This window comes from Oncorhynchus nerka, linkage group LG1, assembly GCF_034236695.1.
Source record: "Oncorhynchus nerka isolate Pitt River linkage group LG1, Oner_Uvic_2.0, whole genome shotgun sequence".
NCBI classification, from domain to species: Eukaryota; Metazoa; Chordata; class Actinopteri; order Salmoniformes; family Salmonidae; genus Oncorhynchus; species Oncorhynchus nerka.
This window is the reverse complement of record NC_088396.1, coordinates 49,955,294-50,027,382: the sequence shown is the minus strand read 5'-3', so window position 1 is coordinate 50,027,382 and position 72,089 is coordinate 49,955,294. Positions and strand designations below refer to the sequence as shown.

General features: G+C 45.7%; 2 protein-coding genes across 2 annotated transcripts in view; one reads left to right on the top strand and one right to left on the bottom strand.

Moving 5' to 3' along the window:
- gatd3 (glutamine amidotransferase class 1 domain containing 3) overlaps positions 1-7,062 on the bottom strand; it is a 12,547-nt gene extending 5,485 nt beyond the window's left edge. The window contains exons 1-4 of the mRNA XM_065019571.1: positions 6,852-7,062; positions 3,665-3,717; positions 2,777-3,010; positions 2,510-2,602 (exon numbers count right to left, since the gene is read on the bottom strand). Of these exons, the coding sequence (XP_064875643.1) occupies positions 2,510-2,602; positions 2,777-3,010; positions 3,665-3,717; positions 6,852-6,965 (494 nt within the window). The 5' untranslated portion in view covers positions 6,966-7,062. The remainder of the gene's footprint in view (positions 1-2,509; positions 2,603-2,776; positions 3,011-3,664; positions 3,718-6,851) is intronic.
- A 32,771-nt stretch (positions 7,063-39,833) lies between these two features.
- On the top strand, positions 39,834-70,860 carry LOC115122018 (ankyrin repeat domain-containing protein 50-like). The gene is given in 5 exon segments (XM_029651167.2): positions 39,834-41,128; positions 49,216-49,457; positions 64,192-65,265; positions 65,268-67,715; positions 68,606-70,860. Coding segments are annotated over 4 exon segments (4,164 nt in total). The 5' UTR covers positions 39,834-40,712; the 3' UTR covers positions 67,700-67,715; positions 68,606-70,860.
- Positions 70,861-72,089: the final 1,229 nt, after the last annotated feature.

Below are 72,089 nucleotides of genomic sequence, written 5' to 3'. Positions count from 1 at the left end.
TCCATTCAGAAAGCTGATTGAGGACCGTATTACTGATGAATGTGATGTTCTGGTGCCTCTAGGTCCATTCAGAAAGCTGATTGAGGACCTTATTACTGATGAATGTGATGTTCTGGTGCCTCTAGGTCCATTCAGAAAGCTGATTGAGGACCGTATTACTGATGAATGTGATGTTCTGGTGCCTCTAGGTCCATTCAGAAAGCTGATTGAGGACCGTATTAATGATGAATGTGATGTTCTGGTGTCTCTAGGTCCATTCAGAAAGCTGATTGAGGACCGTATTAATGATGAATGTGATGTTCTGGTGTCTCTAGGTCCATTCAGAAAGCTGATTGAGGACCGTATTACTGATGAATGTGATGTTCTGGTGTCTCTAGGTCCATTCAGAAAGCTGATTGAGGACCGTATTACTGATGAATGTGATGTTCTGGTGCCTCTAGGTCCATTCAGAAAGCTGATTGAGGACCGTATTACTGATGAATGTGATGTTCTGGTGTCTCTAGGTCCATTCAGAAAGCTGATTGAGGACCGTATTACTGATGAATGTGATGTTCTGGTGTCTCTAGGTCCATTCAGAAAGCTGATTGAGGACCGTATTAATGATGAATGTGATGTTCTGGTGTCTCTAGGTCCATTCAGAAAGCTGATTGAGGACCGTATTAATGATGAATGTGATGTTCTGGTGTCTCTAGGTCCATTCAGAAAGCTGATTGAGGACCGTATTACTGATGAATGTGATGTTCTGGTGTCTCTAGGTCCATTCAGAAAGCTGATTGAGGACCGTATTAATGATGAATGTGATGTTCTGGTGTCTCTAGGTCCATTCAGAAAGCTGATTGAGGACCGTATTACTGATGAATGTGATGTTCTGGTGTCTCTAGGTCCATTCAGAAAGCTGATTGAGGACCGTATTACTGATGAATGTGATGTTCTGGTGCCTCTAGGTCCATTCAGAAAGCTGATTGAGGACCGTATTACTGATGAATGTGATGTTCTGGTGCCTCTAGGTCCATTCAGAAAGCTGATTGAGGACCGTATTACTGATGAATGTGATGTTCTGGTGCCTCTAGGTCCATTCAGAAAGCTGATTGAGGACCGTATTACTGATGAATGTGATGTTCTGGTGCCTCTAGGTCCATTCAGAAAGCTGATTGAGGACCGTATTACTGATGAATGTGATGTTCTGGTGCCTCTAGGTCCATTCAGAAAGCTGATTGAGGACCGTATTACTGATGAATGTGATGTTCTGGTGCCTCTAGGTCCATTCAGAAAGCTGATTGAGGACCGTATTACTGATGAATGTGATGTTCTGGTGCCTCTAGGTCCATTCAGAAAGCTGATTGAGGACCGTATTACTGATGAATGTGATGTTCTGGTGTCTCTAGGTCCATTCAGAAAGCTGATTGAGGACCGTATTACTGATGAATGTGATGTTCTGGTGTCTCTAGGTCCATTCAGAAAGCTGATTGAGGACCGTATTAATGATGAATGTGATGTTCTGGTGTCTCTAGGTCCATTCAGAAAGCTGATTGAGGACCGTATTACTGATGAATGTGATGTTCTGGTGTCTCTAGGTCCATTCAGAAAGCTGATTGAGGACCGTATTACTGATGAATGTGATGTTCTGGTGCCTCTAGGTCCATTCAGAAAGCTGATTGAGGACCGTATTACTGATGAATGTGATGTTCTGGTGTCTCTAGGTCCATTCAGAAAGCTGATTGAGGACCGTATTACTGATGAATGTGATGTTCTGGTGTCTCTAGGTCCATTCAGAAAGCTGATTGAGGACCGTATTACTGATGAATGTGATGTTCTGGTGTCTCTAGGTCCATTCAGAAAGCTGATTGAGGACCGTATTACTGATGAATGTGATGTTCTGGTGCCTCTAGGTCCATTCAGAAAGCTGATTGAGGACCGTATTACTGATGAATGGGTTTTTTTAGGACTGTGTTTTTCTATCTGTTTGCATTTTGGATTTATTTTTTGATATGAGTATTTTCTATAATTCAGGGCTCATCTGTAAAATAGACCTTGGTCCCAGTATGATTCCTAATTAAATAAAGGTTATATAAAAACCACAATAAATAAAATAACTCTTCCTCATTTATACAACCAGTTAGGGATACTAGAATCCTCGTCTTAACCGAGAGCACAAACTGATATCAGATGTTAGCTTTCTAAAACACCTTTCATTCCTTTCCGCCATCTATCCTGATGTCGTGAAAGATGTGGTACAGAGGCACCCATCTGACTGCTTTCCAATACTGTTGAACTTCAAATGAGTGTGAATGGAAGGAAAGGATACAAGAATATGAAGCAACTTTAAAACGATTGAGATACACCCAAAAGGTATTCATTTACAAGGGGCACTCGATCCCTCGTCGCTCTTGGACAGACTACGTAAATATAAATCAAGCATCTGACCAGATTACACAATATTTTTGGGGGTCTGGGTTAACCGAGCTCAATCCCAAACAAGCACAGTTTTACACACGACGACAGCACTGACCCGATAGGTTTGCCTGCCTTATGAAAGTCCTTCAGGACACGCTCCACATCTGTGTTGATCTTGCAGTCTGGACCGTCCACGGCAAACGTCGACCTGCCACACAAGACAAGCAAAACAGATCCGTCTGAGGGGTACAGAGACAGAAACATTGAGATGCCTTTGCAGAAGCTCAAAGTGTTTGTACAGCAGGTATACTTAACATGAATGATATGAATTAACGGTTGTTGTTTTTTTAACAATGTGGTATGACAACGCTGTTCCACCTACAGGTTTTTTGCAGCCCCAAAGCCCCCTGGGAAGATGATGGCGTCATGGTCGCCAACGCTGAGTTTGGCGAGATCTGTGATGTTGCCCCTAGCGATGCGTGCGGACTCTGATAAGACGTTCCTGGACTCGTTCTCAACTGGCACTCCCTTCCCGTGGTCGATGACATGCATCTGGGACACGTCAGGGGCGTACATCTGCACCTCGGCCCCGCCCCTGCTCAGGTGCACCAGGATCCTGTCTCACACACACAACACCAGATCAGAGAGAATGATGTAGCACCTCTTGTTCACCGTGTGCATCAGGCTAGACGCCACCTCCTGCTGGCCCACTTCTCACAGGCGACTGGTGCATAGATCCCAGCGGCGTCCGGGTTTGGCCGGTGTAGGCCGTCATTGTAAATAGGAAAATGTTCTTAACTGACTTGCCTATTTTTAATTTTTAATTTCACCTTTATTTAACCTGGTAGGCTAGTTGAGAACAAGTTCTCATTTACAACTGCGACCTGGCCAAGATCGCAGTAGCAATTAGACACATACAACAACACAGAGTTACACCTGGAATAAACTAGTTAAATAAAACGTTCAATTAAAAAAACATTATAATCATTTTTAAGATGTATGCACTGTATGTTTTAGACATCTTGTCAAGCAAGTTAATAGCATGTCAAGACAGGCTTGGAATAGAATGGAAATAGGCCTACTACAATAGGATGTTGTATAGTGTAAGACAGGCTTGGAATAGAATGGAAATAGGCCTACTACAATAGGATGTTGTATAGTATAAGACAGGCTTGGAATAGAATGGAAATAGGCCCACTACAATAGGATGTTGTATAGTGTAAGACAAGCTTGGAATAGAATGGAAATAGGCCCACTACAATAGACTCACGCTGATGCTTCGTGGATCTCTGTTCCGTCATACACACCACAGCCAGACAGCACCTGTTAACATGACTCACATTGATATGACACGTTCACTTCATAAGAAATTATTGATCATCTTATGGGAAATGAATGCAAAACTAGATCAACTCCCAACAACAAAACTAGATCAACTCCCAAGAACAAAACTTTACTGAACAAAAATATAAAGCGCAACATTTAAAGTGTTTCATGTTTCATGAGCTGAAATAAAAAGATCCCAGACATTTTCCATTAAACAGCATGATCATTACACAGGTGCACCTTGTGCTGGGGGACAATAAAAAGGCCAATCTAAAACTTGCAGTGTGTCACACAACACAATGCCACAGATGTTTTAAGTTCTGAGGGAGCGTGCAATTGGCATGCTGACTGCAGGAATGTCCGCCAGAGCAAATGGCAAATTCTGAAAAACGCTTACCTGTATCTATGTTTGTCCTGTACAACTGCAGTCCTTCCGCTGAAATTCATACTTTTAATAAAAACATTTATCATATACAGGCTGTTACGTCTCCAGTTGATTAACACAATGAGGAAAAAGTTGATTTTATTTGAGAAAAGTTTTTATTCAAAGTATGAATCACAGTTGTAGACGACAAACATAGGCACGGGTAAGCCTAAGCATTTTCAGAATTGACCATTTTTCAAAGCGGCCTATCGATAGCTGCTTGATGATGAGTTGGTTATTTGAATCAGCTGTGCAGTGCTAGGGCAGAAACCTAAATGTGCCTCTTTGGATGCAGAAGACAAGCTTGCAAAAAGAAAAATGGAGTAGTCCTCCTGAAGCCAGAAGTTAAATAACATTTAGTTTCAACTTACTCTGTCAACTGACTGTAGGCTTGCTTCTTATGCAGGGGGGAATAAACATTTTTTTTAAGTACATTCATGTAGTGTCTAATTTAACAGAATTTCCAAACTTGGGTCTGCAGTTCGTCAGCATGGTCAGTTCCGCTCTGCTTACCTCATGTCAAAATAAAAGTCCCCCACGAGCTCTTGCTTTTTTGTGTGCAGGCATGGCGCACATGCAGGACTTTTATTTTGATATGAGTTAAGCTGAGAGGAAGTTTGGAAAGTTGGTTTATGTTCTATTAGATCTTTTTTTTCTTTTTAAATGTTCCCTCTGCATAAGGACCAACCCTACAGACAATCGGCAGGGTGAACATCCCGAGGGGTTCGTGCTGATTGTGCGGAGATTGTGACAGCCGGTTAAAATGGCATCCCTTGACAAGATAAGAAGTGTCAGAAGTGCAGTATTATCATAAGTAGATAGTTCTACTTGGAATACGGAGGAGGAAAAGAGAGGCAGAGGTCATCTAAACGATAGAGGGAGGAAGACGGTGAGTCGGGTAAACATGGTGGGGGAAGTGAGGGGAGATGGTTTGTTAAAGAATGGTAGAACATGTAAGCAGACAGAGTTAAAGAGGAGAAGTGGAAGTATCGGTGGTGGTCGGGTGTGGTGAAGTTCTCATAGCCCGAGGCTTGTAACCAAGGGTCAGGATGAAGAATAGTCTGTGACAGTAGGAGTGACGTTTTTGGAAGAAAAAAAAGTGGACTCCTGCCTTTTGGCTGATCCATTTGTGGTTTCAGGGTGGGTGAAAACAAGAGTTGGGTGCTGTGGAATCGGTGAGGGTAACTCAGAAGAGGTCTTGTGATAATCGTTTGTGTTTCTGCTGGTCAGAGGGAGCAGGTGTTCAACTAATGGGGAGGGAGGTGTGAATTGTTTTGCTCTCAAGAAAAGGGTGCCATTGAAAGGAGTGATTACTGGGGTAGAGGTAAATGTGAAAGCTGACCAGCTGAAGGGAAAGATTCCCGGTGTTTATGATGCGACGCAGACAGGGTGGCGTATGTGATCAAACAGAAGAGTCTGTTGTTTTGATGTTCAGTCTTTCCCCGACAAAGTTCCATTTCTGATGCAGATCGCGCTGCAAGTCCCGCCTCTCCCATCTCCTCATTGGTTTATAGAAGCAGGAACCGTGCCACCCACCGTGCCATCCCCTCATTGGTTATACACACGTGGGTGATTGAAAGACGAACTGTTTAGCCGGTCGTCGTGGTAATACTATGAAAGTGTAGATGCCAATCACCATAGAAGTTCAAAGATGAAAAATCGTGGAAGGAGGAGAGATGACTACAGACGATTCGGTTGGCCGTTTTATGTGTGGATTAATTGTCGGAGTAGAGGACCTTGTGCATTTCATGTAAAATAACAACTCAATGTTTATATCCCAGGACAAATTAGCTACCGAGTACAAGCTAACTAGCTAAATTGCCATGCATGTTTAATGCTTTTCGACCTGTCCACAAATTAATGTAAGTGGTTCAGAGTTTGTTTTGATATTTTACCTGCTTGTTGTGATCGCGTTTGGTGTAGGGAGACAGAATTATTTTTTGCACAATGGCGCGCGCAGCCGCTCGTTGACGTGCACGAGCAATAATGGAATAACATGGATTTCTAAATGTATTTTGCGACGCTCGCGCACGGTCTGGTCAGCATGTTAGATTAGATTTTAGGCATTTATAGTAACGGTTATCAACTGTACTGCAGGGATGGAACAGTTAGAGGTTATGAACATAGAGGTTGTGGTGGCAGCTGCAGAGAGGTATTTGGGTGTGTGAGACTTGACATCAGAAGAGTTACAGGGTCTGTTAATTGGTGGTGTCCCATCCTTTCAGGCTGTTGGCATGAAGTAGGACTATATATCTATATTTAAATAGTGGAGTATGGTATTTTATTTATTTTAATTTTGTTTAATTATGCAAAGCATACGAGTTATATCCCAGTCTAGTAGGTGGCAGTTAACGCAACATTTATTGGATGACAACTGCCGTTAAACCACATCGAAGAAGAAGAATCTGCAGGGTGACTTGAAATGACATTGTATTTAATTTCTGGCTTCGCAAGTTAATTCCTAGCAACCTTAGTGTGTAAATACTAGCGTTGCTAAAAATAAAATAAAAAACTGCAAGCGACTGATTGACTCAATGTTGCGACCATTTATCAAAACTCAACAACATCGCAATATAAGAGAGTGTAGTTGAGCGATTACTCAGCTAGGGATTTCCGATACTACCTGCAACTGGTCAGAACTGACTTGGCACACATTAATCACGTAGCCCACTACTCGACACACTATATCTGATCCAGGTTTACTTACAACTGCAACTTTTGCACCGCTCCATCTGGCACTGGTGTGAAGCCCCGAGTTTACCAACTGTGATTTCCCTGGAAATGGAACCGATTTAAATGCTAGTGATCTTAAAGCAAACATTGTTGACTACAGAGTTGTACATAAACCAGACAGGGACCCCTTTTGACAAACGCGCACAAGATGCCGGACAGTGGAATCAGCGTCTCGACAGCGAAAATAAAATAGTACTTCCGGGTAACGGAATTTCGGAAACGTACAAATTAACAGTCCCTCACGTAAATTAGAAAAGTGTCATTAACCTGTATTTATTAATTAATGATGTATGAAAAAAAATAACATTAAAATGTCTAAACATTAACAGTGACTCATTTGTTCATATTTAACTGAAATGTGCATTAATTTGGGATTTTAAAACACGTTCCAACGTCAAATAAATGCCCCCAAATCACTATATATGCATTACATATTGGCTTATAGAGAAATAATGATTCTGTAAAAGTGGGGAGGGGAGTACACAGTATGGTCTGTAGAATATATATATATATAACACTTTTTTGGTTACTACATGATTTCCATATGTGCTTCATAGTTTTGATGTCTTCACTATTAGTCTACAATGTAGAAAATAGTACAACAAAAAAATATATGCACCTTTATTTAACCAGGTAGGCTAGTTGAGAACAAGTTCTCATTTACAACTGCGACCTGGCCAAGATAAAGCATAGCAGTGTGAACAGACAACACAGAGTTACACATGGAGTAAACAATTAACAAGTCAATAACACAGTAGAAAAAAAGAGAGTCTATACACATTGTGTGCAAAATGCATGAGGAGGTAGGCGAATAATTACAATTTTGCAGATTAACACAAATAAAGAAAAACCCTGGAATGGTTAGGTGTGTATAAACGTTTGACTGGTACTGCAGATATTTACATCATTTGTAACATTATGTACTATGCAAAGCTGTAAAAAAGATTGATTTCGTATCATACGCATAGCGTTTTACCAATTGAGATAGAGGACTCTGTGCCATTATAGCCTCTGTGACAGCATGGGTAGCACCATTGAGGTAATCTCTATTTTGAAGTAGTCAATTTTCTTCTTACCGATTGGCTGATTTCTCCTGATGACCCGGTTGGACATGACTGCAACAGGGTCACCAAGAGGGATCAGCCAATTAAGTTGGAAGTCCCACCCAGTTGGCTTCATTGAAGTGGTGGAAGTCCTCAATGGCGATGCCAATGCTAAGACGCCCCTTTGGCCACTAGAGGGCTCCAGCATTCGCCATGGTTTTATTGTAAAACTTTTATTTTGAAGGCAGAATCCCGAAACCGGAAGTCTTAATGTGGATAGCATCCAGCTAGTGTTGCTGTCATGACGCTAGTGAGAGTGGCCAGCAAATGTGACACCTGGCATGGCATGTTTCAGCAAGGTCATGCAGTGAAATACTTATTTGACAGAATTATTTTAGCTATCATGTCATGAAAATACAACAATAGGTTTTGTGTCTGTGTCAGTGTGACCTTTTATTAGTAACCTGAAGGTAAAAAATATATTTTGTTTCACATAAGTGTACCTGGAAGATATTTAAAATAGTTTATTGGCGATAATTACTGTAATGTTTTAAAAAGTTATTTGATTAGGTATCAGGTATCAGGTATCAGGTCCGCTCGACATAAACGAAATATGGCGAAGCATGGCGGCATACTGTATGACCTCCGTTTTGTGATACTTTTTTGGCATTTATTTGTACTTGTATTTTCACTAACTGTATCCGCTATAACTTCTTATAAACGTCAAAAACTTTTTAACATCAGATACATCAATGCATTTTTCACCTGTCCTGTATTACCTTATGGTCAGATGAATTCTATCCCCCCACGGGAGTTTTAAGCTGTTATCATGAACGTAGTAGACATTCCACTTAAGGACAAGAAAAAGAACAAGCTGGCACTTAACAAACTGTACGAGGCTATAAACAAGCTTGAAAACTCGCAAGAAAAAAAGTCTGCTTTTCTTTAATAGTTGCCTGTGTAACAGTATAACTTTAGTCCGTCCCCCTCGCCCATACCCGGGCTCAAACCAGGGACCCTCTGCACACATCAACAACTGACACCCACGAAGCATCGTTACCCATCGCTCCACGAAAGCCGCGGCCCTTGCAGAGCAAGGGGAACCACTACTTCAAGGTCTCAGAGCGAGTGACGTCACTGATTGAAATGCTACTAGCGTTCACCACCGCTAACTAGCTAGCCATTTCACATCCGTTACACCTGCAAATGTAATTTCACGTCATTACAACACTTGATGCCCAATTTACATCAACACGTCTCCAACGCCACTAGGGGTGATACGGTCCTGTTATTCTACTTACAAAGCCCTCCCTCCTCACCCCATTTGGCCAATCATATCATGACTCTGTACTCCTGCTTCCTGTTTACAAGCAGACACTCAAACAGGAAGTACCCGTTACTCGCTCCGTTGAGAAACGGTGATCAGAATCAGAGATTATGCTGATATGTTCAGAGCTAACTACCTCCGTCACCAGCCTCATTAGGAAATGCATCGGTGATGTTGTCCCCACAGTGGCGGTTTCCTTTCCAGCCATTACAATGATCCTGTCCTCCTATAGCTCCTCTCACCAGCCTCCCTTGGTGGAATCATATTACACAGGCTCTGGCGCATGTGGCAGGGACTACAGTCCATTACTAATTACAAATGAAGACCCGGATCTGCCCTAACGATGCCTCTCTACCAGAAGAACTCAATACATTGAATTGTATTCATTGTTCAACTATAGCAACACCGTGCTGCGCGTGAGGACCCCTACCGACCCAGAGGATCTCGGCTCTCTCTTTAATCAGGTCAACACTCCTAAAAGCCTCAGGGCCGGACGGTATTCCACGGTGTCTTCTTAAAGCATGGCAGGCATCAACACTGTCATTTCCAACCTCTCCTTATCCCAGTCTGTAATCCACACATCTCAAGATGACCACCATCATTCCTGTTCCTAAGAACTCTAAGGCTTCATGCCACAATGACTACCACCCTGTAGCACTCACATCTGTAATCATGAAGTGCTTTGAGAGGCTGGCTTTGGCACACATTAACTCCACCATCCCAGACACCTTAGACCCAAGACAACTACAGGAAATGGTGGGGCGAGCTTGCCCCCATCCACGTAGACGGGGCTGCAGTGGAACGTGTCCAAATCACTAAGGACTTTAAATGGTCCACACACACGCAACAATGCCTCTTCCCCCACAGGAGGCTAAAAAGGTTTGTCATGGGCCCTCAAATCCCCAAAGCTCTACAGCTGCACCATTAAGAGCATCTTGCCTGGCTGCATCACATCTTGGTATGGCAACAGCACCGCCTGAATCGCATGGCGCTACAGAGGGTGGTGCAGACATCACTACGGGCTCTACAACCCGTACATCACTGGGACCGAGCTCCCTGCCATCCAGGACCTCTATATCAGGAGGTGTGAGAGGAAGTTCCGGATAATCGGACCTTTATAGTAGAATCATACAACCAGAATATAAAGACGGTGACATCTTGTGGAAGCCCTAGGAAGTGCATAAACATCCATATCTAAGCTGGACTTCAAATGGCACTGTTTTCAAAATCGAGGTCTCACTTCCTGTTTGGGTTTCTTCTCAGGTTTTTGCCTGCCATATGAGTTATGTTATACTCACAGACATAATTCAAACAGTTTTAGAAACTTCAGAGTGTTTGCTATCCACCAGTAATAACAACATGAATATATTCCCATCTGGGAGTAGGAGGCAGTTTACTCTGGGCACGCCTTTCATCCAAAAGTGAAAATGCTGCCCCCTAGCCCCAACAGGTTAAAGACTCCAACCACTCAAGCCATAGACTGTTCTCTCTGCTTCCGCACGGAAAGTGATACAGGTGTATCAAGTCTGACACCAACAGGCTCCTGAACAGCTTCTATCCTCAAGCCATAAGACTTGTTGCTAAATAGCAAACAGGATCTGTTGACCCTTGTACTGTATTTGTGTACTGTCTCTATGAATACTCACAGGAGTCTACACCCTGACGCATTCTGACACTCTAATGCACACACACGCACACGCGCACACGCACACACACACACACACACACACACACACACACACACACTAATTTAATTTACTTGCACACATATTTATACTGACTCTACACACACACACACACTCACATCCTGAAGGCTCGTCACCTTACCCCTAGATATATATACATGTATCTACCTGTACCACTCCAGTATCCCTATACATTGTAAATATGGTACTGGAACTGAACCTGTACATAGTAACCTGTAGGTGAGTATAGGTCCCACATGAACCTTTAATGACGTGAGCGATGTTGTGGTCCTGACACATGACGTCAACGTGGATAGGACCCTTCACTCCCATCTCTTCCTTCAGGGGTTTGGTTTACCCCTCCAGGTTGGTGTTGGGCTCCCCAACTTTGTAAACCTCATCATCCTGCACGCAAGGAGAGTTGAGTAACTATCAAACTCCTAACTCCTGCTCGCTACAGTCTTACCTCTAACAGGTTACTAAATACAAGTATGGCACTGAAATGTATAGCGGCTGTTTTATAGGCTTCTGACTAATCCTGCTGTTTTGTTGTTGAACACCAGAGGGCTCCCGAGTGACACAGAGGTCTAAGGCACTGCATCTAAGTGCTTCAGGCATCACTACAGACACCCTGGTTCGAATCCAGGCTGTATCACAACCGGCTGTGATTTGGAGTCCCGTAGGGTGGCGTGCATTATATAGGCTCCTGACTAATCCTGCTGTTTTGTTGTTGAACACCAGAGGGCGTCCTTGACCACATCTATTCCATCTAGTTTTTATCATTATTTTTTTAAAGGAAAACACAAAGATGTTGAAGGGCTCCCGAGTGACACAGAGGTCTAAGGCACTGCATCTAAGTGCTTCAGGCATCACTACAGACACCCTGGTTCGAATCCAGGCTGTATCACAACCGGCTGTGATTTGGAGTCCCGTAGGGTGGCGCGCAATTGGCCCTGGCGTCGTCTGGGTAGTCATTGTAAATAAGAATTTGTTCTTAACCGACTTGCCTAGTAAAGAAGAAAAAAGTTTACATACATGTAGGTTGGAGTCATTAAAACTTGTTTTTTAACCACTCCTCAAATAAAAACAAATACTGCTTCGTTCTATTGACATATGGTATATAAATTATGACCTACTATAAGGTTGTTTTAATTATTATGTGGATTATAATAAATTTGCACATTTGCAAAGGGGTTAATGCATTTCTGTCAGGGCAAATCAGGCCTGGGATATTGAGTTATGAATGTTCAACTTTAGTCTTTGTGTCAGGTGAACTGTTGTGTCCTCATCTTTTGGTCTGATAATTTCATTCAAGCATTTGGGTTATAAATAGAAGTTACAAAGAAATGAAATAATGAAATGATAAATGAACTCCAACATGTTAAAGCAAATCAGGAAGGTAAACGGTTTTTAAATCTTGGCTGTACTATTATTGTATTTGTTGTGTTCCAAATGGTCCGAATTTTTTAAATAATGAATTTCCTTCTCCCTTATTTATTATGATCCAAAGCCACAGATGAGTGAGTCACTCAGCTTTATTCTGCAAAATAGCCTATTAAATAGGCCAAGTCTAAATTAATACATTAAATTGGTTAAATAAACTAGTATATTTCATCAAAAAGAACACATTAATTAAATAGCTCAGCTCTTGAAAATATGGGCAATCTTTTTCCGTCCGTATCCTTGCTGGGCTCTCATTCAGTTTCTTCTTCACATCAGCAAAAAAGGACATCACATCCAAAAACTCTCTTTATACCGAGAGGCTATCAGTCTTTCCACACTAGTAAATAAAGCCAGTTTGTAATCTTTTTTTGTCATCTGTTTTTCGAGGGAGAGAAACCAAAAGCGATACCAAAGGCATAATCAGCGTTCTAATTCCCCCTTGTGAGTTAGGCACTACAGACGGTAGTGATGTACTGGGGCCAAGCTCCCTGCCATGCAGAACCTCTACACCAGCCGGTGTCAGAGGAAGGCTCTAAAAAAATTGTCAAAGACTCCAGCCATCCAAGTCGTAGACTATTCTCTCTGCTACCACATGGCAGGTGGCACAGAGTCTGGAGACGAAACGACTATGAACAACTTCTTACCCCCAAGCTATAATACTGAGAAATAGTTAGCTTATTTACGTTACACCGTTGGCTTAATTATTTTTTCCACAAAGAAAAGCTACAGCCCTTCATGTCTCCTCTGCTTCACATAGTGTATGAGACTAAGGCAGATACTGTAGGTTCCATTCTATACTATCGTACAGAATTGCACAGTGTATACTATAGACACAGTAATATTACAGTGTTAGCTTCATTCTCCAGTATTGGGCTGGGTTTATGTTACCATAGTAACCAGTATTGGGCTGGGTTTATGTTACCATAGTGACATTACACTGGTGGTTTGTTTTCTTCACGCAGTTGCTGGGTTACGATAGTTGTTGTTACACCATTTTTCAGTACAGACAGTAACTATCCTAGTTTCCCTTGGAAACGCACATCTCAGCTCTATTACACCGTGAGGTGTGTAGCTGGGTTACTAGTTTCCTGTTGCACTTATAGTTAAGACAGTAACCATACTAGTTTCCCCTGGCAACTCACATTACAGATATATTATGCTGTTTTTCACACAGTGCGAAGCTGGATCAATGCTCAATAGTTTCTGTTCCATTACTTCACAGTACATACAGTAACCATCCTAGCTAGTTTTCCCCTTGAAACTTACATCTCAGCTCTACTACACTGAGGGTTTCAGTATATAGCTGGGTTTGCTACACTTCTGTTACATTACTTTACAGTACAGACCGTAACCATCCTAGTTTCCCTTAGAAACTCACATAACAGCTAGATTACAATGCTGGTCTTATGCAGTGTGTAGCTGGGGTTGCAATCTTGTTTTGTTACTCTGCAGGGTGTACACTACACATCTCTTCTTACCTCTTCCAGAGGTGGATGAACGCAATGCCCTTGTTTGGGTGTAGGGCCTGATCAGAGCCTGGAGGTACTGAGGTGCCGTTCCCCTCACAGCTCCGTAGGCAAGCACCATGGTCTTGTAGCGGATGCGAGCTTCAACTGGAAGCCAGTGGAGAGAGCGGAGGAGCGGGGTGACGTGAGAGAACTTGGGAAGGTTGAACACCAGACGGGCTGCGGCGTTCTGGATGAGTTGTAGGGGTTTAATGGCACAGGCAGGGAGCCCAGCCAACAGCGAGTTACAGTAATCCAGACGGGAGATGACAAGTGCCTGGATTAGGACCTGCGCCGCTTCCTGTGTGAGGCAGGGTCGTACTCTGCGGATGTTGTAGAGCATGAACCTACAGGAACGGGCCACCGCCTTGATGTTATTTGAGAACGACAGGGTGTTGTCCAGGATCACTCCAAGGTTCTTAGCGCTCTGGGACGAGGACACAATGGAGTTGTCAACCGTGATGGCGAGATCATGGAACGGGCAGTCCTTCCCCGGGAGGAAGAGCAGGTCCGTCTTGCCGAGGTTCAGCTTGAGGTGATGATCCGTCATCCACACTGATATGTCTGCCAGACATGCAGAGATGCGATTCGCCACCTGGTCAGTATTCGGATGGAAATAGATTTTGTGGCTCACAAATACAGTGATTCGTGACTTTGCCTGGCCTACCCAGGGACCCCCCCCCCCCCCCCCCCCAGAGCCCACCTGGTCGTCAGAAGGGGGAAAGGAGAAGATTAATTGTGTGTCGTCTGCATAGCAATGATAGGAGAGACCATGTGAGGTTATGACAGAGCCAAGTGACTTGGTGTATAGCGAGAATAGGAGAGGGCCTAGAACAGAGCCCTGGGGGACACCAGTGGTGAGAGCACGTGGTGAGGAGACGGATTCTCGCCACGCCACCTGGTAGGAGCGACCTGTCAGGTAGGACGCAATCCAAGCGTGGGCCGCGCCGGAGATGCCCAACTCGGAGAGGGTGGAGAGGAGGATCTGATGGTTCACAGTATCGAAGGCAGCCGATAGGTCTAGAAGGATGAGAGCAGAGGAGAGAGAGTTAGCTTTGGCAGTGCGGAGCGCCTCCGTGATACAGAGAAGAGCAGTCTCAGTTGAATGACTAGTCTTGAAACCTGACTGATTTGGATCAAGAAGGTCATTCTGAGAGAGATAGCGGGAGAGCTGGCCAAGGACGGCACGTTCAAGAGTTTTGGAGAGAAAAGAAAGAAGGGATACTGGTCTGTAGTTGTTGACATCGGAGGGATCGAGTGTAGGTTTTTTCAGAAGGGTGCAACTCTCGCTCTCTTGAAGACGGGAGGGACGTAGCCAGCGGTCATGGATGAGTTGATGAGCGAGGTGAGGTAAGGGAGAAGGTCACCGGAGATGGTCTGGAGAAGAGAGGAGGGGATAGGGTCAAGCGGGCAGGTTGTTGGGCGGCTGGCCGTCACAAGACGCGAGATGTCATCTGAGAGAGAGGGGAGAAAGAGGTCAGAGCACAGGGTAGGGCAGTGTGAGCAGAACCAGCGGTGTCGTTTGACTTAGCAAACGAGGATCGGATGTCGTCGACCTTCTTTTCAAAATGGTTGACGAAGTCATCTGCAGAGAGGGAGGAGGGGGGAGGGGAGGAGGATTCAAGAGGGAGGAGAAGGTGGCAAAGAGCTTCCTAGGGTTAGAGGCAGATGCTTGGAATTTAGAGTGGTAGAAAGTGGCTTTAGCAGCAGAGACAGAGGAGGAAAATGTAGAGAGGAGGGAGTGAAAGGATGCCAGGTCCGCAGGGAGGCGAGTTTTCCTCCATTTCCGCTCGGCTGCCCGGAGCCCTGTTCTGTGAGCTCGCAATGAGTCGTCGAGCCACGGAGCGGTAGGGGAGGACCGAGCCGGCCTGGAGGATAGGGGACATAGAGAGTCAAAGGATGCAGAAAGGGAGGAGAGGAGGGTTGAGGAGGCAGAATCAGGAGATAGGTTGGAGAAGGTTTGAGCAGAGGGAAGAGATGATAGGATGGAAGAGGAGAGAGTAGCGGGGGAGAGAGAGCGAAGGTTGGGACGGCGCGATACCATCCGAGTAGGGGCAGTGTGGGAAGTGTTGGATGAGAGCGAGAGGGAAAAGGATACAAGGTAGTGGTCGGAGACTTGGAGGGGAGTTGCAATGAGGTTAGTGGAGGAACAGCATCTAGTAAAGATGAGGTCGAGCGTATTGCCTGCCTTGTGAGTGGGGGGGGAAGGTGAGAGGGTGAGGTCAAAAGAGGAGAGGAGTGGAAAGAAGGAGGCAGAGAGGAATGAGTCAAAGGTAGACGTGGGGAGGTTAAAGTCGCCCAGAACTGTGAGAGGTGAGCCGTCCTCAGGAAAGGAGCTTATCAAGGCATCAAGCTCATTGATGAACTCTCCGAGGGAACCTGGAGGGCGATAAATGATAAGGATGTTAAGCTTGAAAGGGCTGGTAACTGTGACAGCATGGAATTCAAAGGAGGCGATAGACAGATGGGTAAGGGGAGAAAGAGAGAATGACCACTTGGGAGAGATGAGGATCCCGGTGCCACCACCCCGCTGACCAGAAGCTCTCGGGGTGTGCTGATCCATGTTTCCATCAGAGCCAAGAAGTCGAGGGACTGGAGGGCGGAATAGGCTGAGATGAACTCTGCCTTGTTGGCCGCAGATCGGCAGTTCCAGAGGCTACCGGAGACCTGGAACTCCACGTGGGTCGTGCGCGCTGGGACCACCAGATTAGGGTGGCCGCGGCCATGCGGTGTGGAGCGTTTGTATGGTCTGTGCAGAGAGGAGAGAACAGGGATAGACAGACACATAGTTGACAGGCTAGAGAAGAGGCTACGCTAATGCAGAGGAGATTGGAATGACAAGTGGACTACACGTCTCGAATGTTCAGAAAGTTAAGCTTACGTAGCAAGAATCTAATTGACTAAAATGATTAAAATGATACAGTACTGCTGAGGTAGGCTAGCTGCGTTGTTGACACTACCCTAATCAAGTCGTTCCGTTGAGTGTGAAGTTTCTACAATGCTGCTTTTCGGGGGCAAGCTGGCTAGCTAGCAGTGTTGGTTACGTTACGTTGCGTTAGGAGAACGACAATAGCTGGCTAGCTAACCTAGAAAATCGCTCTAGACTACACAATTATCTTTGAATCAAAGACGGCTATGTAGCTAGCTATGTAGCTAGCTACGATCAAACAAATCACACCGTTGGGACTGTAATGAAATGAAATGAAAATATGATACTACCTGTGGAGCGAAGCGGAATGCGACCGGAATGCGAAAGTTCTATTCAGTAGACGTTGGCTGGCTATTGGCTAGCTAGGAGTGTCTCCTACGTTAAGGACGACAAAATAGCTGGCTAGCTAACCTCGGTAAATTAAGATAATCACTCTAAGACTACACAATTATCTTGGATACGAAGACAGCAAAGACAACTATGTAGCTAGCTAACACTACACTAATCAAGTCGTTCAGTTGAGTGTGATAGTTACTACAGTGCTACGGTAGACGGTGAACGTGTTGGGCAGATAGGAGACGACGAAATACGATAATTACGCAATTATCTTTGATACAACGACGACTATGTAGCTAGCTAAGAAGAAATTGCTAAGATTAGACAAATCAGACCGTTGTACTATAATGAAATGTAATGAAATGTAATGAAAAAGTTATACAACCTGCAGACCGAAGCGCGGATGCGACCGGCTCGCTCCAACCCGGAAGTATCAGTTGTCCACATACGCCCCTCTTGCTGTTGCGGGTGAACTAGAAGATTCCTCCAGTGTGTTGTGCCCAGCTAAGGCAACGGACACTTTTCACAGATGCAAACAATACGAAAGCTTTATCAGTTTTTATTTACTATGATGAGAGTTCTCGCCAAGGGTCTATCCCGAACGGACTCTCACGTTGTATGGTGGACACTGTTAGTGCAGCTTTTCGGCTGGTCCGCCGGCTTTTGCCTTTTGTTGTGGTGACACATTCTACTGAAGGAGTAACAGGGAACAGGCCACAACGGACACGAGGACCCTCTTGAACCACGTTCGATTTCTGGGCCTCACCATAAATGAGGAGAAAAGTCAACTGACCCCCTCACGTAAGGTGATCTACCTTGGGATGTCCATAGACTAGAGTCTCATGTGGGCACGTCTCCCTCAGATGAGAGTAACAAAATCCTATCCTACTTCCACCGTTTCTGTCTCGGACGAGCCATGGCTTCACTGTTGGTTCCGCTGGGCCACTCCATCAGGCCATATGGATCACAAAGCATTCACTATATCATCCTGGAATATCCAAGGCCTGAGGTCATCTGCCTTTAGCCTAAAGAGCAGGAACCCGGACTTCACCAAAGAAATCGGTAATACAGACATTGTCATCCTGCAAGAAACCTGGTATAGAGGAGACGGACCCACTGGTTGCCCTCTAGGTTACAGAGAGCTGGTAGTCCCATCCACCTACCAGGTGTGAAACAGGGAAGGGACTCAGGGGGTATGCTAATTTGGTATAGAGCAGACCTAACTCACTCTGTTAAATTAATCAAAACAGGAACATTTTACATTTGGCTAGAAATTCAAAAGGAAATTATCTCAACAGAGAAAAATGTCCTCCTGTGTGCTACCTATATCCCCCCACTAGAATCCCCATACTTTAATGAAGACAGCTTCTCCATCCTGGACTGGGAAATCAATCATTTCCAGGCCCAGGGACATGTACTAGTCTGTGGCGACCTAAATGCCAGAACCGGACAAGAATCTGACACCCTCAGCACACAGGGGGACAAACACCTGCCTGCAGGTGACAGCATTCCCTCCCCCATATGCCCCCCTAGGCACAACTATGACAACATAACAAACAAAAATGGGTCACAACTCCTGCAGCTCTGTTGCACGCTGGGAATGTACATAGTCAATGGTAGGCTTCGAGGGGACTCCTATGGTAGGTACACCTATAGCTCATCTCTTGGCAGTAGTACTGTAGACTACTTTAGACTACTTTATCACTGACCTCAACCCAGAGGCTATCAGAGCGTTCACAGTCAGCCCACTGACACCCCTATCAGACCACAGCAAAATCACAGTCTACTTGAACAGAGCAATACTCAATCATGAGGCATCAAGGCCAAAGGAACTGAGTAACATTAAGAAATGCTATAGATGGAGGGAATGCAGTTTGGAAACCTACCAAAAAACAATTAGGCAACAACAGATTCAATCCCTTTTAGACAATTTCCCGGGTAAAACGTTTCACTGTAATAGTGAAAGTGTAAACTTGGCAGTAGAACATCTTAAAAGTATATTTGACATTTCAGCTTCCCTAACATACCTAAACATCTCAAAGAAAAAAACTAAGAAAATTAACAACAATGACAAATGGTTTGATGAAGAAAGCAAAAATCTAAGAAAGAAATTGAGAAACCTGTCCAACCAAAAACATAGATACCTGGAAAACCTGAGTCTACGCCTTCACTATGGTGAATCACTAAAACAATACAGAAATACACTACAGAAAAAGAAGGAACAGCATGTCAGATATTAGCTCAATGTAACTGAAGAGTCCATAGACTCTAACCACTTCTGGGAAAATTGGAAAACACTAAACAAACAACAACACGAAGAATTATCTATCCAAAATGGAGATGTATGGGTAAACCACTTCTCCAATCTTTTTGGCTCTATAACAAAGAATAAAGAGCAAAAACATATACAGGATCAAATACAAATCTTAGAATCAACTATTAAAAACTACCAGAACCCACTGGATTCTCCAATTACCTTGAATGAGCTACAGGACAAAATAAAAAACCTACATAAAAAGGCCTGTGGTGTTGATGGTATCCTTAATGAAATGGTCAAATATACAGACAACAAATTCCAATTGGCTATACTAAAACTCTTCAACATCATCCTCAGCTCTGGCATCTTCCCCAATATTTGGAACCAAGGACTGATCACCCCAATCCACAAAAGTGGAGACAAATTTGACCCCAATAACTACCGTGGGATATGCGTCAACAACAACCTTGGGAAAATCTTCTGCATTATCATTAACAGCAGACTCATACATTTCCTCAATGAAAACAATGTACTGAGCAAATGTCAAATTGGCTTTTTACCAAATTACCGTACAACAGACAAAGTATTCACCCTGCACACCCTAATTGACAACCAAATAAACCAAAACAAAGGCAAAGTCTTCTCATGCTTTGTTGATTTCAAAAAAGCCCACGACTCAATTTGGCATGAGGGTTTGCTACAAATTAATGGAAAGTGGTGTCGGGGGTAAAACATACGACATTATAAAATCCATGTACACAAACAACAAGTGTGTGGTTAAAATTGGCAAAAAACACAAATTTTTTTCCCCACAGGGCCGTGGGGTGAGACAGGGATGCAGCTTAAGCCCCACCCTCTTCAACATATATATCAAAGAATTGGCGCGGGCACTAGAAAGGTCTCCAGCACCCTGCCTCACCCTACTAGATTCTGAAGTCAAATGTCTACTGTTTGCTGATGATCTGGTGCTTCTGTCACCAACCAAGGAGGGCCTACAGCAGCACCTAGATTTTCTGCACAGATTCTGCCAGACCTGGGCCCTGACAGTAAATCTCAGTAAGACCAAAATGATGGTGTTCCAAAAAAGGTCCAGTCGCCAGGAGCTCAAATACAAATTCCATCTAGACACCATTGCCCTAGAGCACACAAAAAACTATACATACCTTGGCCTAAACATCAGCGCCACAGGTAACTTCCACAAAGCTGTGAACGATCTGAGAGACAAGGCAAGAAAGGCATTCTATGCCATCAAAAGGAACATAAACTAACATCAAGGCGGTGGCCCGTTCCTGTAGGTTCATGCTCTACAACATCCGCAGAGTACGACCCTGCCTCACACAGGAAGCGGCGCAGGTCCTAATCCAGGCACTTGTCATCTCCCGTCTGGATTACTGCAACTCGCTGTTGGCTGGGCTCCCTGCCTGTGCCATTAAACCCCTACAACTCATCCAGAACGCCGCAGCCCGTCTGGTGTTCAACCTTCCCAAGTTCTCTCACGTCACCCCGCTCCTCCGCTCTCTCCACTGGCTTCCAGTTGAAGCTCGCATCCGCTACAAGACCCTGGTGCTTGCCTACGGAGCTGTGAGGGGAACGGCACCTCAGTACCTCCAGGCTCTGATCAGGCCCTACACCCAAACAAGGGCACTGCGTTCATCCACCTCTGGCCTGCTCGCCTCCCTACCACTGAGGAAGTACAGTTCCCGCTCAGCCCAGTCAAAACTGTTCGCTGCTCTGGCCCCCCAATGGTGGAACAAACTCCCTCACGACGCCAGGACAGCGGAGTCAATCACCACCTTCCGGAGACACCTGAAACCCCACCTCTTTAACCTCTTAAGTCGACCCTCTACTTTTTTGAACATTCTGTTAAAAATCGCGCAACATTTCAGCGCCCTGCTACTCATGCCAGGAATATAGTATATGCATTTGCTTAGTCTGTGTGGATAGAAAACACTCAGACGTTTAAAAAAACTGGTTAAATCACTGCTGTGGCTTTACCAGAACGGCATTTACATCGAAAAGCACAGGAAAAACTGATCACTGAAAATGGGGAAAATATATCCATGCGCTACTTGAACCCATTGATAAACGTGAACCACAATTAATTGACTGAGGTTGCAGTACCTACAGCTTCCACAGGGTGTCTAGAGTCTTGTCATTTCCCTTCGAGTTTTTTCTTGGTCAAACACATACAGGACACCGTATCTCCTCCAGGCCTAGGACCGGATATTTTCGTTGAGTTTCTAGCCGGACATTTTTCCAGACGGACAGCTAATGATCTTTACATCGCCTCCTGATGAATTTTATCGCTTATTAACGTTTACTAATACCTAAAGTTGCATTACAAACGTATTTCGAAGTGTTTTGTGAAAGTTTATCGTCGACTTTTTGAATTTTAAAAAATGACGTTACGTTTTGAAACGATGTTTTTTTCCGTTTATCACACAGTCTACATATAATGATATCTAGGCTTTATATGGACCGATTTAATCGAAATAAAGACCCAAATAGTGTTTATGGGACATCTAGGAGTGCCAACAAAGAAGATGGTGAAAGGTAATGAATGTTTTCTATTTTATTGTGCGGTTTGTGTAACGCCGAAATGCTAATTATTTTGTTTACGTCCCCTGTGGGTCTTTTGGGGTGTTGCATGCTATCAGATAATAGCTTCTCATGCTTTCGCCGAAAAGCATTTTAAAAATCTGACTTGTTGCCTGGATTCACAACGAGTGTAGCTTTAATTCGATACCCTGCATGTGTATTTTAATGAACTTTTGAGTTTTAACTAATACTATTAGCATTTAGCGTAGCGCATTTGCATTTCCAGAGCTCTAGTTGGGACGCAAGCGTCCCGAGTAGAAGCAACAGGTTAAGGAATACCTAGGATAGGATAAAGTAATCCTTCTCACCCCCCCCCCTTAAAAGATTTAGATGCACTATTGTTAAGTGGCTGCTCCACTGGATGTCATAAGGTGAATGCACCAATTTGTAAGTCGCTCTGGATAAGAGCGTCTGCTAAATGACTTAAATGTAAATGTAAATAAAATTCAACATACCAATTAGGATCTGGCTACAAATACTTGAATCAGTCATAGAGCCCATTGCCCTTTATGGTTGTGAGGTCTGGGGTCTGCTCACCAACCAAGTTTTTACAAAATGGGACAAACACCAAATTGAGACTCTGCATGCAGAATTCTGCAAAAAAATCACCCGTGTGCAACATAGAACACCAAATAATGCATGCAGAGCAGAATTATTTTGATACTCACTAATTATCAAAATCCAGAAAAGAGCCGTTAAATTCTACAACCACCTAAAATGAAGCGATTCTCAAACCTTCCATAACAAAGCCATCACCTACAGAGAGATGAACCTGGAGAAGAGTCCCCTAAGCAAGCTGGTCCTGGGGCTCTGTTCACAAACACAAACACACCCCACAGAGCCCCAGGACAGCAGCACAATTAGACCCAATCAAATCATGAGAAAACAAAAAGATAATTACTTGACACATTGGAATGAATTAACAAAAAAACAGAGCAAACTAGAATAGCATTCTGGCCCTAAACAGAGAGTACACAGTCGCAGAATACCTGACCACTGTGACTGACCCAAACTTAAGGAAAGCTTTGACTATGCACAGACTCAGTGAGCATAGCCTTGCTATTGAGAAAGGCCTCCATAGGCAGACATGGCTCTCAAGAGAAGACAGGCTATGTGCACACTGCCCACAAAATGAGGTGGAAACTGAGCTACACTTCCTAACCTCCTGTCCAATGTATGACGATATTAGAGACACATATTTCCCTCAGATTACACAAATCAACAAAGAATTGGAAAACAAACCCAATTTGGATAAACTCCCATATCTACTGGGTGAAATTCCACAGTGTGCAATCACAGCAGCAATATTTGTGACCTGTTGCCACAAGAAAAGGGCAACCAGTGAAGAACAAACACCATTGTAAATACAACCCATATTTATGCTTATTTATTTTCCCTTGTGTACTTTAATCATTTGTACATTGTTACAACACTCTCTATATATATAATATGACATTTGTAATGTCTTTATTGGTTTGAAACTTCTGTGAGTGTAATGTTTACTGTTCATTTTTATTGTTTATTTCACTTTTGTATATTATCTACCTCACTTGCTTTGGCAATGTTAACACATGGTTCCCATGCCAATAAAGCCCATTGAATTGAATTGGATAGATAGATAGATAGATAGATAGATAGATAGATAGATAGATAGATAGATAGATAGATAGATAGATAGATAGATAGATAGATAGATAGATAGATAGATAGATAGATAGATAGTGGCTATTTGAAGAATTTCAAATATAAAATATATTTTGATTTGTTTGTAACTTTTTTGGTTACTATATGATTCCATATGTGTTATTTCATAGTTTTGATGTTTTCACTATAATTCTACAATGTAGAAAATTGTTTAAAAATATATTAAAAAATAAAGAAAAACACTTGAATGAGTAGGTGTTCGAAAACCTTTGACAGGCAGTATAATTCTGTGGGTGTTGTGTACTGTGTTCATCAGTGATGGGTCCTCTGAGGATTGTTTGTCAAAATCATCCAAAAGTATCTCAAATTCATTAAAGTCACTAATATCAAGTCACCTACAGACTTGATATCATTGGCCACTTTAATAAATGGAACACTAGTCACTTTAATAATGTTTACATGTCTCATATTACATGTCTCATATTACATGTCTCATATTACATGTCTCATATTACATGTCTCATATTACATGTATATACTGTACACTGTATCCTTCACTATCTATTCTTTACTATCTATTCTTCACTATCTATCCTTCACTATCTATCCTTCACTATCTATTCTTCACTATCTATTCTTCACTATCTATTCTTTACTATCTATCCTTCACTATCTATCCTTCACTATCTATCCTTCACTATCTATCCTTCACTGTCTATTCTTCACTATCTATTGCATCTTAGCTGTTCTGTCACTGCTCATCCATATATTTATACTTCTATAGTCTCATCCCATCTCATTTACTAGATTGTGTGTATTAGGTTTAGTTGTGGAATTCCTAGATATGACATATCAAAATCAAATCAAATCAAATGTATTTATATAGCCCTTCGTACATCAGCTGATATCTCAAAGTGCTGTACAGAAACCCAGCCTAAAACCCCAAACAGCAAGCAATGCAGGTGTAAAAGCATGGTGGCTAGGAAAAACTCCCTAGAAAGGCCAAAACCTAAGAAGAAACCTAGAGAGGAACCAGGCTATGTGGGGTGGCCAGTCCTCTTCTGGCTGTGCCGGGTGGAGATTATAACAGAACATGGCCAAGATGTTCAAATGTTCATAAATGACCAGCATGGTCGAATAATAATAAGGCAGAACAGTTGAAACTGGAGCAGCAGCACAGTCAGGTGGACTGGGGACAGCAAGGAGTCATCATGTCAGGTAGTCCTGGGGCACGGTCCTAGGGCTCAGGTCCTCCGAGAGAGAGAAAGAAAGGGAGAATTAGAGAGAGCATATGTGGGGTGGCCAGTCCTCTTCTGGCTGTGCCGGGTGGAGATTATAACAGAACATGGGCAAGATGTTCAAATGTTCATAAATGACCAGCATGGTCGAATAATAGTAAGGCAGAACAGTTGAAACTGGAGCAGCAGCATGGCCAGGTGGACTGGGGACAGCAAGGAGTCATCATGTCAGGTATTCCTGGGACATGGTCCTAGGGCTCAGGACAGTTGAAACTGGAGCAGCAGCATGGCCAGGTGGACTGGGGACAGCAAGGAGTCATCATGTCAGGTAGTCCTGGGGCATGGTCCTAGGGCTCCGAGAGAGAGAAAAAAGAGAGAAGGAGAGAATTAGAGAACGCACACTTAGATTCACACAGGACACCGAATAGGACAGGAGAAGTACTCCAGATATAACAAACTGACCCTAGCCCCCCGACACATACACTACTGCAGCATAAATACTGGAGGCTGAGACAGGAGGGGTCAGGAGACACTGTGGCCCCATCCGAGGACACCCCCGGACAGGGCCAAACAGGAAGGATATAACCCCACCTACTTTGCCAAAGCACAGCCCCCACACCACTAGAGTGATATCTTCAACCACCAACTTACCATCCTGAGACAAGGCTGAGTATAGCCCACAAAGAACTCCGCCATGGCACAACCCAAGGGGGGGGCGCCAACCCAGACAGGATGACCACAACAGTGAATCAACCCACTCAGGTGACGCACCCCCTCCAGGGACGGCATGAGAGAGCCCCAGTAAGCCAGTGACTCAGCCCCAGTAATAGGGTTAGAGGCAGAGAATCCCAGTGGAAAGAGGGGAACCGGCCAGGCAGAGACAGCAAGGGCGGTTCGTTGCTCCAGAGCCTTTCCGTTCACCTTCCCACTCCTGGGCCAGACTACACTCAATCATATGACCCACTGAAGAGATGAGTCTTCAGTAAAGACTTAAAGGTTGAGACCGAGTTTGCGTCTCTGACATGGGTAGGCAGACCGTTCCATAAAAATGGAGCTCAATAGGAGAAAGCCCTGCCTCCAGCTGTTTGCTTAGAAATTCTAGGGACAATTAGGAGGCCTGCGTCTTGTGACCGTAGCGTACGTGTAGGTATGTACGGCAGGACCAAATCAGAGAGATAGGTAGGAGCAAGCCCATGTAATGCTTTGTAGGTTAGCAGTAAAACCTTGAAATCAGCCCTTGCTTTGACAGGAAGCCAGTGTAGAGAGGCTAGCACTGGAGTAATATGATCAAATTTTTGGGTTCTAGTCAGGATTCTAGCAGCCGTATTTAGCACTAACTGAAGTTTATTTAGTGCTTTATCCGGGTAGCCGGAAAGTAGAGCATTGCAGTAGTCTAACCTAGAAGTGACAAAAACATGGATTCATTTTTCTGCATCATTTTTGGACAGAAAGTTTCTGATTTTTGCAATGTTACGTAGATGGAAAAAAGCTGTCCTTGAAATGGTCTTGATATGTTCTTCAAAAGAGAGATCAGGGTCCAGAGTAACGCCGAGGTCCTTCACAGTTTTATTTGAGACGACTGTACAACCATTAAGATTAATTGTCAGATTCAACAGAAGATCTCTTTGTTTCTTGGGACCTAGAACAAGCATCTCTGTTTTGTCCGAGTTTAATAGTAGAAAGTTTGCAGCCATCCACTTCCTTATGTCTGAAACACATGCTTCTAGCGAGGGCAATTTTGGGGTTTCACCATGTTTCATTGAAATGTACAGCTGTGTGTCATCCGCATAGCAGTGAAAGTTAACATTATGTTTTCGAATAACATCCCCAAGAGGTAAAATATATAGTGAAAACAATAGTGGTCCTAAAACGGAACCTTGAGGAACACCGAAATTTACAGTTGATTTGTCAGAGGACAAACCATTCACAGAGACAAACTGATATCTTTCCGACAGATAAGATCTAAACCAGGCCAGAACATGTCCGTGTAGACCAATTTGGGTTTCCAATCTCTCCAAAAGAATGTGGTGATCGATGGTATCAAAAGCAGCACTAAGGTCTAGGAGCACGAGGACAGATGCAGAGCCTCGGTCCGATGCCATTAAAATGTAATTTACCACCTTCACAAGTGCCGTCTCAGTGCTATGATGGGGTCTAAAACCAGACTGAAGCATTTCGTATACATTGTTTGTCTTCAGGAAGGCAGTGAGTTGCTGCGCAACAGCCTTCTCTAAAATCTTTGAGAGGAATGGAAGATTCGATATAGGCCGATAGTTTTTTATATTTTCTGGGTCCAGGTTTGGCTTTTTCAAGAGAGGCTTTATTACTGCCACTTTTAGTGAGTTTGGTACACATCCGGTGGATAGAGAGCCGTTTATTATGTTCAACATAGGAGGGCCAAGCACAGGAAGCAGCTCTTTTAGTAGTTTAGTTGGAATGGGGTCCAGTATGCAGCTTGAAGGTTTAGAGGCCATGATTATTTTCATCATTGTGTCAAGAGATATAGTACTAAAAGACTTGAGCGTCTCTCTTGATCCTAGGTCCTGGCAGAGTTGTGCAGACTCAGGACAACTGAGGTTTGGAGGAATACGCAGGTTTAAAGAGGAGTCCGTAATTTGCTTTCTAATGATCATAATCTTTTCCTCAAAGAAGTTCATGAATTTATCACTGCTAAAGTGAAAGTCATCCTCTCTTGGGGAATGCTGCTTTTTAGTTAGCTTTGCGACAGTATCAAAAAGGAATTTCGGATTGTTCTTATTTTCCTCAATTAAGTTAGAATAATAGGATGATCGAGCAGCAGTAAGGGCTCTTCGGTACTGTACGGTACCGTCTTTCCAAGCTAGTCGGAAGACTTCCAATTTGGTGTGGCGCCATTTCCGTTCCAATTTTCTGGAAGCTTGCTTCAGAGCTCGGGTATTTTCTGTGTACCAGGGAGCTAGTTTCTTATGAGAAATGTTTTTAGTTTTTAGGGGTGCAACCGCATCTAGGGTATTGCGCAAGGTTGAATTGAGATCCTCAGTTAGGTGGTTAACTGATTTTTGTCCTATGGCGTCCTTGGGTAGACAGAGGGAATCTGGAAGGACATCAAGGAATCTTTGTGTTGTCTGTGAATTTATAGCACGACTTTTGATGTTCCTTGGTTGGGGTCTGAGCAGATTATTTGTTGCAATTGCAAACGTAATAAAATGGTGGTCCGATAGTCCAGGATTATGAGGAAAAACATTAAGATCCACAACATTTATTCCATGGGACAAAACTAGGTCCAGCGTATGACTGTGACAGTGAGTGGGTCCAGAGACATGTTGGACAAAACCCACTGAGTCGATGATGGCTCCGAAAGCCTTTTGGAGTGGGTCTGTGGACTTTTCCATGTGAATATTAAAGTCACCAAAAATTAGAATATTATCTGCTTTGACTACAAGGTCCGATAGGAATTCAGGGAACTCAGTGAGAAACGCTGTATATGGCCCAGGAGGCCTGTAAACAGTAGCTATAAAAAGTGATTGAGTAGGCTGCATATTTTTCATGACTAGAAGCTCAAAAGACGAAAACGTCATTTTCTTTTTTGTAAATTGAAATTTGCTATCGTAAATGTTAGCAACACCTCCGCCTTTGCGGGATGCACGGGGGATATGGTCACTAGTGTAGCCAGGAGGTGAGGCCTCATTTAAAACAGTAAATTCATCAGGCTTAAGCCATGTTTCAGTCAGGCCAATCACATCAAGATTATGATCAGTGATTAGTTCATTGACTATAATTGCCTTTGAAGTAAGGGATCTAACATTAAGTAGCCCTATTTTGAGATGTGAGTTATCATGATCTCTTTCAGTAATGACCGGAATGGAGGTGGTCTTTATCCTAGTGAGATTGCTAAGGCGAACACCGCCATGTTTAGTTTTGCCCAACCTAGGTCGAGGCACAGACACGGTCTCAATGGTGATAGCTGAGCTGACTACACTGACTGTGCTAGTGGCAGACTCCACTATGCTGGCAGGCTGGCTAACAGCCTGCTGCCTGGCCTGCACCCTATTTCATTGTGGAGCTAGAGGAGTTAGAGCCCTGTCTATGTTAGTAGATAAGATGAGAGCACCCCTCCAGCTAGGATGGAGTCCGTCACTCCTCAGCAGGTCAGGCTTGGTCCTGTTTGTGGGTGAGTCCCAGAAAGAGGGCCAATTATCTACAAATTCTATCTTTTGGGAGGGGCAGAAAACAGTTTTCAACCAGCGATTGAGTTGTGAGACTCTGCTGTAGAGCTCATCACTCCCCCTAACTGGGAGGGGCCAGAGACAATTACTCGATGCCGACACATCTTTCTAGCTGATATGCACGCAGAAGCTATGTTGCGCTTGGTGATCTCTGACTGTTTCATCCTAACATCGTTGGTGCCGACGTGGATAACAATATCTCTATACTCTCTACACTCGCCAGTTTTAGCTTTAGCCAGCACCATCTTCAGATTAGCCTTAACGTCGGTAGCCCTGCCCCCTGGTAAACAGTGTATGATCGCTGGATGATTCGCTTTAAGTCTAATACTGCGGGTAATGGAGTCGCCAATGACTAGAGTTTTCAATTTGTCAGAGCTAATGGTGGGAAGCTTCGGCGTCTCAGACCCCGTAACGGGAGGAGTAGAGACCAGAGAAGACTCGGCCTCTGACTCCGACCCGGTTGAAAGTTTCTGTCGGCTAAATGAGCGACACCGGTTGAGCGTTCCTACAGCATTTCCTTCCAGAAACCGTGAGAAAGTTGTCCGGCTGCGGGGACTGTGCCAGGGGATTTATTCTACTATCTTACCTGTTATTACCTGTTGCACTGTCAGATCTAGGAGCATTTCACTCACAATAACATCTGCTAACCATGTCTATGTGACCAAAACAATGTTATTTTATTTCACTTCATTTGAACATGATGCGCAAAAATATGCTAATATCGGACCCATTGACTTGATTTGTACCACAAACGCTAAAACATTAGCATGTGGAAAAGTAAAACAAACCATGGATTTCTGTCATACCATTTCCATAGACAGCTTACAGGGTAACGAAACAAATGTGTCATTTTGTAATTTGTGTGTACTATCCCTTTAAGAGAGTGAGTAGCATGGTGTACAGTGTACATAAATGTATTAACGAAAAATGTACATGTATTATTGTCTAAAGCATGACCTGTGAAAGTGATGTTGATGACAACTACAACATCAATTAACATTGTATAATTCCTTTACTGACATCATTAAAATCATTACTGAGATGGAAGTGATATAAACAGTGAGTGTAGACTACACTGAGTGTACAAAACATTAAGAACACCTGCTCTTTCCATGACACAGACTGACCCGAATCCCTTATTGACCTGAATCCCTTATTGATGGCACTCGTTACATTCACTATCAATCGGTGTAGATGAAGAGACAGGTTAAAGAAGGATTTTTAAGCCTTGAGATCGGTGTAGATGAAGGGGAAGAGACAGGTTAAAGAAGGATTTTTAAGCCTTGAGATCGGTGTAGATGAAGGGGAAGAGACAGGTTAAAGAAGGATTTTTAAGCCTTGAGATCGGTTTAGATGAAGGGGAAGAGACAGGTTAAAGAAGGATTTTTAAGCCTTGAGATCGGTGTAGATGAAGGGGAAGAGACAGGTTAAAGAAGGATTTTTAAGCCTTGAGATCGGTGTAGATGAAAGGGAAGAGACAGGTTAAAGAAGGATTTTTAAGCCTTGAGATCGGTGTAGATGAAGGGGAAGAGACAGGTTAAAGAAGGATTTTTAAGCCTTGAGATCGGTGTAGATGAAGGGGAAGAGACAGGTTAAAGAAGGATTTTTAAGCCTTGAGATCGGTGTAGATGAAGGGGAAGAGACAGGTTAAAGAAGGATTTTTAAGCCTTGAGATCGGTGTAGATGAAGGGGAAGGGACAGGTTAAAGAAGGATTTTTAAGCCTTGAGATCGGTGTAGATGAAGGGGAAGAGACAGGTTAAAGAAGGATTTTTAAGCCTTGAGATAATTGAGACATGGATTGTGTGTTTGTGCCATTCACAGGGTCAAGACAAAAGATTGAAGTGCCTTTGAACAGGACGTGGTAGTAGGTGCCAGGCGCACCGCATTGTATCAAGAACTGCAAAGCTACTGGGTTTTTCACTCTCTACACTTTCCTTTGTCCTCCACCTAAAGGACATTCAGCTAACTTGACACAACTGTGGGAAGCATTGGAGTCAACAAGGGCCAGCATCCCTGTGGAACGCTTTCGACAACTTGTAGAGTCCCACGGCCTCGACGAATTAACACTGTTCTGAACGCAAAAGGGAGGGGCGGGTTCAACTCAATCTTAAGAAGGTGTTCCTAATGTTTGGTATAGTCAGTGTGTCCTACTAGTCACTGTAGAGAAGTGAAGAAATTCAACACAACAGATGGAAACCTTGAGGCAGAGACAGAGATAAGATATCAAACCGTTGAGGTACAGATACAGTAAACATTATGCAAATGAGAAGAGACATGTCATGACCTGCTCCCACATCTCGGGGTCAAATTCAGCTGTTTATTTTCTTCTAGTCGAAGCCTTGACCCATTCTTGAAACCTTGACTCACACAGCTAGCTTCAAATCAAATCAAATCAAATTGTATTTGTCACATACACATGGTTAGCAGATGTTAATGCGAGTGTAGCGAAATGCTTGTGCTTCTAGTTCCGACAATGCAGTAATAACCAACAAGTAATCTAACTAACAATTCCAAAACTACTGTCTTATACACACAAGTGTAAGGGGATAAAGAATATGTACATAAAGATATATGAATGAGTGATGGTACAGAGCGGCATAGGCAAGATACAGTAGATGGTATCGAGTACAGTATATACATATGAGATGAGTATGTAAACAAAGTGGCATAGTTAAAGTGGCTAGTGATACATGTATTACATAAAGATGCAGTAGATGATATAGAGTACAGTATATACGTATACATATGAGATGAATAATGTAGGGTATGTAAACATTATATTAGGTAGCATTGTTTAAAGTGGCTAGTGATATCTAGCTAGCTTCGTCTGTGATATGTGTCACGAACCGGAGCGAAGCCCATAACAAAAAGGTAGACAATGTGGAGATAAAGAATATCAAAATATATTTATTTAACTGAAGTAAACTAAATACAATTAACAATGGTGTGTGTGTGTGTGTGTAGTCAGTAGTGTAAGTGAGTGGTCGCGTGTATACATGTGATAATGAGGGGTGTTGAAAGGTGCCAACACAAACAAACCAAATAGCCACAAAAATGCCACAACCAAAATCTGTCTGTGTCTGCATGGAGAGAGTCTCCCCAATGAATGGGGAAGAGGTGCATTTATTATGGGACACACCTGAGCCCAGGTGTGTCCCATTTAGCAGACGACCCTCCCGGCTCCGCCCACCTACATCCTATTAAGGAAAACAAGAGCAAAGAGAAAGAATTCGGCAGACAGAGTGGGAAGGTCGTCACATATGCTTCATGCTTCAGGAAAGCCCAGTAGAAAGAGAGTGGAATGTCCAGTGGAATGTTGCAATGATCGTTCACCTGTGTTTATTACATCATTTTACAACGGGTGGGTCTTATCCTGAATGCTGATTGGTTAAAACTGCATTCCAACCAGTGTCTATTTCACAAGTTAACACCGGCTAAATCTATGACGTTGAAATGTCTATTTACTATGTTCCATCTCACTGCTTAATCCACTGTCTCATCAGCCCAGCCAGGCAATTTATAAACTTGATCCCCACTATAAAAAGTGTCTAGACATTATCTCACATTTCTTTTAGACTAACATTGTCTTATTCGGGCGTTAACACTTAATTATTGCACAATGTGGTTTATGAATGGGTCTGAATTGATAGAATGAAAAATAGATATGGGGCCCAAATGGAATAAATGATACACTTCAGGCTACTTTTCACCAAAAACAATCAAAGGACATGTTGACATACTTGTGAGCTCAACATTTTAATGGTCCCCCTCTTAACAGTTATGAAGTTCGTTTTCTGCAATTCCACACATTTTGTCATGGGGGGCATAGAGAAAATGTGGCCGTTTTAAAGCAAGTTTTCTGCAATTCTACACATTTTGACACATGGCGGAGAGAATTATTTGCAGTTTTAATATGATATCTGAGAGAGTGACTAACAAAATCAATGCCCCCCAGTCGGTAATTCGACCATGATTACTACAAGTTTAGATAGTCTAGCCAGCTAACTTACTCTTCTAAAAAAAGTGTAAGCTGGGCTAATTGACTGACTGTCTGTGACTTACATAACGAGAAAATAGCACATTTAGAAAGTAAACTAGTTGCCCGTCCCTGGGCTAGAATACATATCCAGAGAAGTACTGTAAAGGACTGAATGAATACCAGTGCAGGTGTAGGAAGCCTAAGAGTCCTCTCTTTCATTTGGACTCTTCCCTCCATTCTTGGCTGAGTTCCTTCCTGTTCCTGTTCCTGTTCCCAAACAGACAGATAGAAACGCACGGCTGTGAGAGGATTTCCTGCTATGATACATTCCAGCTATTTTTACATCCTTTTGGCAACAGGGAGTCAGGAAAGGAGATATGTTCCCTTAAAGCAATCAGTACCCCACCTACACACACACACACACACACACACACACACACACACACACACACACACACACACCAAATAAACATTTTCCCGTACATTAACCAATGTATTTCAGCACTGTGTATCAAATGTAAAAAGCAACAATCAGAAACTACCTTTTTCTGGTCTCTCTCTGGTCTCCTTCTGTACAAAGAAACAGCCTATAGAAACAAGCTATAGAAACAAGCTATAGAAACAAGCTATAGAAACAACCTATAGAAACAACATATAGGAACAACCTATAGAAACGACCTATAGAAACAAGCTATAGAAACAACCTAAAGAAACAAGCTATAGAAACAACCTATAAAAACAACCTATAGAAACAACCTATAGAATCACGCTATAGAAACAACCTAAAGAAACAAGCTATAGAAACAACATGTAGAATCACGCTATAGAAACAACCTATAGAAACCAGCTATAGAAACAACCTATAGAAACAACCTATAGAAACAACCAATAGAAACCACCTAAAGAAACAAGCTATAGAAACAACCTATAGAAACAACCAATAGAAACCACCTATAGAAACAAGCTATAGAAACAACCTATAGAAACCACCTATAGAAACCACCTATAGAAACAAGCTATAGAAACAACCCATAGAAACAACCTATAGAAACAAGCTATAGAAACCACCTATAGAAACAACCTATAGAAACAAGCTATAGAAACAAGCTATAGAAACCACCTATAGAAACCACCTATAGAAACAAGCTATAGAAACCACCTATAGAAACAAGCTATAGAAACAACCTATAGAAACAAGCTATAGAAACAACCTATAGAAACAACCTATAGAAACCACCTATAGAAACAAGCTATAGAAACAACCTATAGAAACCACCTATAGAAACAACCTATAGAAACCACCTATAGAAACAACCAATAGAAACCACCAATAGAAACAACCAATAGAAACCACCTATAGAAACCTCCAATAGAAACTCTTTCTAAAGTATCCGGTACAGGTCGTGCTAAGTTCACACAGCTGGCCTGAACACACGATCTGCTGGCCTGAACACACGATCTGCTGGCCTGAACACACGATCTGCTGGTCTGATCATGTGACCCGATCTGCTGGTCTGATCATGTGACCTGCCAAGATCCCAAATATTTGTTTATTTGTGACCTCATCACAGCACAGCTGTTTGCTCTAGCTAGCTAACGGCTAGACTAGCCATTGTAACAGCAATTGTAAATGTTTAATTTGCGTATCTACCAGCTAGCTGACTTGTCTCATTGTTTGCACAAACGTACGTTCATATAAAATATGTTTATACAAAAGTTAACTAGACAAGCCTTCACTTCGAGCTGTTTATGAGTCACTTCCTCTGCATAGCTCACTGATCAAACAATCTGCCTAATGTGTTCCTTCGGGCTGTTTTATTATGTGTCAAATGTTAACGTCTATGGAATTTAACAATCTAAATATCAACGTTTAATATCAGAGTCTACATTTCAGAGCATTGTTCAATATCCTACTGCTCTGTGTGCTACAGTATGTTCCAATGCCCCACTAGATGTAAGCCTATTGCCCCAACAGTGAACATTATGAGAGTAAAAGGTACGGAAACCATCAATCAACTGCTTAAAGTGATCACATGGTCCTGCACACATCTGATCAGTATAAGAGGAATGTATTGGTAAAAACACAACATCACTGCTGACAAAAAATGTTAAATTATTATTTTATTTTTATGAAAAATAAGTCTACCTTTAAAGAAATGTGATGATATGTTAACTATACATTTTGTTTTTTTATAAAACATTTAAATAAATAAATTAGGCTCAACATCAACGCATAACCACAAATAACTTTGAAGATGGAAAGCATTTATACAAGAAGCTTCTGGAAACAATTGGTTGTCATAATAACTGTATTTCAATCCCAGTTTGAAAGACACAATGGAATCCCCTTCACAGTCTGCTGTGCATGGCTACAGTAGAAGATACTGCCGTCTATTTTTTGGTTCTGGCGACATCATACATCATATCAAATCAAATCAAATCAAATTTTATTTGTCACATACACATGGTTAGCAGATGTTAATGCGAGTGTAGCGAAATGCTTGTGCTTCTAGTTCCGACAATGCAGTGATAACCAACAAGTAATCTAACTAACAATTCCAAAACTACTCTCTTATACACAGTGTAAGGGGATAAAGAATATGTACATAAGGATATATGAATGAGTGATGGTACAGAGCAGCATACAGTAGATGGTATCGAGTACAGTATATACATATGAGATGAGTATGTAGACAAAGTAAACAAAGTGGCATAGTTAAAGTGGCTAGTGATACATGTATTACATAAGGATGCAGTCGATGATGTAGAGTACAGTATATACGTATGCATATGAGATGAATAATGTAGGGTAAGTAACATTATATAAGGTAGCATTGTTTAAAGTGGCTAGTGATATATTTACATCATTTCTCATCAATTCCCATTATTAAAGTGGCTGGAGTTGGGTCAGTGTCAATGACAGTGTGTTGGCAACAGCCACTCAATGTTAGTGGTGGCTGTTTAACAGTCTGATGGCCTTGAGATAGAAGCTGTTTTTCAGTCTCTCGGTCCCAGCTTTGATGCACCTGTACTGACCTCGCCTTCTGGATGATAGCGGGGTGAACAGGCAGTGGTTCGGGTGGTTGATGTCCTTGATGATCTTTATGGCCTTCCTGTAACATCGGGTGGTGTAGGTGTCCTGGAGGGCAGGTAGTTTGCCCCCGGTGATGCGTTGTGCAGACCTCACTACCCTCGGGAGAGCCTTACGGTTGAGGGCGGAGCAGTTGCCATACCAGGCGGTGATACAGCCCGCCAGGATGCTCTCGATTGTGCATCTGTAGAAGTTTGTGAGTGCTTTTGGTGACAAGCCAAATTTCTTCAGCCTCCTGAGGTTGAAGAGGCGCTGCTGCGCCTTCTTCACGACGCTGTCAGTGTGAGTGGACCAATTCAGTTTGTCTGTGATGTGTATGCCGAGGAACTTAAAACTTGCTACCCTCTCCACTACTGTTCCATCGATGTGGATAGGGGGGTGTTCCCTCTGCTGTTTCCTGAAGTCCACAATCATCTCCTTAGTTTTGTTGACGTTGAGTGTGAGGCTATTTTCCTGACACCACACTCCGAGGGCCCTCACCTCCTCCCTGTATGCCGTCTCGTCGTTGTTGGTAATCAAGCCTACCACTGTTGTGTCGTCCGCAAACTTGATGATTGAGTTGGAGGCGTGCGTGGCCACGCAGTCGTGGGTGAACAGGGAGTACAGGAGAGGGCTCAGAACGCACCCTTGTGGGGCCCCGTGTTGAGGATCAGCGGGGAGGAGATGTTGTTGCCTACCCTCACCAGCTGGGGCGGCCCGTCAGGAAGTCCAGTACCCAGTTGCACAGGGCGGGGTCGAGACCCAGGGTCTCGAGCTTGATGACGAGCTTGGAGGGTACTATGGTGTTGAATGCCGAGCTGTAGTCGATGAACAGCATTCTCACATAGGTATTCCTCTTGTCCAGGTGGGTTAGGGCAGTGTGCAGTGTGGTTGAGATTGCATCGTCTGTGGACCTATTTGGGCGGTAAGCAAATTGGAGTGGGTCTAGGGTGTCAGGTAGGGTGGAGGTGATATGGTCCTTGACTAGTCTCTCAAAGCACTTCATGATGACGGAAGTGAGTGCTACGGGGCGGTAGTCGTTTAGCTTAGTTACCTTAGCTTTCTTGGGAACAGGAACAATGGTGGCCCTCTTGAAGCATGTGGGAACAGCAGACTGGTATAGGGATTGATTGAATATGTCCGTAAACACCCCCGGCCAGCTGGTCTGCGCATGCTCTGAGGGCGCGGCTGGGGATGCCGTCTGGGCCTGCAGCCTTGAGAGGGTTAACACGTTTAAATGTCTTACTCACCTCGGCTGCAGTGAAGGAGAGACCGCATGTTTTCGTTGCAGGCCGTGTCAGTGGCACTGTATTGTCCTCAAAGCGGGCAAAAAAGTTATTTAGTCTGCCTGGGAGCAAGACATCCTGGTCCGTGACTGGGCTGGGTTTCTTCTTGTAGTCCGTGATTGACTGTAGACCCTGCCACATGCCTCTTGTGTCTGAGCCGTTGAATTGAGATTCTACTTTGTCTCTGTACTGACGCTTAGCTTGTTTAATAGCCTTGCGGAGGGAATAGCTGCACTGTTTGTATTCGGTCATGTTGCCAGACACCTTGCCCTGATTAAAAGCAGTGGTTCGCGCTTTCAGTTTCACGCGAATGCTGCCATCAATCCACGGTTTCTGGTTAGGGAATGTTTTTATCGTTGCTATGGGAACGACATCTTCAACGCACGTTCTAATGAACTCGCACACCGAATCAGCGTATTCGTCAATATTTTTTTATCTGACGCAATACGAAACATGTCCCAGTCCACGTGATGGAAGCAGTCTTGGAGTGTGGAGTCAGCTTGGTCTGACCAGCGTTGGACAGACCTCAGCGTGGGAGCCTCTTGTTTCAGTTTCTGCCTGTAGGCAGGGATCAACAAAATGGAGTTGTGGTCAGCTTTTCCGAAAGGGGGGCGGGGCAGGGCCTTATATGCGTCGCGGAAGTTAGAGTAACAGTGATCCAAGGTTTTACCACCCCTGGTTGCGCAATCGATATGCTGATAAAATTTAGGGAGTCTTGTTTTCAGATTAGCTTTGTTAAAATCCCCAGCTACAATGAATGCAGCCTCCGGATAAATGGTTTCCACTTTGCAAAGAGTTAAATAAAGTTTGTTCAGAGCCATCGACGTGTCTGCTTGGGGGGGGATATATACGGCTGTGATTATAATCGAAGAGAATTCTCTTGGAAGATAATGCGGTCTACATTTGATTGTGAGGAATTCTAAATCAGGTGAACAGAAGGATTTGAGTTCCTGTATGTTTCCTTCATCACACCATGTCTCGTTAGTCATGAGGCATACGCCCCCGCCACTCTTCTTACCAGAAAGATGTTTGTTTCTGTCGGCGCGATGCGTGGAGAAACCCGTTGGCTGCACCGCATCGGATAGCGTCTTCCCAGTAAGCCATGTTTCCGTGAAGCAGAGAACGTTGCAGTCTCTGATGTCCCTCTGGAATGCTACCCTTGCTCGGATTTCATCAACCTTGTTGTCAAGAGACTGGACATTGGCAAGAAGAATGCTGAGGAGTGGTGCGCGATGTGCCCTTTTTCGGAGTCTGACCAGAAGACCGCTACGTTTCCCTCTTTTTCGGAGTCGTTTCCTTGGGTCGCTGCATGCGATCCATTCCGTTGTCCTGTTCATAAGGCAGAACACAGGATCCGCGTCGCGGAAAACATATTCTTGGTCGTACTGATGGTGAGTTGACGCTGATCTTATATTCAGTAGTTCTTCTCGACTGTATGTAATGAAACCTAAGATGACCTGGGTACTAATGTAAGAAATAACACGTAAAAAAAAAAAAAAAAACGCATAGTTTCCTAGGAACGCGAAGCGAGGCGGCCATCTCTGTCGGCGCCGGAACATATGACATCATCGTCGTCTGCGTGGCCACAATTCAGATAAGCATCAAACCCTTTTACCCATCATCACGTTTAAAAAAATAAAAAAATTTAAAAAACACCTCTCTGAGCCTCGAATGCTTTCCTCACAAAACGTGGAAACAGTCAGAGTACATAAAGGGGCTTTGTCAGCGACCTAGTTAAAGGTTGGTTCCATCCTGATTCCTGCAATAACAGCAGCATGGGTTCTACTTCATCACATCTGTTTAACAATAACCATGTGAGGTGTACTTATACAGGAGTTCTGGAGCTCATTCACAACCTCCCTCCCTCCTCGAGCCAATCCCCTGGACAGGAGGAGTTCTGGAGCTCATTCACAACCTCCCTCCCTCCCCGAGCCAATCCCCTGGACAGGAGGGACCCAGGAGCGGTGTGAAAGCCTCAGTTATAGCATGCTGTTGTGGATGAACTTTGACCCCAAACAAGCAATCCAACTCCTCCTCTCTTTAGATCGCTCACACGTTCCAATATGCTCTCTCTTCTCCCTCCCTGTCTCTGACTCACAGTTTAAATGCCACTCTGCTTCAATACATGCCCTGACATGCTGAGAAATGGGGGGAGGAGAGAGGGAGGGAGGGAGGGAGGAGAGAGGGGAGGGAGGGAGGTAGAGAAAGAGAGAGGGAGGGAGGGAGAGAAAGAGAGAGGGAGGGAGGAAGGGGGAGAGAGAGAAAGAGAGAGGGAGGGGGGAAGGGAGAGAGAGGGGGAGGGAGGGAGCGAGGGAGGGAGAGAGAGAGGGGGGAGGGAGCGAGGGACGGAGAGGGCGTGTGAAAGAGGAGGGATTTCATCTGAGCCGACTGTACGGAGAGGGAAGAAACTTTGAGACAAATGTAGGAATCGCAACGAGAGAAAGCAGGACTTTCAGCAGCAGCAGCACTGAGGGAGGGAGAACACAAGGATATCTTATCTGGGGTGATCCCTCTTCACAATCTCTCACGGTCTGACACTCTCTCTGTCTCTCTCTTTTCTCTCTCTCTCCCAGACAGAGGAGAGGAGCAGCAGTGTGAAAGAAAGAGTCGCTACTGGAACCGTGTAGCAGCCGCAGCTCTATTCTATTTTCTATTCATTAACCTTTTCCTTTTATTTCTCACCTGCGGACCCGGGTTGATTTGGCAGAGACACACTGATTGACCTGAGGACTCCGGGTTGAGATGGCAGAGACACACTGATTGACCTGAGGACCCCGGGTTGAGATGGCAGAGACACACTGATTGACCTGAGGACCCAAGGTTGATTTGGCAGAGACACACTGATTGACCTGAGGACCCCGGGTTGATATGGTAGAGACACACTGATTGACCTGAGGACCCCGGGTTGAAATGGCAGAGACACACTGATTGACCTGAGGACCCCGGGTTGAAATGGCAGAGACACACTGATTGACCTGAGGAACCTGTGGAGAGACTAAAGGATCTCACTCCACACACCTGATTGTCCAGAGGACTGATCCTAGTTGGCCACAGGGGAAGGATTAAGGGACAAGGACGGTACCTGGAGGATCCACCAGAACATAACATCTGACGCTGAACTTTCAGGACACTCAAGGAAAGTATCCTGACACTACCAAAGCTATTATCCATATAATAGTCTACAATTGTCCATTCATATCAAAAGCAAAAGTACAAGAGGAACTGGAGAGGGGAGTATGGGACATTGGATCCGTGGTGGAGTGACTCCTGGTTGGTTCCCAGGGGCCCGATGAGTGGCAGCAGCCATAGCACTAGCCTACTTCGGGGCCGCCGCTTCTACTGCCGGGAATGGGCCCTGGAAAAGCTTGGGCGCTGTCTGGAGGCCAGGTCCACTCCCGGCCGGCCCCCGGGGGTCCTGGTGACTGGGGGGCCCGGGGCAGGGAAGACAGCCCTATGCACAGAGGCAGTATGGCCCACATCGGATGCAGGGCTTGGGTTGGCACCACGCTGTTTGGGGTTTCACTTCTGCCAGCGGGAGGACGGGAGGAGCGTGGCGGTGTGGAGGTTTGTCCTGGGCCTGGTGGATCAGCTGAGGGTCAGCCCCCTCCTCCCCCTGGGGTACAGGGACACACTGGACACCCCCTTGGTGGCTACCACCTTGGAGCCCCTACACTGCCAGAGGGACCCAGATGACACCTTCAAAAGGTCTGCACCCCGTCTATTACTCTCTGGCATTACTAATCAACTTATCTAGACGGCTTTGTGAATCGCTCTGCTCTGATGTGAATTCAATACATTGTCTGCAGAAGCGGATGTGACATTTCCATAGAGACATTTCAAGGGTTGTCAGACTCAAACATTGAGGCAGTCAGATTGATAGAGGGATAATAGTCACACTTTCACAGTAGCATATGAATAGTCGTATTAGCATAATGTATTTGGAAAGTGAAATAAATTACACAACCATCAAGCTTCTCCTAGTTAACTGTCCTTGACTACTTCCTACAGATATCCGGGAGTTTACCATTCGGGCCATCAGATTTGCCACCATTGCTCCTTATAAGACATATGACTGCACTCTATACTCCTCTGTAAACTGGTCATCTGTGTATACCCGTCGCAAGACCCACTGGTTGATGCTTATTTATAAAACCCTCTTAGGCCTCACTCCCCCCTATCTGAGATATCTACTGCAGCCCTCATCCTCCACCTACACAACACCCGTTCTGCCAGTCACATTCTGTTAAAGGTCCCCAAAGTACACACATCCCTGGGTCACTCGTCTTTTCAGTTTGCTATAGCTAGCGACCGGAACGAGCTGCAACAAACACTCAAACTGGGCAGTTTTATCTCAATCTCTTCATTCAAAGACTCAATCATGGACACTTACTGACAGTTGTGGCTGCTTTGCATGATGTATGGTTGTCTCTACCTTCTTGCCCTTTGTGCTGTTGTCTGTGCCCAATAATGTTTGTATCATGTTTTGTGCTCCTACCATGTTATTCTCCTACCATGTTGTGCTCCTACCATGTTGTGTTGCTACCATGCTGTGCTCCTACCATGTTGTGTTGCTACCATGTTGTGTTGCTACCATGCTGTTGTCATGTTGTGTTGCTACCATGCTGTGTTGCTACCATGTTGTGTTGCTACCATGTTGTGTTGCTACCATGCTGTTGTCATGCTGTGTTGCTACCATGTTGTGTTGCTACCATGTTGTGTTGCTACCATGCTGTTGTCATGCTGTGTTGCTACCATGCTGTGTTGCTACCATGTTGTGTTGCTACCATGCTGTTGTCATGTTGTGTTGCTACCATGCTGTGTTGCTACCATGTTGTGTTGCTACCATGTTGTGTTGCTACCATGCTGTTGTCATGTTGTGTTGCTACCATGCTGTGTTGCTACCATGTTGTGTTTCTACCATGTTGTGTTGCTACCATGCTGTTGTCATGTTGTGTTGCTACCATGCTGTGTTGCTACCATGCTGTTGTCATGTTGTGTTGCTACCATGCTGTGCTCCTACCATGTTGTGTTGCTACCATGCTGTTCTCCTACCATGTTGTGTTGCTACCATGTTGTGTTGCTACCATGTTGTGCTGCTGCCATGTTGTGTTGCTATCATGTTGTTGTCATGTTGTGTTGCTACCATGCTGTGTTGTCATGTGTTGCTGCCTTGCTATGTTGTCGTCTTATAGGTCTCTCTTTATGTACTGTTGTGTTGTCTCTCTTGTAGTGATGTGTGTTTTGTCCTATATATTTGTATTTATTTGTATTATATATTTTTTTATCCCATTTATACCCCATCCCCACAGGAGACCTTTTGCCTTTTGGTATGCGTCATTTTAAATAAGAGTTTGTTCTTTAACTGACTTGCCTCGTTAAATAAAGGTTAAATAAAAATGGCATTGACATTCAGATTCTATTTCCACTGTACTTCTAAAAGCCTGTCACTGCTAGTGCTGCTCAGTCAAACAAAGAGGGCCAAAAGCACCACAGAAAAAAAACTAGTGATTGTCTCGCTTCCTTGGTTTATTTATTTATTTATTTCCCCCCTAATAATACAGGCCATTCAACGCTCTCACAATGGCCCTCCAGTATGAATGAATGCTACAATGCTATTTACGACACGTCCTTTCAGAAAAAAAAGAACAAAGACATGAAAAATGCGTTCCCTCGAGTCACAAAGACGAAGTCGTTGGTACTGCTTGGTGAGGTCGCCATTCTTACGAGGACCCTCTCTGTCTGTCTGCTGCTGTCGTGCTGACTCTGGGGATGGTTGTGGACGGCGGAGGAACGCTCACGCTCTCCCTCTCGGTTTGCTGTGCTTCTGGTGTGAAGTATAGGGCTACATTCCACATTCCCCTGACCCATAGCCTGGAGGGAGCTGTGTGCATTCGGAGCCTGAGTGAGAGAAAGTGTCTGAAGTTGAGCCACTGTCATGTGAACACTGTCAGAGGAAACAAGAGCTTGGAGTGACGGTGAAAGTATATACAAAGGATCCTTGAAATTGAACAGATTCTAGCTGTAGCCATTAGAGTCATTAACACCATATAAATGCTAGCTGTAGCCATTAGCATCATTAACGCCATATAAATGCTAGCTGTAGCCATTAGCATCATTAACGCCATATAAATGCTAGCTGTAGCCATTAGAGTCGTTAACACCATATAAATGCTAGCTGTAGCCATTAGAGTCGTTAACACCACATAAATGCTAGCTGTAGCCATTAGCATCATTAACGCCATATAAATGCTAGCTGTAGCCATTAGCATCATTAACGCCATATAAATGCTAGCTGTAGCCATTAGAGTTGTTAACACCATATAAATGCTAGCTGTAGCCATTAGCATCATTAACGCCATATAAATGCTAGCTGTAGCCATTAGGGTCGTTAACACCATATAAATGCTAGCTGTAGCCATTAGCATCATTAACGCCATATAAATGCTAGCTGTAGCCATTAGAGTCATTAACACCATATAAATGCTAGCACCATCATTAACACCATATAAATGCTAGCTGTAGCCATTAGCATCATTAACGCCATATAAATGCTAGCTGTAGCCATTAGAGTCATTAACACCATATAAATGCTAGCTGTAGCCATTAGCATCATTAACGCCACATAAATGCTAGCTGTAGCCATTAGCATCATTAACGCCATATAAATGCTAGCTGTAGCCATTAGAGTCATTAACACCATATAAATGCTAGCTGTAGCCATTAGAGTCATTAACACCATATACATATAAATGCTAGCTGCATCATTAAGCCATTAGCATCATTAATCGCCATATAAATGCTAGCTGTAGCCATTAGAGTCATTAACACCATATAAATGCTAGCTGTAGCCATTAGCATCATTAACGCCACATAAATGCTAGCTGTAGCCATTAGCATCATTAACGCCATATAAATGCTAGCTGTAGCCATTAGAGTTGTTAACAACATATAAATGCTAGCTGTAGCCATTAGCATCATTAACGCCACATAAATGCTAGCTGTAGCCATTAGAGTCATTAACACCATATAAATGCTAGCTGTAGCCATTAGAGTCATTAACACCATATAAATGCTAGCTGTAGCCATTAGAGTCATTAACACCATATAAATGCTAGCTGTAGCCATTAGCATCATTAATGCCATATAAATGCTAGCTGTAGCCATTAGAGTCATTAACACCATATAAATGCTAGCTGTAGCCATTAGAGTTGTTAACAACATAGAACAACCCGCTTAGCTTACACTGTACAATCACAGCAGGGCTGTGGGTTCAAAGGTCAGCCTTCGGGCCAGTGCCACGATGACAGGATGGGGCAGGAAGCCCTGAGTCAATTAAAGGGTCATTAACCTGATTCTGTGCACACACAGCGTGCGTGCGCTCACATACACAGGGTGTGCTCCACTATTATATCATAAGTGTGATAAAGCTCGTGACCTAAATGGTTTAGACTGGAGACTGCGTTCACATCCCCTCTCTCAATAGGCCCTAAGTGCTTTTACATAAAACTTGAACTTTAGTGTATTGTTCAGCGTGAGTAGTGGGGGTGGGGGTGGGAGGGGGAGGGGAGGAGGGGGTACGGCCGACTTTTACAAATGTGTTCACTAGACTATATCTTACATTTACATTAGCTGACACCTTCCTTTGGATACTTCTAAGAGAGATCATTGAAGCGTGGGAGTGTTACTCCGTTGTTGAATGTTTGTGAATGACCAAGGCTGTTATTCAGGTCCTTCTGTGAATTAGTACATTCTTTTCTTTTCTTTTTTTTGTTTTTTCAACACCGTCTCAACCAATCAAACGCTTTATACAGTACATGTGGTTCCAAAACGTTTCAACGTGTCACATCGTTAGGTGTCTGCTGCGTCGTGTTGTACTGCCAGGTGTGAGGCGCTAAAACAACACACAGCACCGTCGTGTCATCGCCCCCATTATGTCGCACACACACACACACACAGTACACACACACACACACACACACACACACACACACACAGTACACACACACACACACACACACACACACACACACACACACACACACACACACACACACACACACACACACACACACACACACACACACACACACACACAGTACACACATACACACACACACAGTACACACATACACACACACAGTACACACACAGTACACACATACACACACAGTACACACACACACACACAGTACACACACACACACACAGTACACACACACACACAGTACACACACACACACACACACACAGTACACACATATACACAGTACACACACACACAGTACACACATACACACAGTACACACATACACACATACACACACACAGTACACACACACACACACACACACACACACACAGTACATACATACACACACACACACTACACACATACACACACACACACACACACAATACACAGTACACACATACACACACACACAGTACACACATACACACACACACACACACACACAGTACACACATACACACACACACACACACACACAGTACACACATACACACACACACACACAGTACACACACAGTACACACACACACACACAGTACACACATATACACAGTACACACACACAGTACACACATACACACACACACACACAGTACACACATACACAGTACACACATACACACACACACAGTACACACACACACACACACACACAGTACACACACACACACACAGTACACACACACACAGTACACACATACACACACACACAGTACACACACACACACACACACACACACAGTACACACACACACACACACACACACACACACACACACAGTACACACATACACTACACACACAGTGCACACACAGTACACAGTACACAGTACACACACAGTACACACACACACACACACACACACACAGTACACACACACACACACACAGTGCACACATATACACAGTACACACACACAGAGTACACACATACACACATACACACATACACACACACATACACACACACACACACACACACACACACACACACACACACACACACACACACACAGTACACACACACACACACACACAGTACACACAGTACACACACACACACACACACACACACACACACACACACACACACACACACACACACACACACACAGTACACACACATACACAGTACACACACACACAGTACACACATACACACACACACACACACACACACACACACACACACACACACACACACACACACACACACACACACACACACACAGTACATACATACACACACACACTACACACATACACAGTACACACATACACACACACACACACACACACACAGTACACACACACACACACACACACAGTACACACATACACACACACACACACACACACAGTACACACATACACACACACACACACACAGTACACACATACACACACACACACAACACACACACAGTACACACACACACACACACAGTACACACTTATACACAGTACACACACACACAGTACACACATACACACACACACACACAGTACACACATACACACATACACACATACACAGTACACACAGTACACACACACACACACATACACAGTACACACACACACACAGTACACACACACACAGTACACACATACACACACACACAGTACACACATACACACATACACAGTACACACATACACAGTACACACAGTACACACACACACACACACACAGTACACACACACACAGTACACACACACACAGTACACACACAAACAGTACACAGTACACAGTACACAGTACACACACAGTACACACACAGTACACACACACACACACATACTTTGCATGGATGTAACATGGCCTAAGTATGGTGTGAAGCCACCCTCTGTTCCCAGAGGACTCTATTGAACCCTGTATACTGTAGAGGTGTCCTGTCCAGGTGTGTCTGTTGTTACTATGCTATAGTTAGTACATCTACTGTGTCTGTTGTTACTATGCTGTAGTTAGCAAACCTACTGTGTCTGTTGTTACTATGCTATAGTTAGTAAATCTACTGTGTCTGTTGTTACTCTGCTATAGTTAGTAAATCTACTGTGTCTGTTGTTATTATGCTATAGTTAGTACATCTACTGTGTCTGTTGTTACTATGCTGTAGTTAGCAAACCTACTGTGTCTGTTGTTACTATGCTATAGTTAGTAAATCTACTGTGTCTGTTGTTACTCTGCTATAGTTAGTACATCTACTGTGTCTGTTGTTACTATGCTGTAGTTAGCAAACCTACTGTGTCTGTTGTTACTATGCTATAGTTAGTACATCTACTGTGTCTGTTGTTACTATGCTATAGTTAGTAAATCTACTGTGTCTGTTGTTACTCTGCTATAGTTAGTAAATCTACTGTGTCTGTTGTTATTATGCTATAGTTAGTACATCTACTGTGTCTGTTGTTATTATGCTATAGTTAGTAAATCTACTGTGTCTGTTGTTACTATGCTATAGTTAGTAAATCTACTTTGTCTGTTGTTACTATGCTATAGTTAGTACATCTACTGTGTCTGTTGTTACTATGCTATAGTTAGTACATCTACTGTGTCTGTTGTTACTATGCTATAGTTAGTACATCTACTGTGTCTGTTGTTACTATGCTATAGTTAGTACATCTACTGTGTCTGTTGTTACTATGCTATAGTTAGTAAATCTACTGTGTCTGTTGTTACTATGCTATAGTTAGTACATCTACTGTGTCTGTTGTTACTATGCTATAGTTAGTACATCTACTGTGTCTGTTGTTACTATGCTATAGTTAGTAAATCTACTGTGTCTGTTGTTACTATGCTATAGTTAGTACATCTACTGTGTCTGTTGTTACTATGCTATAGTTAGTACATCTACTGTGTCTGTTGTTACTATGCTATAGCTAGTACATCTACTCCTGTAGAACAGGGCTTTTGATAAGAAGGTTATAAGAGGGCTGGCAGAGACTACAGACCTGTCTGTCTGTCTGTGTGTGTGTGTGTGTGTGTGTCTGTACTGTGTGTGTGTGTGTGTGTGTGTGTGTGTGTGTGTGTGTGTGTGTGTGTGTGTGTGTGTGTGTGTGTGTGTGTGTGTGTGTGTGTGTGTGTGTGTGTGTGTGTGTGTGTGTGTGTGTGTGTGTGTGTGTGCCCAGGGCGGTACAGGAAATCCCAGGGCTTCTTTAGACCTGAGTCACTGGATCACTCTACCCAGGCCTAGGGAGACTGGGTGAGGGGGTTGAACCAGGGGGAGTGGGGCCGAAAGGCTTGCCTGAGCAGGACAGATGTAACACCCATAGCCCTGGTGAATGTAGAAGCTGTTTCCTTCAGGAGAGAAAAAACCCAGTTGATAACACAGTTCTGTTCTACCTTTATGACACCAGCTTTCACTGTGTTTCATTACAGTAGCTTCAACCATGGACATTCGTGTTCAGACAGTTCAGTCACTGAACGATGCAATTATGTACAGTCATTTACTACAGCTATTTTGGGTGGCAGGTAGCCTAGTGGTTAGAGCGTTGGGCCAGTGTAACCGAAAAGTTGCTAGATCGAATCCCCGAGCTGACAATGGTAAATATCTGTCGTTCTGCCCCTGAACAAGGCAGTTAACATGCTGTTCCTAGGCCGCCATTGTCAATAAGAATTTGTTCTTTAACTGACTTGCCTGGTTTAAATGAAGGTAAAATAAAACACCAGATCTGTTAATTTACCACGTGTGATGAAATACCAGCTACATTCCCCCCTCTCTCTCTCTCTCTCTCTCTCTCTCTCTCTCTGTCTCTCCAGGGCAGTGTTATTGCCTTTGCTGGGCCTCCCTCCCCCAGGGCAGCCCTTGTTTCTGGTTGTGGACTCCCTGGACTCGGGGTTTGAGTATGGGGCCGGTGAGGGGTCCTCCAGTGCTGGGGCTCCAGGGAGGAACAACTCTATCTCAGAGCTCCTGTCCAGCCACCAGCACCTCTTCCCCAGCTGGCTGCTCCTGGTCTGCTCTGTCCGCAGACAGAACAAGGCTGTGTGTAAGATGTTCTCAGGTATGTGCGGGCTGTCTCAGGTTTTCCTTTGTATGTTCTACACAAATATCAATCAAATTTATTTGATAAAGCCCAGACATCGGCTGATGTCACAAAGGCTGTACAGAAACCCAGCCTAAAACCCCAAACAGCTAGCAATGCAGGTGTAAATATTCCTCTCAAGTGCTGAACAAATCAAAATAGATTTTAAATTTGAGATTCTTCAAAGTAGCCACCCTTTGCCTTGATGGCAGCTTTGCACACTCTTGGCATTCTCTCAACCAGCTTCACCTGGAATGCTTTTCCAACAGTCTTGAAGGAGTTTCCACATATGGACATGTGTTGGGTCATTGTCCTGTTGAAAAACAAATGATAGTTCTACTAAGTGTGCCTTGAATTTTAAATAAATCACAGACAGTGTCTCCAGCAAAGCATCCCCACAGCATCACACCTCCTCCATGCTTCACCGTGGGAACTACACATGCAGAGATCATCCATTCACCTACTCTGCGTCTCACAAAGACATGGTAGTTGGAACCAAAAATCTCTTGGCCTAAGTAAGTCTCTTTTTCTTATTGGTGTCATTTAATAGTGGTTTCTTTGCAGCAATTCGATCATGAAGGCCTGATTCACGTAGTCTCCGCTGAACAGTTGAGGTAACTCTGGGTCTTCCTTTCCTGTGGCGGTCCTCATGAGAGCCAGTTTCATCATAGCGCTTGATGGTTTTTTGCGACTGCACTTGAAAAAACTTTAAAAGTTCCTGAAATGTTCCGCATTGACTGACCTTCATGTCTTTAGGTAATGATGGAAGGTCATTTCTCTTTGCTTATTCGAGCCGTTCTCCCCATAATATGGACTTGGTCTTTTACCAAATAGTGCTCTCTTCTGTATACCACCACGGCCTTGTCACAACACAACTGATTGACTCAAATGCATTAAGATGGAAAGACATTACACAGATGAACTTTTAACAATGTTACTACTTGATTCAATATGTGTTATTCCATAGGTTTCATGTCTATTATTCTACAATGTTGAAAATAGTAAAACAAATTAAGAAAAACCCTTAAATGAGTAGGTGTGTCCAAACTTTTGACTGGTACTGTATATGGAGTGAGTTGGCTTGTGTTTGAAAGCACCACCTCAGGCTGCTACCCAGACCGGTTGAATTAGTATTATGCTTTTGTAAACATGAAACAAAGTTGTCTGCCACCATTCTTGCCAATACACAGCCTAACATGGTTGTTTATTGTAAACGTGATTAGAACAGCTGTAGTGCCCTTAGGCTCATCAGCTGACAGAGTCTATGTGTTTAGGGTTAGGGTTAGGGGTTAGGGGTTAGGGTTAGGGTTAAGGGTTAGGGTTTAGGGTTAGGTTTTAGGGTTAGGGTTAGGGTTTAGGGTTAGGGTTTGGGGTTTAGGGTTAGGGTTTAGGGTTTAGGGTTTAGGGTTAGGGTTAGGGTTTAGGGTTAGGGTTAGGGTTTAGGGTTTAGGGTTAGGGTTAGGGTTTAGGGTTAGGGTTTAGGGTTTAGGGTTTAGGGTTAGGGTTAGGGTTTTCAACATGGACAATATCTCAAATCAGGCTTTTCAGTTGTACAACTGGGTTAGGGTTAGGGTTAGGGTTTAGGGTTAGGGTTAGGGTTTAGGGTTTAGGGTTTAGGGTTAGGGTTTTCAACATGGACAATATCTCAAATCAGGCTTTTCAGTTGTACAACTGAATGCCGTCTGAATCAGAGAGGTGCGGTGGGCCGCCTTAATCAGAATCCACATCTTTACTCCCGGGTGGCGCAGTGGTTAAGGGTGCTGTACTGCATTGCCAGCTGTGCCACCAGAGACCCTGGGTTCGCGCCCAGGCTCTGTCGTAACCGGCCGTGGGGCGACGCACAATTGGCCTAGCGTTGTCCGGGTTAGGGAGGGTTTGGCCTTGTCTCGTCGCGCACCAGCGACTCCTGTGGCGGGCCGGGCGCAGTGCGCGCTAACCAAGGTTACCAGGTGCACTGTGTTTCCTCTGACACATTGGTGCGACTGGCTTCTGGGTTGGATGCGCAGGCTTTTCTACAAGCCTATAGCATGGACAATATGTTCAAGTCAGGCTTTTCTATAAGCCTATAGCATGGACAATATCTCAAGTCAGGCTTTTCTATAAGCCTATAGCATGGACAATATCTCAAGTCAGGCTTTTCTACAAGCCTATAGCATGGACAATATCTCAAGTCAGGCTTTTCTACAAGCTTATAGCATGGACAATATCTCAAGTCAGGCTTTTCTATAAGCCTATAGCATGGACAATATCTCAAGTTAGGCTTTTCTACAAAAGGTCAACAAAACAAAAATACATTTGAATGTCGTTAGAATGTGGGTAGTGTTAGAAAATGCTAATTTTAATCAACTGTGGCGTGATCAGGAACAAAGCAGCGAGGGGACCAGCCATTGTATTCCTGTCCTTGTCAGGCGTGCTGAATGCCAGTTCTTACTGCCCACACAGCACTACATTAATTTGAACAAAGCACAGATACCCCACACTCTCATTATCACAGGGTGGGTGACATCTGAAGACGTCCGTTCCGGAGAGGAGAGAGAGACCCTATTTCCAACACAATCCTGCTCAACACCGTTAAATACTGTAGCCTTCTAACACCAACACAATCCTGCTCAACACTGTTAAATACTGCAGCCCTCTGACACCAACACAACTATAGCCTTCCTGTTCAAACAACTCAATACCGTGAAATACTTTGACACCAACACAAATACTGACACCAACACAATCCTGCCTAGCCCTCTGACACCAACACAATCCTGCTCAACACTGTTAAATACTGTAGCCCTCTGACACCAACACAATCCTGCTCAACACTGTTAAATACTATAGCCTTCTGACACCAACACAATCCTGCTCAATACCGTGAAATACTGCAGCCCTCTGACACCAACACAATCCTGCTCAACACTGTTAAATACTGTAGCCTTCTGACACCAACACAATCCTGCTCAACACCGTTAAATTCATTAACTGCACCCTAGATTGCAATCCAAATAAATGCTCAACATCAACTGTTCAGAGGAGACTGCGTGAATCAGGCCTTCATGGTCGAATTGGTGCAAAGAAACCGCTACTAACGGACAACAATAAGACGAAGAGAATTGCTTGGGCCAAGAAACACGAGCAAATCGAATCAAATCAAATTTATTTATATAGCCCTTCGTACATCAGCTGATATCTCAAAGTGCTGTACAGAAACCCAGCCTAAAACCCCAAACAGCAAGCAATGCAGGTGTAGAAGCACGGTGGCTAGGAAAAACTCCCTAGAAAGGCCAAAACCTAGGAAGAAACTTAGAGAGGAACCAGTCTATGAGGGGTGGTCAGTCCTCTTCCCGGCTGTGCCGGGTGGAGATTATAACAGAACATGGCCAAGATGTTCAAATGTTCATAAATAACCAGCATGGTCGAATAATAATAATCACAGTAGTTGTCGAGGGTGCAGCAAGTCAGCACCTCAGGAGTAATTGTCAGTTGGCTTTTCATAGCTGATCATTAAGAGTATCTCTGGCACATCTGGTGAACAGGTCAGGATTCCATAGCCGCAGGCAGAACAGTTGAAACTGGAGCAGCAGCACGGCCAGGTGGCTGGGGACAGCAAGGAGTCATCATGCATGTGGACATTAGACCAGTGGGCATCTGTCCTTTGGTCTGATGAGTCCAAATTTGAGATTTATGGTTCCAACTGCCGTGTCTGTGAGACGCAGAGTAGGCGAAAGGATGATCTCTGCATGTGTTGTTCGCACCGTGAAGCATGGAGGAGGAGGTGGGATGGTGTGGGGGTGCTTTACTGGTGACACTGTTGGATTTTTTTTTAAATTCAAGTCACACTTAACCAGCATGGCTACCACAGCATTCTGCAGCGATATGCCATCCCATCTGGTTTGCATTTAGTGGCACTATCATTTGTTTTTCAACAGGACAATGACTCAAAACACACCTCCAGGATTTGTAAGGGCTATTTGACCAAGAAGGAAAGTGATGGAGTGCTGCATCAGATGACCTGGCCTCCACAATCACCCGACCTAAATCCCAATTGAGATGGATTCCGATGAGTTGTATTGCACAATGAAGGAAAAGCAGCCAACAAGTGCTCAGCATATGTGGGAACTCCTTCAAGACTGTTGGAAAAGCATCAAGGCAAAGGGTGCCTACTTTGAAGATTCTAAAATCTAAAATATATTTTGATTTATTTAACACTTTTTTAGTTACTACATGATTCCATTTGGGTTATTTCATAGTTTTGATGTCTTTACTATTAGTCTACAATGTAGAACATAGTAAAAATAAAGAAAACCCTTGAATGAGTAGGTGTGTCCAAACTGTTGACTGGTACTGTATATATACACACTACATGAACAAACGTATGTGGACACCTGCTCGTTGAATATCTCATTCCCAAATCATGGGCTTTAATAACCCAAATAACCCAGTTCGGCTGCTCGGCCATGGAAACCCATTTCATGAAGCTCCCGACGTACAGTTCTGGTGCTTTGCTTCCAGAGGCAGTATGGAACTCGGTCTTGTTGGAAAAGTGGTATCCTATGACTGGGCCTCAGTTGAAAGTCACTGAGCTCTTCAGTACGGGCCATTCTACTGTCAATGTTTGTCTATGGAGATTGCATGGCTGTGTGCTCAATTTTATACACCTGTCAACAACAGGTGTGGCTGAAATAGCCTGTCCGCGTACTTATGTATATATAGTGTATATATATATATATATATATATATATATATATACATATATATATATACATTTGAAGTCAGAGGTTTACATACACTTAGGTTGGAGTCATTAAAACCAGTTTTTCAACCACTCCACAAATGTATTGTTAACAAACTATAGTTTTGGCAAGTCGGTGAGGACATCTACTTTGTGCATGACACAAGTAATTTTTCCAACAATTGTTTACAGACAGATTATTTCACTTATAATTCACTGTATCACAATTCTAGTGGGTCAGAAGTTTACATACACTAAGTTGACTGTGCCTCTAAACAGCTTGGAAAATTCCAGAAAATGAGGTCATGGCTTTAGAAGCTTCTGATAGGCTAGTTGACATCATTTGAGTTAATTGGAGGTGTACCTGTGGATGTATTTCAAGGCCTATCTTCAATATCAGTGCCTCTTTGCTTGACATCATGGGAAAATCAAAAGAAATCAGCCAAGACCTCAGAAAAAAAATTGTAGACCACAAGTCTGGTTCATCCTTGGGAGCAATTTCCAAACACCTGAAGGTACCACGTTCATATGTACAAACAATAGTACGCAAGTATAAACACCATGGGACCACGCAGCCATCATACCACTCAGGAAGGAGACGCGTTCTGTCTCCTAGAGATGAACGTACTTTGGTGCGAAAAGTGCAAATCAATCCCAGAACAACAGCAAAGAACCTTGTGAAGATGCTGAAGGAAACAGGTACAAAGTATCTATATCCACAGTAAAACGAGTCCTACATCGACATAAACTGAAAGGCCGCTCAGCAAGGAAGAAGTCACTGCTCCAAACCGCCATAAAACTGCACATGGAGACAAAGATCGTACTTTTTGGAGAAATGTCCTCTGGTCTGATGAAACAAAAATAGAACTGTTTGGCCATAATAACCATCGTTATGTTTGGAGGAAAAAGGGGGAGTCTTGCAAGCCAAAGAACATCATCCCAACCGTGAAGCACAGGGGTAGCAGCATCATGTTGTGGGGGTGCTTTGCTGCAGAAGGGACTGGTGCACTTCACAAAATAGATGGCATCTTGAGGATGGAAAAGTATGTGGATATATTGAAGCAACATCTCAAGATATCAGTCAGGAAGTTAAAGCTTGGTCGCAAATGGGTCTTCCAAATGGACAATGACCTGGCTTAAGGACGACAAAGTCAAGGTCATCACAAAGCCCTGACCTCAATCCTATAGAAAATTTGTGGGCAGAACTGAAAAAGCGTGTGCGAGCAAGGAGGACTGCAATCCCGACTCAGTTACACCAGCTCTGTCAGGAGGAATGGGCCAAAATTCACCCAACGTATTGTGGGAAGCTTGTGGAAGGCTACCTTAAACGATTGACCCAACGTTTGACCCAAGGCAATGCTACCCATTACTAATTGAGTGTATATACACTTCTGACACACTTCCGGCGCCGACAGATATGGCCGCCTCGCTTCGCGTTCCTAGGAAACTATGCAGTTTTTTGTTTTTTTACGTGTTATTTCTTACATTAGTACCCCAGGTCATCTTAGGTTTCATTACATACAGTCGAGAAGAACTACTGAATATAAGATCAGCGTCAACTCACCATCAGTATGACCAAGAATATGTTTTTCGCGATGCGGATCCTGTGTTCTGCCTTACAAACAGGACAACGGAATGGATCGCATGCAGCGACCCAAAAAATCGACTCCGAAAAAGAGGGAAACGAGGCGGTCTTCTGGTCAGACTCCGGAGACGGGCACACCGTGCACCACTCCCTAGCATTCTTCTTGCCAATGTCCAGTCTCTTGACAACAAGGTTGATGAAATCCGAGCAAGGGTAGCATTCCAGAGGGACATCAGAGACTGCAACGTTCTCTGCTTCACGGAAACATGGCTCACTGGAGAGACGCTATCCGAAGCGGTGCAGCCAACGGGTTTCTCCACGCATCGCGCCGACAGAAACAAACACCTTTCTGGTAAGAAGAGGGGCGGGGGCGTATGCCTTATGGCTAACGAGACATGGTGTGCTGAAAGAAACATACAGGAACTCAAATCCTTCTGTTCACCTGATTTAGAATTCCTCACAATCAAATGTAGACCGCATTATCTACCAAGAGAATTCTCTTCGATTATAATCACAGCCGTATATTTTTATTTTATTTTTATTTCACCTTTATTTAACCAGGTAGGCTAGTTGAGAACAAGTTCTCATTTGCAACTGCGACCTGGCCAAGATAAAGCATAGCAGTGTGAACAGACAACACAGAGTTACACATGGAGTAAACAATTAACAAGTCAACAACACAGTAGAAAAAAAATGGGCAGTCTATATACAATGTGTGCAAAAGGCATGAGGAGGTAGGCGAATAATACAATTTTGCAGATTAACACTGGGGTGATAAATGATCAGATGGTCATGTACAGGTAGAGATATTGGTGTGCAAAAGAGCAGAAAAGTAAATAAAAAAATAAAAAATAAACAGTATAAAAACAGTATGGGAATGAGGTAGGTGAAAATGGGTGGGCTATTTACCAATAGACTATGTACAGCTGCAGCGATCGGTTAGCTGCTCGGATAGCTGATGTTTGAAGTTGGTGAGGGAGATAAAAGTCTCCAACTTCAGCGATTTTTGAAGTTCGTTCCAGTCACAGGCAGCAGAGTACTGGAACGAAAGGCGGCCAAATGAGGTGTTGGCTTTAGGGATGATCAGTGAGATACACCTGCTGGAGCGTGTGCTACGGATGGGTGTTGCCATCGTGACCAGTGAACTGAGATAAGGCGGAGCTTTACCTAGCATGGACTTGTAGATGACCTGGAGCCAGTGGGTCTGGCGACGAATATGTAGCGAGGGCCAGCCGACTAGAGCATACAAGTCGCAGTGGTGGGTGGTATAAGGTGCTTTGGTGACAAAACGGATGGCACTATGATAGACTGCATCCAGTTTGCTGAGTAGAGTGTTGGAAGCCATTTTGTAGATGACATCGCCGAAATCGAGGATCGGTAGGATAGTCAGTTTTACTAGGGTAAGCTTGGCGGCGTGAGTGAAGGAGGCTTTGTTGCGGAATAGAAAGCCGACTCTTGATTTGATTTTCGATTGGAGATGTTTGATGTGAGTTTGGAAGGAGAGTTTGCAGTCTAGCCAGACACCTAGGTACTTATAGATGTCCACATATTCAAGGTCGGAACCATCCAGGGTGGTGATGCTAGTCGGGCATGCGGGTGCAGGCAGCGATCGGTTGAAAAGCATGCATTTGGTTTTACTCGCGTTTAAGAGCAGTTGGAGGCCACGGAAGGAGTGCTGTATGGCATTGAAGCTCGTTTGGAGGTTAGATAGCACAGTGTCCAATGACGGGCCGAAAGTATATAGAATGGTGTCGTCTGTGTAGAGGTGGATCAGGGAATCGCCCGCAGCAAGAGCAACATCATTGATATATACAGAGAAAAGAGTCGGCCCGAGAATTGAACCCTGTGGCACCCCCATAGAGACTGCCAGAGGACCGGACAGCATGCCCTCCGATTTGACACACTGAACTCTGTCTGCAAAGTAATTGGTGAACCAGGCAAGGCAGTCATCCGAGAAACCGAGGCTATTGAGTCTGCCGATCAGAATATGGTGATTGACAGAGTCGAAAGCCTTGGCGAGGTCGATGAAGACGGCTGCACAGTACTGTCTTTTATCGATGGCGGTTATGATATCATTTAGTACCTTGAGCGTGGCTGAGGTGCACCCGTGACCGGCTCGGAAACCAGATTGCACAGCGGAGAAGGTACGGTGGGATTCGAGATGGTCAGTGACCTGTTTGTTGACTTGGCTTTCGAAGACCTTAGATAGGCAGGGCAGGATGGATATAGGTCTATAGCAGTTTGGGTCCAGGGTGTCTCCCCCTTTGAAGAGGGGGATGACTGCGGCAGCTTTCAATCCTTGGGGATCTCAGACGATATGAAAGAGAGGTTGAACAGGCTGGTAATAGGGGTTGCGACAATGGCGGCAGATAGTTTCAGAAATAGAGGGTCCAGATTGTCAAGCCCAGCTGATTTGTACGGGTCTAGGTTTTGCAGCTCTTTCAGAACATCTGCTATCTGGATTTGGGTAAAGGAGAACCTGGAGAGGCTTGGGCGAGGAGCTGCGGGGGGCGGAGCTGTTGGCCGAGGTTGGAGTAGCCAGGCGGAAGGCATGGCCAGCCGTTGAGAAGTGCTTATTGAAGCTTTCGATAATCGTGGATTTATCGGTGGAGACCGTGTTACCTAGCCTCAGTGCAGTGGGCAGCTGGGAGGAGGTGCTCTTGTTCTCCATGGACTTCACAGTGTCCCAGAACTTTTTGGAGTTGGAGCTACAGGATGCAAACTTCTGCCTGAAGAAGCTGGCCTTAGCTTTCCTGACTGACTGCGTGTATTGGTTCCTGACTTCCCTGAACAGTTGCATATCACGGGGTTATTCGATGCTATTGCAGTCCGCCACAGGATGTTTTTGTGCTGGTCGAGGGCAGTCAGGTCTGGAGTGAACCAAGGGCTGTATCTGTTCTTGGTTCTGCATTTTTGAACGGAGCATGCTTATCTAAAATGGTGAGGAAGTTACTTTTAAAGAATGACCAGGCATCCTCAACTGACGGGATGAGGTCAATGTCCTTCCAGGATACCCGGGCCAGGTCGATTAGAAAGGCCTGCTCACAGAAGTGTTTTAGGGAGCGTTTGACAGTGATGAGGGGTGGTCATTTGACTGCGGCTCCGTGGCGGATACAGGCAATGAGGCAGTGATCGCTGAGATCCTGGTTGAAGACAGCGGAGGTGTATTTGGAGGGCCAGTTGGTCAGGATGACGTCTATGAGGGTGCCATTGTTTATAGAGTTAGGGTTGTACCTGGTGGGTTCCTTGATGATTTGAGTGAGATTGAGGGCATCTAGCTTACATTGTAGGACTGCCGGGGTGTTAAGCATATCCCAGTTTAGGTCACCTAACAGAACAAACTCTGAAGCTAGATGGGGGCGATCAATTCACAAATGGTGTCCAGGGCACAGCTGGGAGCTGAGGGTGGCCGGTAGCAGGCGGCAACAGTGAGAGACTTATTTCTGGAGAGGGTAATTTTCAAAATTAGTAGTTCGAACTGTTTGGGTATGGACCTGGAAAGTATGACATTACTTTGCAGGCTATCTCTGCAGTAGACTGCAACTCCGCCCCCTTTGGTAGTTCTATCTTGACGGAAGATGTTATAGTTGGGTATGGAAATCTCTGAATTTTTGGTGGCCTTCCTGAGCCAGGATTCAGACACGGCAAGGACATCAGGGTTAGCAGAGTGTGCTAAAGCAGTGAGTAAAACAAACTTAGGGAGGAGGCTTCTGATGTTGACATGCATAAAACCAAGGCTTTTCGATCACAGAAGTCAACAAATGAGGGTACCTGGGGACATGCAGGGCCTGGGTTTACCTCCACATCACCCGCAGAACAGAGAAGGAGTAGTATGAGGGTGCGGCTAAAGGCTATCAAAACTGGTCGCCTAGAGCGTTGGGGGCAGAGGATAAGAGGAGCAGGTTTCTGGGCATGGTAGAATATATTCAGGGCATAATGCGCAGACAGGGGTATGGTGGGGTGCGGGTACAGCGGAGGTAAGCCCAGGCACTGGGTGATGATGAGACAGGTTGTATCTCTGGACATGCTGGTTGTAATGGGTGAGGTCACCGCATGTGTGGGAGGTGGGACAAAGGAGGTAACAGGGTTATGCAGAGTGGGTCTAGGGGCTCCATTGTGAACTAAAACAATTATAACTAACCTGAACAACAGTATACAAGGCATATTGACATCTGAGAGAGACATACAGCGAGGCATACAGTAATCACAGGTGTTGAGTTTGGAAAGCTAGCTAAAAACAGTAGGCGAGGCTAATCCGCTAGCACAACAAACAGCAGGTAAAATGGCGTTGACTAGGCAACTGGGCCGACAGGTAAGACAAACAAGCAGAAAGGAGTACCGTGATTAATGGACAGTCCAGCGTGCGTCAGCTATGTAGCCAAGAGATCAGTGTCCAGGGGGCAGCGGTGGATGGGCAGGGGGGCTGGGCTGGCGAGTGTTATCCAGGTTTTTAAAAAAACTAACAATGACTAACTAGCTTGTAGCTAGTTAGCTGGTTAGCGTCTGGAGGTTCTTGAGTGTGTCATAAAAATAAAAATAAGAGTAAAAGTAATAGCGATTCCGTATCACATTGGGTGAGGCAGGTTTCCGGAAGGTATAAACAAATTAAAAATCAAAAAGAGATAGAAAGTAAATGGGGTCAGAGAGTGATTGGGACGCGGTGGTTCAGACGGTTAGCAGGCCTGTGCTAACAAGCTAACAGTTCGTAGGCCCGAGCTAGACAAGGTAGCAGTTAGCGGACCGGAGCTTGACAAGCTAGCCGTTAGCAGGCCGAATTAGCAAGCAGGGAGATAGCGAGGGCTAGAGAGTTAACCTTTGGGGACGTCGCGATGGGGTGAGTCTGTTTATTCCTCTTCATGCGGTGAGCTGGAGATACAGCGATTCAGAAAGCTCGCGGGCCTTGGCCAGCAGATGGATCTTTGGCGATGTCGCAGCGGAAAAGCCTGTTGAAACCCCCTCGGACGATTATGTCGGCGGACCAGTCGTGATGGATCGGCGGGGCTCCGTGTCGGCAGTAGAGGGTCAGTAGAGGGTCCAGGCCATTTGGCAAATTAGGTATTTTTGGACCTCTTCGGCTAGTCGGGAGATGGGCTTAGCTCGAGGCTAGCTCCAGGCTAACTGGTGCTTGCTCTGGGACAGAGACGTTAGCCAGGAGTAGCCACTCGGATTGCAGCTAGCTATTTACGATGATCCGGTATAAAGGTTCAGAGCTTGCGGGGGATATATTGCATCCAATATATCCCCCCCCAAGCAGACACATCGATGGCTCTGAACGAACTTTATTTAACTCTTTGCAAACTGGAAACCATTTATCCGGAGGCTGCATTCATTGTAGCTGGGGATTTTAACAAGGCTAATCTGAAAACAAGACTCCCTAAATTTTATCAGCATATCGATTGCGCAACCAGGGGTGGAAAAACCTTGGATCATTGTCACTCTAACTTCCGCGACGCATATAAGGCCCTGCCCCGCCCCCCTTTTGGAAAAGCTGACCACGACTCCATTTTGTTGATCCCTGCCTACAGACAGAAACTAAAACAAGATGCTCCAACGCTGAGGTCTGTCCAACGCTGGTCCGACCAAGCTGACTCCACACTCCAAGACTGCTTCCATCACGTGGACTGGGATATGTTTCGTATTGCGTCAGATAACAACATTGACAAATACGCTGATTCGGTGTGCGAGTTCATTAGAACGTGCGTTGAAGATGTCGTTCCCATAGCAACGATTAAAACATTCACTAACCAGAAACCGTGGATTGATGGCAGCATTCGCGTGAAACTGAAAGCGCAAACCACTGCTTTTAATCAGGGCAAGGTGTCTGGTAACATGACCGAATACAAACAGTGCAGCTATTCCCTCCGCAAGGCTATCAAACAAGTTAAGCGTCAGTACAGAGACAAAGTAGAATCTCAATTCAACGGCTCAGACACAAGAGGCATGTGGCAGGGTCTACAGTCAATCACGGACTACAGGAAGAAATCCAGCCCAGTCACGGACCAGGATGTCTTGCTCCCAGGCAGACTAAATAACTTTTTTGCCCGCTTTGAGGACAATACAGTGCCACTGACACGGCCTGCAACGAAAACATGCGGTCTCTCCTTCACTGCAGCCGAGGTGAGTAAGACATTTAAACGTGTTAACCCTCGCAAGGCTGCAGGCCCAGACGGCATCCCCAGCCGCGCCCTCAGAGCATGCGCAGACCACCTGGCCGGTGTGTTTACGGACATATTCAAATCAATCCCTATACCAGTCTGCTGTTCCCACATGCTTCAAGAGGGCCACCATTGTTCCTGTTCCCAAGAAAGCTAAGGTAACTGAGCTAAACGACTACCGCCCGTAGCACTCACTTCCGTCATCATGAAGTGCTTTGAGAGACTAGTCAAGGACCATATCACCTCCACCCTACCTGACACCCTAGACCCACTCCAATTTGCTTACCGCCCAAATAGGTCCACAGACGATGCAATCTCAACCACACTGCACACTGCCCTAACCCACCTGGACAAGAGGAATACCTATGTGAGAATGCTGTTCATCGACTACAGCTCGGCATTCAACACCATAGTACCCTCCAAGCTCGTCATCAAGCTCGAGACCCTGGGTCTCGACCCCGCCCTGTGCAACTGGGTACTGGACTTCCTGACGGGCCGCCCCCCAGGTGGTGAGGGTAGGCAACAACATCTCCTCCCCGCTGATCCTCAACACTGGGGCCCCACAAGGGTGCGTTCTGAGCCCTCTCCTGTACTCCCTGTTCACCCACGACTGCGTGGCCACGCACGCCTCCAACTCAATCATCAAGTTTGCGGACGACACAACAGTGGTAGGCTTGATTACCAACAACGACGAGACGGCATACAGGGAGGAGGTGAGGGCCCTCGGAGTGTGGTGTCAGGAAAATAGCCTCACACTCAACGTCAACAAAACTAAGGAGATGATTGTGGACTTCAGGAAACAGCAGAGGGAACACCCCCCTATCCACATCGATGGAACAGTAGTGGAGAGGGTAGCAAGTTTAAAGTTCCTCGGCATACACATCACAGACAAACTGAATTGGTCCACTCACACAGACAGCATCGTGAAGAAGGCGCAGCAGCGCCTCTTCAACCTCAGGAGGCTGAAGAAATTCGGCTTGTCACCAAAGGCACTCACAAACTGCCATAGATGCACAATCGAGGGCATCCTGGCGGGCTGTATCACCGCCTGGTACGGCAACTGCTCCGCCCTCAACCGTAAGGCTCTCCAGAGGGTAGTGAGGTCTGCACAACGCATCACCGGGGGCAAACTACCTGCCCTCCAGGACACCTACACCACCCGATGTTACAGGAAGGCCATAAAGATCATCAAGGACATCAACCACCCGAGCCACTGCCTGTTCACCCCGCTATCATCCAGAAGGCGAGGTCAGTACAGGTGCATCAAAGCTGGGACCGAGAGACTGAAAAACAGCTTCTATCTCAAGGCCATCAGACTGTTAAACAGCCACCACTAACATTGAGTGGCTGCTGCCAACACACTGACACTGACACTGACTCAACTCCAGCCACTTTAATAATGGGAATTGATGGGAAATGATGTAAATATATCACTAGCCACTTTAAACAATGCTACCTTATATAATGTTACTTACCCTACATTATTCATCTCTTATGCATACGTATATACTGTACTCTATATCATCGACTGCATCCTTATGTAATACATGTATCACTAGCCACTTTAACTATGCCACTTTGTTTACATACTCATCTCATATGTATATACTGTACTCGATACCATCTACTGTATCTTGCCTATGCTGCTCTGTACCATCACTCATTCATATATCCTTATGTACATATTCTTTATCCCCTTACACTGTGTATAAGACAGTAGTTTAGGAATTGTTAGTTAGATTACTTGTTGGTTATTACTGCATTGTCGGAACTAGAAGCACAAGCATTTCGCTACACTCGCATTAACATCTGCTAACCATGTGTATGTGACAAATACAATTTGATTTGATTTGATTCGATTCGATTTGATTTGAATGTGATGAAAGAAATAAAAGCTGAAATAAATCACTCTCGACCGCTATTCTGACATTTCACGTTCTTAAAATAAAGTGGTGATCCTAACTGACCTAAGGCAGGGCATTTTTACTAGGATTAAATATCAGCAATTGTGAAAAACTGAGTTTAAATGTATTTGGCTAAGGTGTATGTCAACTTCCAACATCAACTGTATCCCTCTGGCCTGACAGCAGTTCAATGCTACCCCATACACATTATACACCTGTCTTTGCAGGGAAGTCCAATACCTCTTCCTAAAACAGAAAAATAATCAAAGTGAGTTTCAATAAGTCTCTCTCTCCTCTCTCTCTTTCGGTCTCTCTCTCCTCTCTCTCTTTCTGTCTCTCTCTCCTCCAGGTTTCCGTAAGCTGTGTCTGGATGACCTGCGGAAGCCGGCCCCAGTGCGTGACGTGCAGCAGTACATCTTGCGGAGGCTGGACCAGGAAGGGGCGCTCCGCCGTCAGCTGACCCCCGAGACAGCCGACATGCTCAACCTGCTGCACATCAAGAGTGGCGGCTGCTTCCTGTTTCTGGAACGCGTTCTAGACGGCGTGGCGGGGGCCTTGGTGGGTCTCCGGGAGATCCGAGACATCCCTGGGACCCTCAACGGCCTCTACCTGTGGCTCTGCCAGAGACTCTTCCCCAGGTGCCTGTTCCTTGAGGTTAGGCCCCTCCTCAATGCCCTCCTGGCCTCCCCTAGGCCCTTCACCACCCAGGAGATCTACACCGCCACCTGGACCCAGGACATGTCCCTCAGCCCTATGGACTTCCAGAGCAGGCTGAAGGCTCTGTCTACGCTGCTTATCGATGGGCCCGGAGGCAGCAAGCTCCTGTTCCACGCTAGTTTTGCAGAGTGGCTGACGGACGTGAAGTACTGCACCCAGAAGTATCTGTGTAGCGTGTCTGAGGGACACACCATGCTGGCCATGGCTCTCACCCTGCGCGCCCCACACCTTAACACAGAGGACACCTGTCAGATGGGCTCGCACCTGATCAGCTCAGGCATGCACAAGGACAAACCTGCCCTCCTGGCCCTATGGCTGTTGTGGGCAGATGTGCCCCCTTTGGCTAGCTCCTCATACCCCTCTTCCCCTGCCTCTCAGCCCCCTGTCCTGGTCAAGCAGGAGGTCCTCCAGCTGCTGATGAAGAGTGGGGTGTTCCCTCCCTCCTGTGCCCCAGACAGAGGCCCCAGCACGGGGGTACACTGTGCAGGACAAGGGGGGACCATCATCCAGCGGGTGCTGGAGAGGCAGGACTCAATGAGGGTGCTCTTGGACAGCGGGGTCAGTGTGAACCGGACCGACCCCACAGACGGACGCACCCTGCTGGCCAGCGCGGCTCACGCAGGCTCAGCCGACGTTGCCATCCTGCTCCTGTCCCGAGGGGCTGACCCTTTGATCAGTGACCACCAGGGCCAGACACCCCTGACGCTGTTGCCAGGCAGGGCCATGTTAAGGTGCTGGGGATGCTGCTGGACTGGGCCAGGGGTCAGCAGCCAGAGGCCGCCGTGAGGATGGTGGAACACGCGGACAGCGAGGGCTGGACAGCCTTACGGTCTGCGGCCTGGGGGGGTCACACTGAGGCAGTGCACCTGCTGCTAGATGCGGGGGCGGACGTGGACGGGTGTGATGCGGAGGGCCGGTCGGCGCTGAGGGCGGCAGCCTGGGGGGGTCATGAGGAGATCCTCCTCACACTGCTGGACTACAGAGCGCAGGTGGACATGGCAGACCGGGAGGGCCGCACGCCGCTGATCGCTGCCGCCTACATGGGACACAGGGAGGCAGTAGAGATCCTGCTAGACCACTGTGCGGAGGTCGACCTGGCCGATGGAGACGGACGTACTGCCTTGTCCGTGGCTGCCCTCTGTGTGCCCACAGCAGCTGGGGTCAAGGGTTATGGAGACGTGGCCAGCCTGCTGTTGGAGAGAGGGGCTGACCCAGGGCACAGGGACCGGAATGGGATGACCCCTCTGCTGCTGGCGGCGTATGAAGGTCACGAGGAGGTGGTAGAACTGTTATTAGAGGCTGGGGCCGACGTAGACGAGAGCTCCGGGCCACATGCCGCCGCCGCTTCTGCTGCTGTCACCCCACTGTTGGCGGCAGCCGCCATGGGCCATACTAAGACAGTGGGCAGGGTGCTGTTCTGGGGCGCTACGGTGGATAGCATCGATGGGGAGGGTCGTACAGCTCTGAGCCTGGCAGCAGCACAGGGCAGCGTGGAGGTGGTCAGAGCTCTCCTGGACCGAGGGCTGGATGAGAACCATAAAGATGATCTGGGCTGGACTCCGCTGCATGCCGCTGCCTGCGAGGGCCACCGGGGGATCTGTGCCATCCTGATGGAGAGTGGGAGCATGGCTCGTGTCGGAGAGATGGACATCGAGGGACGGACGCCCCTCATCTTGGCTGCGCAGGAGGGCCACTGTGGCACGGTGAGGCTGCTGCTGGACCACCGTTCACCCATTGACCACCGGGCGTACGACGGCCACTCTGCGCTGAGCGCCGCCGCCCTCGAGGACCACGCTGAGGTGGTGGAGCTACTGATGAGGCGGGGCACCGACACGGACGTACGGGACGCAGAGGGCCGTCCACTGCTCTACCTCCTGGTCCTGGAGGGACATCTGGACATGGCTGCCCTCCTCATAGAGAAAGGGGGCGTGCCCTTGGAGTCCCGAGACATGGAGGGGCGTACAGCTCTGCACGTGGCCACCTGGCAGGGCAACCTGGAGGCGGTGGGGCTGCTGGTGAGCCATGGGGCGGACCCTAATGCCCAGGATGGGGAGGGACGACCCCCCCTGCACTCTGTAGCCTGGCGGGGTCATGTGGCGCCTGGTCGTCTGCTCCTGGAGGTCAGGGGGGTCAACGTGGATCTGGCCTGTAGACAGCAGGGGGCCACGGCACTGAGCATCGCGGCTCAGGAGGGCCACGCCAACATCGTTGCCATGCTACTGGAGGGAGGGGCCAACCCAGACCACGTAGACAAGTACGGCCGCAGCCCCGTCAAGGTAGCCGGAAAGCGGGGCCACTTCACCATCGTCAGGATGCTGGAGAGCTACGGAGCCAAACCGTACTCAAGCCTTCTGCCCCAATCGAACACCCGGTCGCCCAAGTCATCCACTGTGAAGAGCCTGTACTCAACCTGCTCAGAGAGTAACGAGGCTAGCGTCTCCACCTCCTCAGCCTCGGCCTCCTGCTCCCCAGGCTCCACAGCTGAGCACTTCCACTCCATCCAGAGCTCCCAGACATCCTCCTCCACAGCCCACTCCCTGGCCACGGTGCAGACCGTCCCCGCTGACAGCCTGTCCTTCACCCAGCAGATCCAGCAGCACTCCCTCCCCCGCAGCCGATTTGGCCATTCCACCCTGCCTCCTTCAGACTCCGCTCATGGCAGCCTGCACAGCAGCAGCCGCAGGGTCCAGTGCCCTAAGGCCAGCCCTCCTCCACCCACCCTCTGCACAGTTACGGCCACGGTACATGACTCTGAGCAGCCTTGCAAAGGCTACCCAATAGGATTCGACTATCCCAGTAAACATAAACCCCCCAGCCTGATCCAGGAGGAGAGGTCTCAGTACGAAGGGGGGAGGTGGAACTCTGTTATGGCTTCTCTAGGGGTGACGCCTGGACAAGATGGCCCCAAAAACAGGAACTGCCTCCCTATGGGCTACCCTTACGAGCTCCAGAGCCCGGCCCAGAGAGAGACACTGGAGGAGAACCAGAAGATGTCTATAAAGTCCAGTAGTGCCTTATCTGCTGCCTGCATGGTGGTCATGACGACCACGGACCCCCAGCTCAACCTGAAACAGGCCATCAAGCTGCAGTTTGAAGGGCCCACCAGCGCTGCCTTATACAAAAGAGAGACGCCCCTGTGAACTACTGACACCTACGGTGAGTACCTGTCTATCACAGAAGAAAGAGGAAAGAAGAAGAAAGGGAGTAGACAAAGTTTAACACTATCATTAAGGAAAGGGACTAAGGGACCCAGGTGTGAAGGCAATCATTCATTGTGTGAGTCTTCAGGAGATGCTGAGTGTAGAGTGCTGTTATGTCAGAAATCAATTCTCACTAACCTCCTACTCAAAAACAGACGTTATCTGAACTCCAGTTGGCCGTACTTTCTGTCCGTTTGGTCCATTTTTTATTTGATCATATTAATCTTCCGCACAGTGAAAGTCAAGTCTGCAGTGGTATTATGTAAAACCAGATTTATGTAAAATCAGAATTGGTCAATTACACGTGGCCTCTCAAGGATGGCACGTCCCAAACCATAAAACCAGCAGCCACTGTGGCCTGTCATCAGTGTCCTGTTGGCAGTGTCCTGTCATCAGTGTCCTGTCATCAGTGTCCTGTCGGCAGTGTCCTGTCGGCAGTGTCCTGTCGGCAGTGCCCTGTCATCAGTGTCCTGTCGGCAGTGTCCTGTCGGCAGTGTCCTGTCATCAGTGTCCTGTCGGCAGTGTCCTGTCGGCAGTGTCCTGTCATCAGTGTCCTGTCGGCAGTGTCCTGTCATCAGTGTCCTGTCATCAGTGTCCTGTCATCAGTGTCCTGTCATCAGTGCCCTGTCGGCAGTGTCCTGTCGGCAGTGTCCTGTCGGCAGTGTCCTATCGGCAGTGTCCTGTCGGCAGTGTCCTGTCGGCATAGTCCTGTCATCAGTGCCCTGTCGGCAGTGTCCTGTCAGCAGTGTCCTATCGGCAGTGTCCTGTCTGCAGTGTCCTGTCCTTTCATGTGGAATATTTTTTGAGGAATGTTTGGAATTTTAATGACAGCATTCTCTGTTTTAGGTTCTAAGTGGACGAGGTACATTTTCACAGTGAATAATGGCTCTACAGGGCAGATGATCTCTCTGCTCCACCCTCTGGTCATCCCACCCTCTCCACTCCACTCTCAGCAGAGAAGATGAGAGAGGAAGGGATCTCTCCACTCCACCCTCTGGTCATCTCACCCTCTCCGCTCCACTCTCAGCAGAGAAGATGAGAGAGGAAGGGATCTCTCCACTCACTCCACCCTCTGGTCATCTCACCCTCTCCGCTCCACTCTCAGCAGAGAAGATGAGAGAGGAAGGGATCTCTCCACTCCACCCTCTGGTCATCCCACCCTCTCCGCTCCACTCTCAGCAGAGAAGATGAGAGAGGAAGGGATCTCTCCACTCACTCCACCCTCTGGTCATCTCACCCTCTCCGCTCCACTCTCAGCAGAGAAGATGAGAGAGGAAGGGATCTCTCCACTCCACCCTCTGGTCATCTCACCCTCTCCACTCCACTCTCAGCAGAGAAGATGAGAGAGGAAGGGATCTCTCCACTCCACCCTCTGGTCATCCCACCCTCTCCGCTCCACTCTCAGCAGAGAAGATGAGAGAGGAAGGGATCTCTCCACTCACTCCACCCTCTGGTCATCTCACCCTCTCCGCTCCACTCTCAGCAGAGAAGATGAGAGAGGAAGGGATCTCTCCACTCCACCCTCTGGTCATCTCACCCTCTCCGCTCCACTCTCAGCAGAGAAGATGAGAGAGGAAGGGATCTCTCCACTCCACCCTCTGGTCATCTCACCCTCTCCACTCCACTCTCAGCAGAGAAGATGAGAGAGGAAGGGATCTCTCCACTCCACCCTCTGGTCATCTCACCCTCTCCGCTCCACTCTCAGCAGAGAAGATGAGAGAGGAAGGGATCTCTCCACTCCACCCTCTGGTCATCTCACCCTCTCCGCTCCACTCTCAGCAGAGAAGATGAGAGAGGAAGGGATCTCTCCACTCCACCCTCTGGTCATCTCACCCTCTCCGCTCCACTCTCAGCAGAGAAGATGAGAGAGGAAGGGATCTCTCCACTCCACCCTCTGGTCGTCCCACCCAAGGCTGTAACTAGGGTTATGAGTTTAAGTACGGTTCTGGAAGGGTGATGCTCATTACCTTGAAATGCTATTTGGAGAGCAACCCATCATTAACCCCTCGGCTGCTTCATTCACCTCAGGCCATCTGAAAACACCTAGCCCACTAGCTATACAGTTGTAATGTGATACCTCTGAAAGGGGGAGATATGAGACACGTAGCATCAGCGACAAACTGAAAATGTCTGACGTTTTTAGAGTTGTGTTGGTTACATTTTAATGTTGGACGATATGGAAGGTAGACCATGTGGAGACGTTCATATTTATTTTTTGCTTGTTCGATAAGGGCTAGTACAGATTTTCTCACGGGGCCCCTGACCCCAAGTTTGGGAACCACTGTACTAACCTCTCTGTCTGCCTCCTCTTCTTCTTTCTCCTGAATGCATTGTAGTCTGCCTCAGCCTCACCACTGAGTGCCACATCACTGTCTGTCTCACTAGCCTGCTCTCTGTAAAGTAAAGTTACTATGAAAACTTAGTAGCCTATTTTTGCTCCTGATGAGGTAGGCTTTGTTTAATGTTAGCTTCTTACTTCATCTTTCTAGCTGGCTCAGTAATACAAGCCAGACGCCTTCAACGTTACTGCCGGCAGACTTACAGATCTATAAGCGACAATTTATCAGTTGTGCACTCATTCTCTGACAGACGGTTTTTGTTTGTTAGTCTTTAGACAAGACAGGAGTCACGGGGCTGTTCTAACATGGACAGAGACAGAGACAGAGACAGACCAGAGACAGACCAGAGATGGAGACAGAGACAGAGACAGACCAGAGACAGAGACAGACCAGAGACAGACCAGAGACAGAGACAGTCCAGAGATAGAGACAGACCAGAGATGGAGACAGACCAGAGACAGAGACAGACCAGAGACAGACCAGAGATAGAGACAGACCAGAGACAGCGAGAGACCAGAGACAGACCAGAGATGGAGACAGACCAGAGATGGAGACAGACCAGAGATGGAGACAGGCCAGAGATGGAGACAGACCAGAGACGGAGACAGGCCAGAGATGGAGACAGACCAGAGATAGAGACAGAGACAGACCAGAGATAGAGACAGACCAGAGACAGAGATAGAGACAGACCAGAGACAGAGACAGACCAGAGACGGAGACAGACCAGAGACGGAGACAGGCCAGAGACAGAGACAGACCAGAGACAGACCAGAGACAGACCAGAGACAGAGACAGACCAGAGACAGAAACAGACCAGAGACGGAGACAGACCAGAGACAGAGACAGACCAGACAGACAGAGACAGACCAGAGACAGAGACAGACCAGAGACAGAGACAGACCAGAGATGGAGACAGACCAGAGACAGACCAGAGATGGAGACAGACCAGAGACGGAGACAGACCAGAGACAGAGACAGGCCAGAGATGGAGACAGACCAGAGATGGAGACAGAGACAGACCAGAGACAGAGACAGACCAGAGACAGAGACAGACCAGAGACGGAGACAGACCAGAGACGGAGACAGGCCAGAGATGGAGACAGACCAGAGATGGAGACAGAGACAGAGACAGACCAGAGACAGACCAGAGACAGACCAGAGACAGAGACAGACCAGAGACAGAGACAGACCAGAGACAGAGACAGACCAGAGATGGAGACAGAGACAGAACAGAGACAGAGACAGACCAGAGACAGAGACAGACCAGAGACGGAGACAGACCAGAGACGGAGACAGGCCAGAGATGGAGACAGACCAGAGATGGAGACAGAGACAGAGACAGACCAGAGACAGACCAGAGACAGACCAGAGACAGAGACAGACCAGAGACAGACCAGAGACAGAGACAGTCCAAAGACAGAGACAGACCAGAGATGGAGACAGAGACAGAACAGAGACAGAGACAGACCAGAGATAGAGACAGAGACAGACCAGAGACAGACCAGAGACAGAGACAGACCAGAGACGGAGACAGACCAGAGATGGAGACAGAGAAAGAACAGAAACAGACCAGAGATAGAGACAGACCAAAGACAGACCAGAGACAGAGACAGAGACAGACCAGAGATGGAGACAGAGACAGACCAGAGACAGAAACAGACCAGAGATAGAGACAGAACAGAGACAGACCAGAAACAGAGAAAGAACAGAGACAGACCAGAGATAGAGACAGACCAGAGATGGAGACAGACCAGAGATGGAGACAGAGAAAGAACAGAGACAGACCAGAGATAGAGACAGACCAGAGATGGAGACAGACCAGAGACAGAAACAGACCAGAGATGGAGACAGACCAGAGATGGAGACAGACCAGAGACAGAGACAGACCAGAGATGGAGACAGACTAGAGACAGAGACAGACCAGAGATAGAGACAGACCAGAGACAGAAACAGACCAGAGATGGAGACAGACCAGAGATGGAGACACACCA